The sequence below is a fragment of the Tupaia chinensis genome, unplaced genomic scaffold (assembly GCF_000334495.1).
Source record: "Tupaia chinensis unplaced genomic scaffold, TupChi_1.0 Scaffold000252_1, whole genome shotgun sequence".
Taxonomy (NCBI): domain Eukaryota; kingdom Metazoa; phylum Chordata; class Mammalia; order Scandentia; family Tupaiidae; genus Tupaia; species Tupaia belangeri.
Genome location: NW_006159732.1, coordinates 515758 through 572812, shown reverse-complemented (window position 1 = coordinate 572812; position 57055 = coordinate 515758). Strand labels below are relative to the sequence as shown.

General features: G+C 45.0%; 1 protein-coding gene across 1 annotated transcript; it reads right to left on the bottom strand.

Moving 5' to 3' along the window:
• Positions 1–10399: 10399 nt before the first annotated feature.
• SPATS1 (spermatogenesis associated serine rich 1) lies at positions 10400–40148 on the bottom strand. Its single transcript, XM_014588007.1, has 7 exons — positions 40083–40148; positions 39597–39731; positions 23827–23971; positions 19835–19959; positions 17063–17224; positions 12346–12466; positions 10400–10466 (listed from the first exon to the last, which is right to left on the bottom strand). The coding sequence occupies exons 2-7, from the start codon at positions 39721–39723 to the stop codon at positions 10400–10402; spliced, it is 747 nt and encodes a 248-aa protein (XP_014443493.1). The 5' UTR covers positions 39724–39731; positions 40083–40148.
• Positions 40149–57055: the final 16907 nt, after the last annotated feature.

The window sequence follows — 57055 nt, the reverse complement described above, 5'->3', positions numbered from 1 at the left end:
GTACAAAGATGCCACGTGGGCTGGAGGTGGTCCTGGTGACAGCACTGCCATCCATCCTTTGTAACCACTTTTCTTCTCCTTCTCCATGCCAGACCCTCATCCATAGTTAAGTCATCCCAGACTCTTACCGTTTCCGCCTCCTACTTGGCCCTCAAATCAATCTCCTTGTGCCGCCTCCACTATCATTTGCCAGATTCGGCAAATACAAGTACAGAGCTCCCAGTGAAATTTGAATTTCATATAAAGAACAAATCATTTTTAGTATAACTATACCCCATGCATCCTTCTGTCCTTCCTTTGTGGTTCTAAGAATCCTGGCTTTTACTCCAACCCACACTGTGCCCAGACAAAAGAACACATTGCTGCCCAGATATTCACACCCACACTTGCACCTTCACCACTGGAAGCTGGGTCTGTCTGCTGCCCCTCCACCCACTCCACATTTCCTCAGAAAAAAAAGGCACCGAGATGTTTGACTTTGTTTGATATGGGGTTGGGCCCTTTCATTTTTTATTTTTATAAATCTCTTTTTCAGAATTAATTATATTTTGTCATTTTATTATTATTATTGTTTTTATTTGACCACAGAGAGAGAGAGAGAAACAAAGGGAAAGTGAGAGAGCAAGCCGCCAGGTCCAGGACTTGAACTACAGTCAGCCATGTGGGAGTCCAGCGCCTTAACCACCACTCTACCTGCTGGACTGAGACTGCACCCTTTCATGCACACCAAGAAATGTTTACTTTTCATGTATGTATTCTTGCAAAGTTCAGGGTTATGGGCCTCGGTGTTGGCTCTCAAGTCGCTGTGGCCTCCTCATTCCTCAGAGTGGGATCAGGACATAGTTCCTCCTGGCTGTCCCCAGCATCAGAACACCAGTCATTGCAAATGGGCTCCCACATCCTTTCCCAGAACGCACTGGGAATGTAGCCTGTAGGCCCCTTAAAAAGTGCACTAACCCTTGGGACCAGCAGTTGGCGTAATGGCTATGTCGCTGGACTCCCACATAGTCAACCACGATCCGAGTCCCGGACCCAGAGGCTTAAACTCACGCCGGGCACATGTTTGTGTGTGTCCAAGATCCAGAGAGGAGAATGGAGGAAAAGGGATTGTGGCGCGGTGATTTCTCGCTGTCTCTCTCTTGTCTTTCTGGAGAGCACACATGCCCTATAGCAGAAACCTCTCCAAAAAAAAAAGTGCACCATCCCATGTGAGGTACACTGCTCAGCCCTGGGAATAGGTATTACACACCCAGGTACCTACTCCCTCAAAAGAGAAGCTTCTGTACGCCAGTGGTGTGATCTTGAGAGACTCCAACTCTAAAACATGTATGTAAGTCATCTAAATGTCACTTACTTAGCTTTGAGGGTCTCAGTGTAAAAACAAAAGGAAACAGTGGAATCCTACGTAATATTCACAAACCCTTCGTGCACTGCTAGAAGTTTAACACTCTAATGCAGTGGTCCCCAACCTTTTCGGCATCAGGCACCAGATCTGTAGAAGACAATTTTTCCATGAACTGGGGCACGGAAGGAGGAGTTGGGATACTTCAAGCATTTTACATTTATTGTGCACTTTATTTCTATAATCATTACCTTGTAATATATTATGAAATAATTGTACAACTCACCACCATGCAGTATTTGCAGCCGCTCCCCAGAGCTAGCATCACCACCTCAGCTTGACCTAGATCATCGGGCATTAGATTCTCACAAAGAACTCACAACCTAGATCCCTCTTGTGCACAGTTCGGAATAGGGCTGGCACTCCTAAGGGAATCTAATGTCGCTGCTCATCTGAGAGGAGGCGGAGCTCAGCCTAGTGATGGGAAGCGTGCATAAATCCAGATGAGACTTCGCTCACTCAGGGAGTGCTCACTTCCTGCTGCAGACCAGCGTCTGTGGCCTGAGGGTTAGGGACCTCTGCCCTGACGACTTAATATTTTGGTAACTTTGAGTGAAGAAACTATAAAAAACAGTCTTGAAGCCGTCATTTTAGCTAATCTGGACTTTAGTTCCTCTGGCTGTATAACACCAAATTCCTCCCTGTCTACAGAGGCCGTTTTTCATTGATCTCAGAGTCTGAAATAGTCTTACTCTAATGAATTTACATATAAATAGTCATATACCGACTATTTTTTTTCTTTTTTAATATTCAGAGGGCATGTGCACTTGCGGGGGGGGGGGGGAGGGAGGCACCCCCTCAATGGGGCGTGGTCACACTGTAATCCCTTATCCTGTTTCTTCATCCTGTCAGGATTTGGGGCATGCCTATGCAGATGCCCAGTCTGTTTTTCAAGAAGCCAAGGCTGAGATTGGCCATGTGGGATTTGGTTTTCTTAACCACTATGCTACAGGGCTGGCCCCAGACTGTTCTATTAAACTTTAGTTACTGAGAAGAAATGAACACACACACACACACACACACACACACCCCACACACACACACACACACTCTCTCTCTCTCTCACACACACACACACACACACTTGCACACAGTTTTTATTGACCAAAGAACCTAATGCCAGGTGAAGGAGCTGTTCCTATCTAGCAAATTCAACCTCTCTATACCTGGAAAGAAACCTGGAATAATTTGACACACATTTTTCCTATTTGATCTTTCTCTATGTTTTCCTCTCCAGGGAGTGGGGTATACTCCTATAACTCCAGAAGTTCAATAATAGTTTTTTTTTTTAATTATGTCTATTTAGGCCAGTAGATAGCATAGTGGTTATGTCACTGGACTCCCATGTGGCTGACCACAGTTAAGAGTCCCAGACCCGGTGGCTTAAAACTCATGCCAGGTGGGTCAGCAGGTGGTGTGGTGGTCAGGGCACTGGACACTCCCACATGGCGGACCACGATTCGAATTCCAGACCTGGTAGCTTGCTTTCTCACTTTCCTTCTCTCTTTGTGTCTGTCTTTCTCTGGTCAAATGAAAATAAATGAATGAATAAATAGGGTTAAATAAATAATTATTTAAAAGAAAGAAAGAAAAGAAAACTCATGCCAGATGCGTGTGCATGTGTGCCCAAGATCTCAGGTGGGGAATGAAACAGAAAGGATTGTGGTGTGGCCATCCCCATAGGGATTGATTTCTCACTTTCCCTCTCACTATCTCTGTCTCTCTCTCTCTAGTGAGTGCATACACCCTAAGGCAAAAACCTATAAAAAATAGAAGAAAAGAAAAATTATGTTCAAGTTTAGAGCAGCATCTAGGAAATAGTAGGCCTCTTTAGAACCTAGAGACTGCTACATTAACCTTCCAAAACTGTATTGGTTGATTTTCTAAATACCTTTACTATGCAGGCCTCCTTTCATCCAACACACCAGAATACGTTCTGAGAGCAGTTTCCTGTGCTACATGGATAATCCCAGCAGGAAATTCTTGCAAGGCCCAGCCTCAGTGAAGCAGGTGGTAGCATAGTGAAGTGCAGTACAGTACTGAAAGCCACATAGCCAACTAAAGGTTTGAATCCCCAGGCAACTTGGCACATGCCAGCTGTGTGCATGTGCCCAAGATCCTGATAAACTGGAAGGCAGAAGAAGGGGACTGCTGCATGATGACACCTTGTTGAGATGCTTCTCTTTCTCTCCCTCTTTCTCTCTCTTAGTCTCTCTCTCATGGAGGTGCACATATTCTCCATCATCAAGAAAACATTTTTTTTTAGGTTTTTGTCGTAGGGCATGTACGCTCACCAGAAAGACAGACAGAAACAAAGAGGGAAAGTGAGAAATGACTTCCAGGGGTGATGGCCACACCACAATCCATTCTCCTCTTGGGATTTGGGACACACATACACACACACACACACACACGCCCAGCCTGAGTTTCAAGCCACTAGGTCTGGGACTCAAACCATAGTTAGCCGTGTGGGAGTCCGGTGCCTTAACTACCTTGACACACACTGGCCCTGAAAACAAACTTTGAAAAAAACTCCTGCAGAATCTATTTTGGTTCTATATTGTGTCTTCCATGAGCCATCCACACAGGTAACTGCAGTTGATTATTTTATGTATAGGTATTAAAGGGGGCGGCAGGTGCTATGGTGGTTAAGGGCGCTGGACTCCCACATGGCTGACTGTGGTTTTATTCCCAGATCTGGCAGCTTGCTTTCTCACTTTCTCTCTCTCTCTTTCTGTCCCTCTCTGGTCAAATTAAAATAAATAAATAAAGCCAAATAAAATTTAGGTATTTTTAAAAATTTAGGTAATAGGGACCAGCAGTTAGCATAATGGCTATGTTGCTGGACTCCCACATAGTTGACCGCGGTTCGAGTCCCGGACACCAGGCGCGTGCGCATGCATGCCCAAGATCCTGAGGGAGAATGAAGGAGAAGGGATTGCAGCATGGCCATCCCCTCTGGGGAGTGATTTCTCGCTTTCTATCTCTCTGTCTTTGTCTGTCTGGCGAGCGTATGCGCCCTATAGCAAAAAAAATAAATAAATAAAAATAAAAAACAACTCTCAAAAAAAAATTTAGGTAATAGAAGCACAAAATTTTTTTTTCAGAAGTTACTGTATTCTGGAAAATCTGTCAGTCACCTCTTTTTTGCTTTTCTCAACTCTTTGGTCTTATTTTCTTGGAGTAGGGATGGACCCTGTGTCCCAGGGGCCAGAGAATCATTAGCACAGATGTATGCTGACATTAATGCAAAGAGTGGTCAGGCACAGTTGCTGCAGTAGACACCATGTTCTCTAGGGATGGTCTAAACGCCACATGAAGGCAACATGCAAGTACTGTGTTCCAAACTTCCTTCGTCCACTTTGGCTGTGTCGGAGACAACAAACATTTTGACAAGGCAAGAAATTATGTCTCATGTCAGGTGCGTTGAGTCTCAGCTTGGGCCCCAAAACTTCCTTTCTGTCAAGGTTTTGGGGAAAGCCAATCTGTGGCCCTCATTAGACACTGAGGGGTTTCCTTAGTGGAAAAGATTGGCTATGGTAACACGGAGACTCATTAGTTTGACTGAATCACAGCCTGTTTAGGGATGGCTTTTGTTCCCACTTGGTCCTCCAAACGTTTGCTTCTTTGGATTGATGGGAGGCCCCAAAACTCATGATTGATGGTTACTGAGCTCTCACCCTGCTCGGCTGTGTAGACAGACAAGACTGAAGTGAGGAATGGAGATAAAGAGCAGTAGTATTAATTACCTGGTGTAGCTCTAGCCTTGGAGATTTTATAACATGTACCAAGTGAATACTAGAGAAAATATCAAAAGGTATTAATAAAAAAAGTTTTTACCAAAAACAATAGAAGCTCGCTGCTATGGTCTGAATGTGTGCATCCCTCATATTCATATCTTGAAATCTGACCCTCAAGGTGATGGTATTAGGAGGTGAGGCCACTGAAAGGTGATCAGTTCATGAGGGCTCTGAATGAGATACCTATTCAATGACTGCAGTATGATATATAGCCCCAGCTAGGTGCTACTTTATAGGATGTTCATTCTACTCATTGAGGCTTATGCCTAAATTTGGACTTGTGTTCATAGAAATGTATATATCAGCTGTGCTTGCTATGAAAATATTTAGATTAATTAAGATCTTTAGTGACTCAATAAAATGTGGGGGGAAAACAGAATAGAAGGCAAACATAGGTACCAGAGACAATGTGGGAGAAGAGTGGGAGATGGTAGAGGGTAAGAGATAGGGAATCAAGGATGAGGAAAAAAAAGCAAAACATATAGGAAACAAGAAATGGAAAATTATTTGTTGATGATAAAATGTATGTTGATGTACTTGATTGAGCCAATATACAGTGTACTCTGGATGGAAAATCTCATTTTGTATATTGTAATGATGTACAGTGAATGAATGTAAATAAATAAATTTAAATTAAAAAAAAAAAAGAAGAAGGCACCATCCATGAACCAGAAAGCAGGCCCATACCACACACCCCTGAGCTTGGACTTCCCAGCCTCCAGAACTGTGAGAAATAAATTCCTATTGTTTATAAGCCACCCAGTCTATGGTATTTTGTGAGAGCAGCCAGAACAGACTAACATAATGTCTGCATTTTACCACTGTTTGGAGACATCCTTAGAAAACTGAATCTAAAGGAATACAACTAAATGAATATTAGTAGTATCTTGTCAATTAATACTGAATGATATCTGTATGGTGTTCATTAGAGAATATCCTTCACTTTAGGAGATAAAGGTTGATGTATTTAGGTGTGTAGGTATGAAAGTTAAGACATCTGCCACTCTCAAATGTCTCGGCAAAATAATAATAGTAACAATGTGAGAGAGAGAGAGAAAGAGAACATTTGGACCCATGTTAACAATCTTAGAACCTATACGAAGAATGGGTGTTTATCATACAATTCTCACAACTTTTCTTTAAGTTAGAAAGTAGAAGGTTTTAAAAACCAAAGCACAGTGATTCCTTATCAGAGCCAAACATTTTATTTAAAACAGTCACATTGTCAAAAAAACATCCACTGAAAGATTCGCCAGAGTGCAGTCAGTGCATGCTTTGTGAGCATGCATGTTTCTGCTCAGGATTGTCTTGAAAAGTCCAAAGTACCTGTGGATAGAGGCATGGCGTTAAAGGTTGTGTTCCATTACATGACTGACAGTTCTCACCAACACACTAGACCCTTGGAGCACAGCCATGACATCTGCCCAAGGGACCACCTGGGGCAGAAGACACCTCCACTCCGGGAGAGCCTTTGCCTTCTCTCCAGTCCATTGTGAAGCCTCTCAAAGCCTGCTCTTCTGGACTCCTCCAGTTTTTATGCTATTCTCTGAAGGCGTTTTAACCCACCAGGAGGGAGTAAACTGTGTATTAAAGGCACTGCTGGCTGCCAATTGTCGAGCTCCTCAACTTCCCTTATCTCATTCTTCAAACGATTCTCCTTCTCCTTCACCCAGAAGGGCTTTTTAAAGACAACACCCTGAGTTTCATTGGTCTGATGCAAAGTTCACAAATGTTATAAATAGTGGATAAAACACTGCGTGCTCCAAAAGTAAAGAAGATCTCCAATTTAGGAGACTGTATTACACACCACGTGAGCTGTTCCCCTTTTGCCCACACCCCAAACCCAGATCTCTGTTCTACCTTTCTCTATCAGAGGACATCTGCAGTTTACATCACCTTGACTCTTCTCTGTCCCCAGCCTTGGCGCTGGGGTTGGCTAACAGGAGGCACTAACAGGAGATCAGAAAGGGAGAAGAGAGAGGCTGGGGTGCCATTTCTTTTCTTTTCTTTTTTTAAGAGATTTTTGCTATGGACTTCAAAGAGACAAAAAGCGAGAAATTACCCCCCCACCCCCGGGATGGCCATGCCACAACCCTTTCTCCTCCACTTTCTAGGGATCTTGGGCACGCATACACACATGCCTAGCATATGTTTTAAGCTGCCGGGTCCGGGACTCAAACTGTGGTCAGCTATGTGACAGTCCAGTGACATAACCATTATGCCATCTGCTGGTCCTGAGATTGGGGTATTTCTTACCTAGCTCTCCACTTGTACCCTGTCCCAGGACACCCCACCTCTGGCAGCGGCTGCATTCTGCCATGTTGCAACTCCTCTTGAGCAGCCCTTCTCCCAGGGCTAATGCTCTCACTGCTCTGTGAGCCATGATTCCCCTTCTAGCTGCTCAGACCAAGAAGTGGTCGAGCCACCCGCTGTCACAAGCCTCTCAGTGCTCACCCTACCATGTGCATTCCCTGCCCTGCCCACACACCCTTTGTTGAGCTTTCTCAGAACTACAATGAGAATGCTTTCTGTTTCTGCTGGGACCCTGACAAATGCAAACAGCCAGAGTCCCTCAGGTCCACTGAAACTTGCAAGGGCATGTGCTGGGCTCACTGTGGATGTGAGCTCAGAGTGGGCAGCAAATACAACTGCTGGGCTGAGTCAAAGCAGGGAGATGGGGAGTGGCTTATCTTTTGGCAGCTAGAACCCTTGTGCTTTTAAGGAGAAACATGCCGTGATTTGGAAAATGCCCTGCTATAACTGCCAAGGTATGGAAATCCAGGCAAGAAGGAAGAAGAGGGTTTCTACATCGGTAATAGGTAGGTGGGAGTCAAGGTTATCATTTTTTTTAAGTTTTATTTATTTATTTATTTATTTGGAAAGGTTTTTTGCTATAGGGCATGTGCACTTGCCAGAAAGACAGAGAGAGACAGACAAAGAGAGAAATCACCTCCTGGGGGGGATGGCCACATCACAATCCCTTCTCCTCCTTTCTCCTCTCGGGATCTTGGGCACGCACACACACGCACCTGGCATGAGTTTAAGCCACCAGGTCCGGGACTTGAACCGCGGTCGGCTACATGGGAGTTCAGCGACATAGCCATTACGCTAACTGCTGGTCCCAAGTTTATTTATTTATTTATTCCATGAATGAGAGAGACAGAGACAGGGAGACAGCACTTACAATAGAGTCCTGATACCATGACTTCCAGCCAGCCCCAGGTCATGGGCATGTGTACAGCCTCCAGAAACAAACCCAGAATGTTCTGAAATGGGTCAGCCTCGCAGATCATCATGTTTTAACACTGTCTGATGGCCAAGGTTATCATCTAAAGATGACAAGCCAGATAGTAGACTCCCAAATAAGAAATGCAGAACCCAGAGCAATATATAAAGATATCAACATAAAGAACCACTAGAATAAAAACACGAGTATTCCAAAACATCAAGAGAAAGAATGTCTTTTTTTAAAAGAATTAATTTTATTTATTCATCCATTTATTTTAATTTGACCAGAGAGAGACAGAGAGAAAGAGAGGGAAAATGAGAAAGCAAGCCACCAGGTCTGGGACTCGAACCATGGTCAGCCATATAATAGTGTCCAGCACCTTAACCACCATGCCACCTGCTGGTCTCAGAATGTCTTTTTAAAATATACTTTTGTAAATAATTATTTTATTTAATTTTATTTATTTATTTATTTTGCTTTTAAATTTGACCAGAGGAAGACAGGGTGAGAGAGAGAGAGTAAGAAAGCAAGCTACCAGGTCCAGGACTCAAACTGTGGTCAGCCATGTGGGAGTCCAGTGCCCTTAACCACCATGCCACCTGCCAGCTCCGAGAAAGAATGTCTTAACTTTAATTGAAGCAATCAAACATAATAATGAGAGACTCACAGTAAATATAAAACAAATAATGAATGTATCAAAATAATGATAGAAATGGAGTCAAATTTATCAAATTAATAAACACAAATGGCCTTAATTCATCTATTAAAGAAAAATACTTTCAGATAGTCTCAAAAAGGAAAATCTAATTCTATATCTAAAAGACAGATCTTAAAACACAGTGGTTCAGGACCAGCAGTTGGTGTATGGCTATGTTGCTAGACTCCCATGTGGTCGACCGCGGTTTGAATCCCAGACCCAGTGGCTTAAATTCACGCCTGGTATGTATGCGTGTGTGCCCAAGATCCCGAGAGGAAAATGGAGGAGAAGGGGTTGCAGCGTGGCCATCCCCCCGGGGGGTGATTTCTCGCTTTCTGTCTCTGTTTCTGTCTTTCTGGGGAGCTCACATGCCCTATAGCAAAAACCTCTCAAAAAAAATTAATAAAAAAAAATATTCATTTCCTTGACCAAAAAATGAAGATTTTTCTGCTGAGAATTTTCCCTCCAGGCTCATTTATAGTGGGTAGAGACAACTCTGTGTCTCTTTCTCTCCACTTCTATCTGTCTCACGGTGTCTCCCTGTGACTTTAAAAATAAATAAATAAATAAATAAATAAAAACACAGTGATTCAAAAGCAAAAGAATGGGCAAAGGCGGACCAGCAGGTGGCGTGGTGGTTAAGGTGCTGGACACTCCCACCTGGCCAACCATGGTTCAAGTCCTGGACTCATGGTTTGCTTTCTCATTTTTTTCTTTCTCTCTCTCTCTCTCATTCTCTCTCTCTCCCTCCCTCTGGTCAAATTAAAATAAATGAATGGATAAATAAAATTAAATATAAATAATTCTTTAAAAAAAAAAAAAAAAGAATGGGTAAAGGATGGGCCAGTTCCTTAGCACAATGGTTAAGCCCAGTGTACAGCGAGCTGGATCCCACAGGGTCAACCATAGTTCAAATCCTAGCCCTGGCAGCTTGAAAAATACACTGGGCACATGTATGTGCATACTTGAAATCCTGGCAGAATGGAGAAATGGAGGAAAAAAGGATTGAGGATTTTGGCATGACCACACACACAAAACATTGATATCTGCTAGTTGTCAATCATGTCTACCAACTATGTGATCATCCCAACTGCCAGACTCCATAGACACTTGACTTCCATGTACCTCTCCAAATACACTCCTTACAAATTGCCCTGTCCTCCTACTGGGATTCAAAAGGTGCTTAGGTGTTGCTTGTTTACAGGCTCCTCCAAGGAGAAAACAATGACACTTACACAAAGATGGGAAAACATAAAACAGGGTGAGAGAACTCACTTGGGAATTTGTGAAAGAGGCTCAAGTGGAATAAACGTATCAAATTTCTTCTCAAAAGGCACTCTGAAAAACAAAAAAGGCATAAACTGGTATGGCTTCTACAACAAAGAAATCAAAAACTGCATCATTATGTTCAACATGTCTTACATTCTGATTTTAATTTTTAGGTTCAGGTTTCAAAGCTGTAAGGGCCATAATTTTTATTATTTTTGATCATTTTTAGTCACTATCATTAAATCTCAGATTGTTAATTTTTTTTTATTTGCCAGAGGGCACCTATGCTTGCAGGGGGGTAGAGGGCTGTGAGAAAGCAGCCCCCATGGGGGGGTGGCCAGGCCATAATCCCTACTCCCCTATTTCTCTCTCCTTTAGGGATTTTGGGCATACCTGCACACATGCCCGACATGTTTTTCAAGCCACCAGATCTGGGGCTCAAACTGTGCAGTCAACCGTGTGGGATCCAAACACCTTAACCACCACACCACCAGCTTGTTCAGTCCATGTGGTTAAATTCTTTTTTTTTTTTTTAATTTTGTAGTTTTGCTGTAGGACATGCACAGTCACCAGTGAGATACAGAGAGAGAAAGTAAGAAATCACCCCCAACAGGGGATGGCCATGCCACAATCACTTCTCCTCTAGTCTCCCCTCAGGATTTTGGGCACACACATACACACACACGTGCCCAGTGTGATTTTCTTTTTCTTTTTTTTCCTTTTTTTTTTTTTTTTTGTTATGGGGTGGTGGGCTACCGTAAAACACAAACAGAGAGACAGAAAGCAAGAAATCACCCCCCCACACAAGGAGATGGCCACACTGCAATCCCTTCTCCTCCATTTTCCTCTCAAGATCTTGGGCATGCACACACATGCACCCAGTCTGAGTTTAAGCCACGAGGTCCAGGACTCAAACTGCGGTCGACTACATGGGAGTCCAGAGACACAGCCATCACGCTAACTGCTGGTCTCCCCAGTGTGATTTTCAAGCCACTGGGTCCAAGAATCAAACCACACAATCAGTCATGGGTTATCCAGCCTTAAAAATCACACTACTGTTAGGCCCCACATGGTTAATTTTCTAAATAACATTTTAAATATAATATACCAACCATTTTTCCTTTAATTGAATGATTCTCCCATTGTCCTCAATAGTTTCGGTCTAACTTTAGTTCCAAGTTTAAGTCAACCCATAAAGTAGTCACTAACCAACAATCTGATTTGTTATAAAATCCAAAAGCCATCTGGGCCAGCAGATGGCACGGAATTTAAGGCACTGGAGTTCACATGGCCAGCTAAGCGGTTTGGGTCCCAGACCTGGCAGCTTGAAAATCACACTGGGCACATATGCGTGTGTCATAAAAATCACAACAATACACAGATAAATAAATAAATGTTTAAAATATGCATGTATATAATTTTTTAAAGAATTATTGTATCTAACTTGATTTTTTTTTTGAGAGGTTTTTGCTATAGGGTGCATGCGCTCGCCAGACAGACAGAGAGAGACAGAGAGACAGAAAGCGAGAAATCACCCCCCCGCAGGGGGGATTGTCATGCCACAATCCCTTCTCCTCCATTCTCTTCTCGGGATCTTGAGCATGCACACACACGTGCCTGGCATGAGTTCTAAGCCACCGGGTCCGGGACGCGAACTGCGGTCGACTACATGGGAATCCAGCGACATAGCCATTACACTAACTGCTGGTTCCCTTGATTATTTATTTTAATGTGACCACAGAGGACAGAATGAGAGAGAGGGTAAGAGGGAAAGTGAGAAAACAAGCCACCAGGTCCAGGACTCAGACTATGGTTGGCCATGTGGGAGTCCAGTGCCCTTAACTACCAAGCCACCTGCCAACCCCACATGTATATAATTTACAAATAGTAAGGAGAGACAGGATTCCTTCAAAGTTTACGAAATAACTCATCATTAACATATACTTACAGTGAAAAATTTACTGGCGGGAGAGTTGATCCTGCTTTATAGAAGCCTTTACTCTGTTCTGGGTACATATATGGATTATCCCCTGGAGTTAAATTTGGGATTCCATTCCTGGGATCAATATCTACAGAAAATATTTGAAAACACAATCAGACAAACGGGCCCAGATTCTGTGCATAATCAGTAGCATACTAGACTGCAGAGCTGGAAGCTATGTACCAACTACAGTTTAAAATCCCCTTCCTGGTCGGCTGAAGAACATGCTGAGCGTACCAGCATGCCCAGGATACTGGCAGGTTAGAGCACTCGAGGAAGGGAATGCAGCATGACCAAGTGCCGTGGGGGGTGCTCCTCTCTCTGTCTCTCTTTCTCCTTTCTCATGTATATGCACACGCTCTATCTTGAACGTCAAAATTCTAAATTTTTTAAATTAAAAAAATATACAAAGAGCTAAAGATTCACAGATTTGCTGTAAGTATCAAACTGACAAGAAAAATAGGATATGGTAGTGTTTTTTTTTTTTGAAGAGGTTTTTGCTATAGGGCATGCACGCTCACCAGACAGACAGAGACAGAGAGACAAAAAGTGAGAAATCACCCCCCCGGGGGATGGCCACCCCGCAATCCCTTCTCCTCCATTCTCCTCTCGGGATCTTGGGTACGCACGCACACGCACCTGTCGTGATTTTTAAAGACTCCAGGTCCGGGACGCAAATCGCGGTCGACTACATGGGAATCCAGCAATATAACCATTATGCTAACTGCTAGTCCCAGGATATGGTAGTGTTTTAATATGAATTATACAAATGTTTCTTTTTGTTTTGTTTTGTTTTGATTTTTTTTTAAGGTTTTCTCCATAAGGCATGTGAGCTCACCGGAGAGAGGACAGAGAAAGGAAAAGTGGGAAATCATCCTGGTGGCGGTGGCCATGCCACCATCCCTTCTCCTCCATTTGTCCCTTCAGCATTTTGGGCACGCATGCACACATGCCTGGTTTGATTTTCAAGCTGCCAGGGTCCGGAATTTAAACTATGGCCATCCATGGGGGAGTCCAGTGCCTTAGTCATCACACCACCCACTGGCCACATCAAATTTTCTTAAATTTCTGTTTGTGACTATGTCACCTCAGAGAGATGAAGATGAAAGCGTGGGCCTTCGTTTGGGATGTTTTCTAAAAGGTGTTATGACTACCCCACCCTGGGAAAGAATAGGGAGGTTGGAGAGTTGTGGTTTCAAACACGCAGTGAATTAGAAGTAGCTGCGATGATCCACCAGAGCACTGCCTTAAAAACCTTCCATTCCTGTGTACTGGTGCACTTGGAGGCTCGGAGCCCTAGAAAGCCCAAAAGCAACCATTCTTAGGGCTCTGCCTCTCTGGCTGGGTCTCAGGAGGAAACCAGCTAATGAGTGTCCTGCTCCTCCTACTTCAAGGACAGGGCGTGCAGCAGAAAGAGATGGCCTTCCTGGTGACGAGCAGTCAGGAAAAGGTCGCTCTGCTTAAGCATCTGATGCTCTGACATTCAACTCAGTCTATCTCTCTCTCTCTTTTTTTAGAGGTTTTTGCCATAGGGCACATGCACTTGCCAGAGAAAGAGACAGACAGAGACGATGACAAGGAAAGTGAGAAATCATACACACACACACACACACACCCTGCCCCGGGGAAAATGGACACACCACAATCCCTTCTCCTCCATTATCCTCCTTCGATCTTGGGCACACACACACACACACACACACACACACACATGCTCAGTGTGATTTTCGAGCCACTGGGTCCAGAACTCAAGTCAGCCATGTGGGAGGGAGTCCAGCAATATAACCACTTAGGCCATCTACTGGCCCCCAACTCAGTCTCTTTGAAGGCTCTGGGAACAAGAAACTAATCATGGAAGGAAGAGAGAAGTCAGGGCAGTCATTTGAACATGTCTGACACCAGGGCATCTCCTAAGAGAACAAGGACTGCGAACTAACCAGCCTAACTGTGAACTAATCCCCCTGCCCAGAAGCAGGGGCATCCTTGGCTGCAAGCATGTTTTTTATTGTTGTTTTTGTTTGTTTGTTTTTGCCTCCTTTTTCTCCATCTCTCTTCAAAGCCTTGTTTATTTATTTTTTTTGGGGGGGAGGGAGAGGTTTTTGCTATAGGGCGCATGCACTCGCTAGAAAGACACAGAGAGACAGAGAGACAGAAAGCAAGAAATCACCCCCGGGGGGATGGCCACGCTGCAATCCCTTCTCCTCCATTCTCCTCTCGGGATCTTGGGCACTCATGCACACGTGCCTGGCGTGAATTTAAGCCACATTCGGGACTCGAATCACAGTTGAATACGTGGGAGTCCAGCGACAGAGCCATTACACCAATTGCTGGTCTCTAAAGGCTTGTTTTTAATAATAATTCAACTACACCCACAAGAACCCAGGCAAAGAGAGAGCGATTTTCCCTCTAGCTAGTTCTGAAAAGCCACCTGCATAATAGGTAGGAGTTCCTGAGTACTCAGTATTCAATTTTTTTTACCTTTCTCTCTCTTTTTTTCTTTTTTTTGAGAGGTTTTTACTATAGGGTGCATGCGCTCACCAGACAGAGAGAGACAGAGAGACAGAAGGCGAGAAATCACTCCCCAGGGGGGATGGCCACGCCACAATTCCTTCTCTTCCATTCTCCTCTTGGGATCTTGGGCATGCACGCACACATGCCTGGCGTGAGTTTAAGCTACCCAGGCCAGGACTCGAACCGCGTTCGACTACGTGGGAGTCCAGCGACATAGCCATTACGCTAACTGCTGGTCCCTTTACTTTTCTCTCAAAAAACCATGTTCAATAGCTGAGACTGTGTCTAAACTTTTTATTAGTGCTTCCATGCAGTGAAGTAGCATCAAGCATTGATATCCATGCCTTAAGAGCCTGTTGGGTATGAGTCGGACATATTTGAAAATTCACCTAATGAAAAGGTTTTTTTCTTAATTTTTTTTTCACTATTCACAATGCTATATTTTAGTTCTCCTAAATGACAAAAGTAGACTTTTACCATATTAAATTTTTTCATCTCAGTGGAAAAAATTTAAAATGTACAGTCATATTAAAATTGAACCATTCAAGGCAAATCCATAAAGACAGAAAGTAGAGGTGATGAGAAGTTGGGGGAAATAGGGATTCATTACTTACTTCTGTTTACAGTGATGGAAAGTTTTATAAATAATGGGTGGTCATACAATGGTACGACCGTAATTAATATCCTTAAATACAGTGAAATGGTAAAATTTAGATTTTATATATGTGTCACTTTTTTTTTTATGTTTTTGCCAAAGGGTACGTGCACTCACCAGAGAAAGATCGAGAGAGTGAGAAATCACCCCTCAAAGAGGATGACTACGCTGCAATCACTTCTCCATTTTCCTCTCAGGATTTTGGGCATGCACATATACACACACCTGGCATGCCTTTTAGGCTACCAGGTCCAGGACTCGAACCATGGTTGACTGTGTGAGAGTCCAACAATATAAGTATTACCCCATCTGCTGACCCCAATATCTACTTTTGAGTTATGAAGGAAGTGGTAGGTTAGGGTTAAGATTTGGAGAACCCTAATCATCCCATTGGTAGAGGTTTTGCCTTAGGGTGCATGTGCTCACCAGAGAGAGAGAGAGAGACAGTGAGAGGGAAAGTGAGAAATCACCTCTAGGGGAGATGGCCACACCACAATCCTTTCTCCTCCATTCTCCTCCTAGGATCTTGGGCATGCACACACACAAGCCCGGCGTGAGTTTCAAACCACCGGGTCTGGAACTGAAACCATGGTCAACCATGTGGGAGTCCAGCTACATAACCACTATGCCATCCACTGGCCCCCCATTTCTTTCTGATGTACACTTGCAGCTCAGGAGAGCAGAGTGTGGAACTCTTCAAAGATACCCACACCAGTAACCACTCTTGTAGTTCATCAAGCGTGGTTTTTCATGTATTCTCTGTCCAGATAGCTAGAAGTCTGGTCTCGAAACTACAGTCTATACAGAGTTTAACAGTCTATTTTAAAGCCCAAAAGTGAGAACTTTCTACTTCCATCTGGTTGTATTTCCATTACGGGGCAGTCCTAGTCATCCCTGAAGCAATGGCTGCCTCCTACACAGGGTTTCCATTGAAGATGGGACCAGAATGGCCTATTGGTACTCAGCACTTTTTAGGACCTTTGAATAAATGCATTATGGTTAGGTGGGAACAAGAAATCATCAAGTTACAAACCAAAGATGGATACAGGTATAAATATAGATACTCAGCTCAGTTGCCTTTAGTTAAATAAGGCTATAAAATAACCACATGCACTTCAGGCTAAGGCACATGAGATGTTTTTCTGTGGAGAATATAGAATACAATTTAAAGCACGTGACAGGCGGCATCCAATTGAAATATGGATTATTTTCTTCAGACTTCGATGAGGGTTTCTATTAATAAGTATCTGAGAGAACTTATCTGATGACTTAAATGTCACATTAGCATTTCATGAAATTCAGAGAAAAACGAAAATGTGGATCTGCATATGTTGTAAGTTCTTTGCCAAAACACGTAGCCTGCCAATCATCCTCTTCATTTCCCTATTTCCCTGGCTGCACTACAGTGATGTAGTGACCTGCGGGGTTGCCCCCCCAGCTCTGAAATGTGGGGCCTGTAGAATCATTCCTGAGTCTGTTCAGGCATCGCACGGTCAAGGACCAGAAGCACAACGTTACCATATTTCTTTCTCCCAAAGCACTTGTCCACCGTCCTCTCTGACAGAGACCTCCGGTTCCCCAGGAATACCCCATTAAAGAAGCACTGCTTTCCAACGTGGTAGGTGTGGATATTGCTGCTGAACCTTGGGTAAAACGTCCACTCAGGGCGCTGTCCATCTTCTGCAAGACATCAGAAATCCTGCGATTAGCACATCGCCCAGCCTCATAATGCATTTTGATGACATAATGTTGTGAAAACTCTCCAGGCACTACCTGGCTGAGCAATCCTTTTTTTTTTTTTTTTTTTTTGCTTTCTTTCTTTCTTTCTTTCTTTTTTTTTTAAATTTGCTACAGGGTGCATGCACTCCTGGAGAGACACAAAGAGGGAAAGTGAGAAAGCACCTCCTAGGAGGGATGGCTATGCCACAACCTCTTCTCCATTCTTATCTCGGAAATTTGGGCATGCACGCCCACAAACCCAGTGTGTTTCTCAAGCTGGTGGGTCCAGGATTTGAACCACACAGATTGCCCGGTGAGGTCCATGCCACCAGCTGGCCCCAGCTAAGCAATTTTTCATCAACATGTACAATCCCTTGATTCTACATCAGGGGTGGTGTCAGCTTCTGTGGGACTAGGCACAAAAGGAAGAGATGTGGGGGTAAAGCTGCTAGAAAAGCCTCTCTGCCCCACCCCTTCCTTTTCACCCTCTCCTTTAAAAATAAAGACAACTTTGTGTCTGGAAGTTATATATGGGCCGGAAAGCTCAGAGACAATCTTACAAGCACTGATAACCCACCCTTCACTCTGGTAACTGGAGGAAAAATAGAATGCCCGTGAAATGCCCATGAACCAGAGACTGGCTAGGCCAACCATGACATCTCAAGAGGATGGAGCACAGTGCCGGCAGCTACAATGGCACTATACGCATTACAGTGATGCAGGAAAATAGACAGGTGATAATGTTAAATGAGAAAAGCTGCTGTGACACCTCACGCTAGTTACTGGAACTCTTGGTGCCTCTGTTTCATCAATTGATACTTTTCCTGCAAATTGGCTAATGGTGATTTTTAACAATAAAAGACCCCTGACAGTTCTAGAGTTACTTAAGAAACACTTGAGGGCCAGCTGACGGCGTGGTGGTTAGAGTGGCTGGACGCCACATAGTCAAATGCACAGTTGGAGTACCAGTCCTAGTACTCATGCTAGGCATGTGTGTGTGCATGCTCAAAATTCCAAGAGGAGAACGGAGAAGAGATTGTGGCATGGCCATCCCTCCTGGGGAGTGATTTCTCACTTTCTGTCTCTCTTTCTCTGTGTTTCTGGCAAACACATATGCCCCATAGCAAAAATCCCTCTCAAAAAAAAAGAAAGAAAGAAAGAATAGAAAAGAAAGAACACAGGTTTCGGGGGCAGGCGAGTTTACATTCCAGTCCCAAGACTCTACTTCCTGGCGACGTGTACCTATGTGGTGAATGACTCTCTCCAAGACTCAGTTTCCTTCTCTAAAATTGGATAGCTCTATATTAGCCACACAGATCTGCATGAATTCACCCAGAAAGAGGTCTGTGATCTATTTACTGTTGAGTGAAAATAACTTGTATACTACAAACCATTTATTTTATATAAATGCATATATACTATATACACATATGCACAATATATTTTTTTAATTTTTTAAGAATTATTTTTATTTAATTTTGTTCATTCATTTTATTTTAATTTGACCAGAGAGAGACACAGAGAGAGAGAGTATAAGAGAGAGAGAGAGAGAGAAAGTGAGAAAGCAGGCTACCTGGTCTGGGACTTGAACCGTGGTCCTCCCGCGTCTGGAACTTGAACCGTGGTCAGCCATGTGGGAGTGTCCAGCGCCATAACCACCACGCCACCTGCTGGTCCCATGCACAATATATTTTTAAAATATGGAAAAATATATATCAAATTGTCACAGCTGGGGCCAATAGGTGGCATGATGGTTAGGGCACTGGACTCCCACATGGCATACTACAGTTTGAGTCCTCCATTCAGCAGCTTGAAAATCATGCCAGCCATGTATGAGTGCATGCCCAGCATCCTGAGAGGATGGAGGAGAATGGATTGTGGCATGGCCATTCCCCTGGATATGATTTCTCACTTTCCTTCTCACTGTCTCTCTGCTTCTCTTCAGCAAGTGTACATACCCTATGGCAAAAATAAATAAATAAACTTTAAAAACAATCCTCACAGCTCTGAGACACAATGGGAACATGCTGGGGAATACTGGAGAAGGGATTGTGTACTCTCTATACTTCCATATTATTTTAAGATTTTGCTGTAGTACTTGTACCATTGTTTGTTTGTATTTTAGGATTTTGCCATAGGACACATGTGCTCACTGGAGAGACAGTGAGAGAGAAAGTGAGAAATCGCCCTCCAGGAGGATGACCATACTGCAATCCTTTCTTCTCTATTCCCCTCCTGGGATCTGGGGCACACATGCACATGCACATGCACCTGGTGTGATTTTCAAGCCTCTGGGTCCAGGGCTCAAACCATGGTCTGCCCTGTGGGAGTCCAGTGCCTTCACCACCATGCCACCCACTGGCCTCCAATACGTATACCATCTTTATATAAAGATATGTCATTTTCAAAAAACATGTGATAATAGCTCCTCAACAGAGTTGCGGGAATCAGAGATGAAGAGTGCCAAGTACCTAGCATGTGTGGGTCTTCACTGACTGTGGCTAGTGGTATGGCAGACTTCTGAAAGGACCCTGGCAGAGGCTTGTGGAGAAGGGTCTGTGATGTACTCACTTGTCTGCATCTTAAGCAGGCTGAATTCTTCAGGGTATTTTTCCTTTTGGACATCAGGCAATAAGATTTCAGAGGTATGATCAGAATGTGAGGAGGAGGACTTCTGATCCAAATCCGTAGTAGTGCTGGAAAGACACCAAAAGGATTCAGTTCTTCTGTGAGCTTAAAATAGCAGTTAGGGGCCCAGCAGATGGTGTAATGGTTACATCGCTGGATTCCCATGTAGTCGACCACAGTTTGAGTCTCAGACCCGATAGCTTAAAACTTATACAGGGCGCATGTGCATGCATGCCCAAAATCCTGAGAGGAGAATGGAGAGAAGGGATTGCAGCATGGCCAGCCCCTCTGGGGGGGGGGGGATTCCTGGCTTTCTGTCTCTCTGTCTCTTTGGTGAGTGCACGTGCCCTGTAGCAAAGATCTCTCTAAACAACAACAACGACAAATAGAGACCAGCAGATAACATAATAGTTATGTCACTGGACTCCAACATAGGCAACCACAGTTTGGGTCCCAGACTCCGTGGTTTAAACTCATGCCAAGCATGTGTACATGCATGCCCAAAATCCCAAGAGGAGAATGGAGGAGAAGGGTTTGCAGCATGGCCATCCACCCTGGGGGGTGATTTCTTACTTTCTATCTCTCTGTCTTTCTCTGTCTCTCCGGCACATGCATGCACTCTATAACAAAAATATCTCAAAAAATATTAAGTAGTAGTTAGAGCCTGATCTTACACTAAAATTGCCCTCATTTATGAAAACTGAGACAACTACTCTATAAAAAGTCCCTAAGTTGGGCCAGCCAGTAGTATGGTTATTAAGACATCTGGATTCCACATGACCAACTGTGCAATTAGAAGCCCCACACAGAGACTTGAAAAACACACCTGGTGGGGGACCAGCAGATGGCGTAATGGCTATGTCATTGGACTCCCATGTTAGTCGATCATGGTTTGAGTCTCGGACCTGGTAGCTTAAACTCACGCTGGGCACGTGTGTGTGCATGCCCAAGATCCTGAGAGGAGAAGCGACTGTGGCATGGCCATCCTGCCCAGGAGGTGACTTCTCACTTACTTTTTTTTTTTATAACTATTTCTTTTTTAAAAATTGTATTTATTCATTAATTCATTTTTTAAAATTTGACCAGAGAGACACACACAGAGAGAGAAAGAAGGTGAGAAAGCAAGCCACCAGGTCCAAGTTTTGAACCGTGGTCAGCCATGTGGGAGCATCCAGTGCCCTAACCACCACGTCACCCGCTGGTCCCAGTGACTTTTTGCTTTCTGTCTCTCTGTCTCTCTCTGCCTTTCTGGCAAGTGCACATGCAAAAAAAAAAAAAAAAAAAAAAAACGATCAAAAACAAAAACAAAAACACCAGGTGGATTGTGTGTACCCAAAATCTCAAGAAGAAAATGGAGGAGAAAGGACTGCAGCATGGCCATCCCCCCGTGGGGTGCTTTTTCATTCTTTCTCTCTTTCTCCAGGGAGCACATGTGCCTTATAACAAAACTAAAAAAGAACAAAAAGGTCCTTGAGCATATCACTTATTTATTCACAATTTGAGAAGCCTGAACCATACTCAAAAGATGCATGTTTAGAAATATTTCAGTGTGGGGCCAGCAGGTGGCATAGAAGTTAAAGCATGTGGTCAACCACAGTTTGAGTCCTGGACTCGGTGGCTTGACACTCACACCAGGCACGTGTGCATGCACAAGTGCCAAAATCCCGAAAGCAGAATGGAGGAGAAGGGATGCAGCGTGGCTACATCCCCTAGGGGGTGATTTCTTGCTTTCTTGCTTTCTTGCTTTCTTGCTTTCTGTCTCTCTCTGTCTCTCTGGTGAACACACATGCCCTATAACTAAAATCTCTCAAAAAAAAAAACAAACAAAAAAAAACAGTGGTCCTCAAAAAGTTAAACATAGAATTAGCATATGACCCAACAATTCTACTTCTAGGTATAGACACGAACAAACTGAAAAAAGAGATGTGAACAAATTTTTGTATGTGAATGTTTGTTGCAGCATTATTCATAATAGTAACTGGAAAAAAACCAAGTGTCCATTGATAGATGAATGGATAAACAAAATATGGTATTAGACACACAATGTATATTATTTGGCTGCAACAGGGAACCCTAAAACATTACATTAAGTGAAATCAGCCAGAAACAAAGGTACAAATATTGTATGATTCTACTTATATTTTATACACACGCACACACACATACACACACACACACATATATATATACACACACCTCGGATAGGTGGCGGAGACAGAAAGTACATTAGAGGTTACCAGGGGCTGAAGTGAGGGAAGACTGGAGGGTGGAGTTTCTGCTGGAGTGATAAGAATGTTTTCAAAATAGATAGTGGTGATGGTTTCACAACATCATAAGTGCGATTAATGTCACTGAATCGTCCACAGAGAAAAGCACATAGTATGGGGCCAGAAGGTGGCATGGTGGTTAGGGCGCTGGATCCTACAAACCCAACTGCGTGTTCTGAGTCAGCTTGCAAAACACACCAGGGTGTGTGCATGTGTGCCCCAAATTACAAAATAAGAATGGACAAGGGGGTTGCTGGGCGGCCATCACCCCTAGGGAGTGATTTCTAACTTCTCTCTCTCCCTGTCTCTCATAAGTGCACACGCCCTATAGAAAACTAAGAGGAAAAAAAAAAAACAGAAGCAAATAAAGAAAAGTACATATTACATAAATACAGTTTGACAAATAATTATAAAGCCAAAGTCCATACAAAAGAAGAATGGACAAGGGGGTTGCTGGGCGGCCATCACCCCTAGGGAGTGATTTCTAACTTCTCTCTCTCCCTGTCTCTCATAAGTGCACACGCCCTATAGAAAACTAAGAGGAAAAAAAAAAAACAGAAGCAAATAAAGAAAAGTACATATTACATAAATACAGTTTGACAAATAATTATAAAGCCAAAGTCCATGTTAAGAAACAAAATACTGCCAGCCTGCCCCTCCCCCGTGCCTCAGAAATTTCTGTGTGTTTCTTTCCAGAAGAAACCACAGTCTTAACTATGACTTTAACAAAAAAGAAAAAGAATTATTTTCATTTAACTTTATTTATTTATTCTAATTTGACCAGAGAGGGACAGAGTATGAGAGAGAGAAAACAAGAAAGCAGATCACCAGGTCCAGCACTCGAACACAGCCAGCCATGTGGAAGTCCAGCACCTTTAACCACCATGCCACCTGCCAGCCCCAGTATGACTCTTAGGATAGTCATTTCTGTGATTAAGTTTTACCAGTTATGTATGCATATATGTATTCCAAAAACATATAGGTTAATTTTACCCATTTTTGAATTCCACAATACCAAGCACTAATTTATCACTTATTATATGCCAAGAAATCTAATCTCTTTTTTAATTATTTATTTTTTGTTATTATTATTATTAATTTGATCAGAGAGAGAGAGAGAAAGGGAAAGTGAAAAAGCAAGCTGCCAGGTCTGGAATTTGAACCATAGTTGAACATGTGGGAGTCCAGCACCTCAACTACTGCACCATATACCGGCCCTGAAATCTAATCTCTTTACATGTAATGATTCATTTAATCCTCATAACAGTGTCATAAAGTATGCTTTATTAAGTTTTTTAAAATAAGTTTTATTATTATTATTATTATTAAATTTGCTATGGGGCACATGTACTCACCAGAGAAAGAAAGAGAGGGAAAGTGAGAAAGCAAGCCATCAGGTCTGGGATTTGAATCACAGTCAGCAATGTGGAAATCCAGTGCCTTAACCACTACACGACCTTCTGGCCTAGTCCCATGAAGTTTTACCACCATTTACAGATAAGAAAACCAAGGAACATGAAGTAATTTGCTCCAGTTCTCATAGCTACTAGGAGGCAGAGCTGGGGTCTGCGCGCTGACTGTTTAGCTCTCACGCTACCCCTCCGACTGCTGGCTTCCAGGTCAGAATTTACCCCAACAGTGAGAGCTCTGCACCAGACCCTCACTTACTCCATTTGAGGAGACATTCCGGGGAGGCCTGAAGGCTCACGGATATCCAGATCTGTTTCAACAGAAGATGAGGGACTGACTCTTCTGCCAGAAGGTGTATGAGCAAAGCATCCCTTCGATTCCAGAAAATCATTGTGTTTAGCACCTGCAACACAGAAATATCATCATTTAATTACATTATAGAAGATATTTTCAACTGGGACCAGCAGATGGCATAATGGTTACATCACTGGCCTCTCATGTAGTCAACCGCAGTTCAAGTCCCAGACCCAGAGTCGTAAAACTCATGCCAGGCACGTGTGCGTGTGTACCCAAGACCCCAAGAGGAGAATGGAGAAGGGAATGCAGCATGGCCATCCTCCCTGGGGGTAATTTCTTGCTTTCCGTCTGTCTGTCTCTGTCTCTCTGGAGCGTGCACACACCCTATAGCAAAAAAATCTCTCTCTCTAATAAAAAAAAAAAAAGAAAAGAAAAGAAAAGAAAGAAAATACCTTCAACTTAACTTTATCTTGTTCCCCAGATGATTAAAAAAAAAAAATTGTAATGGCTAACATTGGGGCCAGCAGGTGGTGCAGTGGTTAAGGCATTGGGATGACTGCAGTTCAAGTCCCAGACCTGGTGGCTTGAAACGCATGTCAGTCACATGTGTGTGCATGCCCAAAATCCCAAGAGGAGAGTAGAAGAGAAGGGAGTGTGGTATGGCCATCCTCCTGAGGAGTGGAGGGGCGAGGGGGTAATTTCTCACTTTCTTTCGCTCTTTCTTTGTCTCTCTGGAAAAGCATTGTGTTTAGCACCAGCAACATAAGTATCATCATTTAATTACACTATGAACCTTATCTTCCACTTTATCTTGTTCTTTTCTTTGGAGAGGTTTTTGCTATAGGGCACATGTCCTCGCCAGAAAGACAGAGAGAGACAGAGAGACAGAAAGTGAGAAATCACCCCCCGGGGGGATGTCCACGCCACAATCCTTTCTCCTCCATTCTCCTCTCAGGATTTTGGGCACACGCGCACACGTGCCCGGCTTGAGTTTTAAGCCACTGGGTCCGAGACTCGAACCACAGTCGACTACGTCGGAGTCCAGTGACATAGCCATTAAGCTAACTGCTGGTCCCGCACTTTATCCTGTTCTTGATTATTAAAAAAAAAAAAATTTAATGGTTAACATTGCAGCCAGTGGGTGGCATGGTGTTTAAGATACTGGACTCACACGTATCTGCCTACAGTTCAAGTCCTGGATCTGGCGGCTTAAAAATCACTCTGAACCCATGTGTGCATGCCCAAAATTCCTGGAGAATAATGGAGGAGAAGAGGTTGCAGCATGGCCTTAGCCATTAGGGGGTGATTTCTCACTTTTCCTCTCACTGTCTCTGTCTCTCTCTCTCTCCATCAAGCCCACTTGTCCTATGGCAAAAACCTTAAAAAAAAATAGCTAACATTAGTTGAGCATTTACTTTGTACTGGGTATTATATTAACACCTTTCATACATCTTCCAATTTAATCCCCATAACGACCCACAGACGTAAGTATTACTTCTCTTCCCCGCTTTACAGATGAGGAAACCTAGGGACAGAAGGTTAAGCCATTTGCCTAAGAACACATAGAAGATAAACTTCTATCCCAGATTTGATCACAGTTCTTGTGGCACCAAAGTCTAAAATCCTAACTGTTATGCTAGACAGTTTGCCCCTACACCGTTCAGGACGTAAGTTCTTAACTGAATTATATATCACCATACAGTGTACTGGGGATCACAGCACAATTTCCTGAAGGATTTGTCCATAGAAAGACTGATGAGTAAGGTAGTGGTCATAATCCAAAATATTAATTAAAAATTTTTTTAAAAAGCTGCCTTCAGAAACTTACATGGGTTGCCCTCACACATTTTATCCATCTCAGTAGCTTCCACAATAATACCTGACACAAAGTACTTACTCAATAAAGGTTTAAATGAATAAACTAAAAAGAATTATAACTCCCTGGCCACCTGCAATTACAAATAAGGCAATCCTGAAAGCCAGTGATTGGCAAACAGAGAAATGTACCTATTATCTTCGCTCAGCATACTATTTATTTATTTATTTATTTTGGAGAGGTTTTTGCTATAGGGCATGTGCGCTCGCCAGACAGACAGAGAGAGACATAGAGACAGAAAGCGAGAAATCACCCCCCAGGGGGGATGGTCACACCGCAATCCCTTCTCCATTCTCCTCTTGGGATCTTGGGCACGCACGCACACGTGACTGGCATGAGTTTAAGGCACCAGGTCCAGGACTTAAACCGCAGTCAACTACATGGGAGTCCAGTGACGTGACCATTACGCCATCTGCTGGTCCCATACTCAGCATACAATTAATACTTCACAAAGTCAGTGTTTTCTCTTATCATTTTATATAGAGGTGTGCTTTGTCCAGTCACCCCACCCCCCAAAAAACAGATGTATAGATACCGCATTTCTTTTTTTTTTTAAACAGAAATCATGGGATTTTGTTTGTTATATTTATTTATTCTGAGAGAGAGAAACAGAGACAGGCACCAATAGTGTGTTCACACTATGATCCACCCTGGACTCAGCCAGTCCAGACCATGGGCACATATACATTCAGAGTGTTCCTGGGACTCAAGCCCAGGACCTTTCCTGTGTGGGTCCAGCTAAGTTACCATCATACCAACACCTGGCCCTAAGATACTGCATTTCTTTATGCATAATCATAAAGCACAGAAGCTCAGTAGAGAATGTCACCTCTGGTTATAAGAAAATTATAGTAAGAGCCAGATAGCTCTGATTCTTGAGTACAGTTTTAGACGGACTGCTATTCCATCTACACAGTATCATGCTGAACAAGTGTGTGGTATAAACCATGAGCCCTCTGCAAATCCTCACCATCTATCAACAGGACGGCTACTTATACATTTTTTAATGCCAGAGGGCGTGTGCACTCATGAGAGAGACAGAATGGACACAATGGGGTGTGGTCATGCCACAATCCTCTTTCCTCCATTTCTCCCTCTGCTCAGGATTTGGGACATACCTGCATGTGCGCCCTGCATTTCTCAAGCCTCCACAACCAGGATTCATACAGTTAGCCATTGGGTATCAGCCTCCCATAAACAGCACCTAACCACTGCACTACAGGGCCAGCCCCATGATATTTTACTCATTTCTCTCAAATGCCTATAGCAAATGAATCCTACCTTTACCACTCTTGTCAAGTCCCAACTCTATTACTAAACCCTAAACTCAAAAGACAACTTTGCTTATGACTACAAAGCTTAAAGGCCACTAGCTAAGATACTTCCTCCATTCAAAGTCCTTTCATTTGGGGGTTTCTCAGAGTATGCTCAGAGCTGTCTGCATTACAATTACCTGGGAGGCTTGTTAAAAATACAGAGTTGAGGCCAGCCAGTGGTATGGTGGTCGGGGCAGCTAGACCCCACATGGACAACTGCACGGTTTGCATCCCAGACCCAGTGGCTTGCAAAACACACCAGGCAAGGGCCCAAAATTCTGCACTGAGGAGAGGTGAAAGGGAAGGAACTGCAGGGCAACCATCCCTCCTGGGTGGTGCTTTCTTACTCTCTCTCTATCCCTCCCTCCCTCTCTGGGGCACACACACCCCTCTAGCAAGTGCAAAAAAAAATAAAGAAAAAAATATATATATATTATGTGTGTGTGTATATGTGTGTATATAAATGTACAGATTTCTGGGTTGGCTCCATAGCACAGAAGAGAAGTTGGATCCCACATGGCAACCTCAGTTCAAATTCCTGGTTGATCAGCCTAAAAACCATGCTGGCATGTATGTGTGTGCACACACATGCCCACATGAGCTGGAGAACCAGAGGAGGGAGATCATAGTGTGTCCAGATCCTGTAGAAAGTACTTGTCTCTCTCACTCTCTCTCTTCTGTGCACATGCTCATACTCTATCATAAAGAAAGAAAACAATATTTTTTAAAAAAATGGAGGACCAGCAGTTAGCGTAATGGCTATGTCTCTGGACTCCCATGTAGTCAACCGCGGTTCGAGTCCCGGACCCAGTGGATTAAACTCATACCAGGCATGTGTGTGCGTGCCCAAGATCCCGAGAGGAGAATGGAGGAGAAGGGATTGTAGCGTGGCCACCCCCTCAGGGGGTGATTTCTCGCTTTCCGTCTCTCTGTCTCTGTCTTTCTGGTGAGTGCACATGCCCTATAGCAAAAACCTCTCAAAAAAAAAAAAAGGAGGAGGCCAAGAGGTAGCATGGTGGTTAAGGGACTGGATCCCACATGGCCAACCACAGCTCAAGTCCCAGACCCGACATCTTGAAAATCATGCCAGGCTGGGGCCAGCAGGTAGCGTGCTGGTTAGGGGCACTGGACTCACAATGGGCTGACAACGGTTTAAGTCCCAGACATGGCTGCTTGCTTTCTCATTTTCCCTCTCGCTTTCACTCTCTCATGCTCTGTCCCACTGTGGTCAAATTAAAATAAATAAATAAAGTTATATAAAATAATTCTTTTTAAAAAATTGTTAAAGAAAGACAGAGAAAGGAAATCATGTCAGGCATGAATGTGTATGCGTTCCCCAAATCCTAAAAAAAAATGGAGGAAAAGGGATTTGGGCATGGCCAACCCCCCGGGGGTGAGTTCCCTCTTTCTGTCTCTCTCCAGCGAGCACACACACTTTATGGCAAAAACCTTAAAAAAATAAAAACAGATTCCCAAATCCCATCGAATCCCCATAGACTTACTGAATGGGATTTTTCTGAGAAAGGCCTGGGAGCTTGCATTTTGAACAAGCCCTCCTGCCTCAGTAACTCCCAGGTTCACTCTGGCAGGGATCTTCAAGGCTAGCTCCATTCTACCCATTCTAACCCAATTTCCAAGTGCACATAATTTCCAAAGTTTGCTGGGTCACAAGAATTACCTGGGGGCACTTGTTCAGCCTGCAGATTCCGGGGCTCTGGCCCAGACTACAGTCTGGAAATCAGTACAGGTAAGAACCATCTTGGGACCAGCAGTTAACATAGTGGCTATGTTGCTGAACTCCCATGTAGTAGACTGCGGGTTGAGTCCCGGACCAGGTGACTTAAACTCACGCCAAGCACGTGTGCGTGCGTGCCCAAGATCCCAAAAGGAGAATGGAGGAGAAGGGATTGCGGTGTGGCCATCCGCCCTAGGGGGTCATTTCCCGCTTTGTGTCTCTCTGTCTCTCTGGCAGGCACACACGCCCTATAGCAAAAAATAAAAAACCCCCCAAAAAAAAAAAAGAAGAACCATCTCAGGGCTGGCCCTGTAGACTAATGGTTAAGGAAGCCAAACCCCACATAGCAGAGTACAGTTCTTTTTTTTTTTAATTATTTACTTAATTTCATTTAGTCATTCATTTATTTTAATTTGACCAGTGAGAGACACACAGAGAGAAGAGAAGGAAAGTGAGAAAGCATGCCACCAGGTCCAGGATTTGAACCACGGTTGGCCATGTGGGAATGTCCAGCACCTTAACCACCATACCACCTGCTGGTCCTGCAGACTGCAGTTCTAATCTGACCCAGAGGCTTGAAAAACACATGAATGTGCATGCGTGCCCCAAATCCCTACAGGATGCAGAGGAGGAGGATGAGGAATTGAGTCTGATCACACCCCATTGACGATGGTTTCTCCCTCTCTCTCGCTCTCTCTGTGTCACTCTGTGGAGTACACAGGCCCTGTAGCAATTTTTAAAAAAGAAAAGGAGGGAACCAGCAGTTAGCGTAATGGCTATGTCACTGGACTCCCACGTAGTCAACTGCGGTTCGCGTCCCGGACCCGGGGGCTTAAAACTCACGCCGGGCGCGTGTGCGTGCGTGCCCAAGATCCCGAGAGGAGAATGGAGGAGAAGGGATTGCGGCATGACCATCCCCCCTGGGGGGTGATTTCTCGCTTTCTGTCTCTATGTCTCTCTCTGTCTGTCTGGCGAGCGCACACGCCCTATAGCAAAAAAAACCTCTCCAAAGGAAAAAAAAAAAAAAAAAAGAACCACCTCAGGTGATTCTGAGGGCCAGCCAACCATAGGAAGCACTGTTCCAGAGCACGCCCAAGAGCCTAGAGCTGCCCAAGCACAGTGAGGGCAACTGGTTACTTGAGGTATGAGGGGCTGGGATGGCCCAGTGTTGGGGGGAAGGGGCAAGAGGAGCAGAGCTGAGAGGAGGGGACAGACGGGGCCTCAGCAGCCAGAGGAAGACTCACCCATATACTATGCCACCACAAAAGAAGTATCAACAAATATAATATAAACCACAGTCTCGAACCACAATGCAATACAATTATAAATCAGTAATAAAGAGGCAGCCAAGAGACATCCATAGGCTTGGAAACTCAAACTCCACTTGTAAATAATTCATACAAAAGAAGAAATAGTCATGGACATCACAAGGTACTTAATGATCAATGCACGGAAGTACCATATATCAGAACGTGTGGGCTTCAACTGCAGCAGTAGTTAGAAGCTCGGAGCCTTAAATGCATATACTGTCTTTCACTAAATGTAAGACACTATCTATTGAAATAACATTATTATTTTATGCACCACAAAGAACAAAGACCACCAATTATGCCAACTATGACACCATGCGTTAGCACTTAGAATTTTCATTTTCTACTTACTGAAGCTTCCTTTTAGGTTTACTTAGATACAGACTTCAATTACATACCACATACCACTCATTTACATTTGTAAAGAAAAATATAAGCAAAGTAAATTGTCTAAGGCATTCTTTTTTTTTTTTTTTTGCAGTTTGTCAGAGGACACATGCACTTGCCAAAGAGAGAGACAGGGAGAAGTGAAAGAATCTCCCCTCCCCATGGGGTATAGTTATGCTGCAATCCCTTCTGCATTTCTCCGTCTTTTCAGGATCTTGGACACACATGTACATGCACCTGGCACATTTTCCAAGCCTCCAGGGCCAGGATTCAAACTGCAGCAGATGGCATATGGCTTCCTTAACCAGTAGGCCACGGGGCCAGTCTGGCTAAGGCATTCTTTAACATTATTCACATTCAGAAGTCCAACTTCTAAATCACTTGACAACCCGATCACTCATGTCTCCACTTTCCACCTAATATTGATCATAGAGGAATAAGAAAGTGGGCGATGCAGCGTTTCTCACATGAGTGCTTCTCTATGGCTGGTGGAATTTTCTTCCAGGCAACAGAAAATATATTCTTGATGCTTCAGTGCTCATACAGCAAAGTCTAGGACCACCACCTCATTCCCGCTGCCAGGCCTACAGCACTGCTTAAAACCAAAACCAACTTCAGAGATGCAAACTATGAAAACTACCCAGCTTAGATTTGGTGTGTTGCAGAGTTCAAACATGATTCCTGAGCCAGCAGGTGGCATGGTGGTTAAGGCACTGGATCCCACATGGTGAAGGAGGAGAATGGAGGAGAAGGGATTGGGGCTTGGCCATCCTCTGTGGAGGGTGATTTCTCACTTTCTCTCTCTCTCTTTCTCTCTCTCCCTCCCCACCCCCTCTCTCTCCGATGAATGCATATGTCCTATGGCAAAAATCTAGAAAAACAAAAACCGATGATTCCTAAGCTAAATGAGCTAATGGGCCAGAAGGTAGCATGGAGGTTAAGGTGCTGGAACCCACACTGCCAACTCTGCAGTGCTAGTCTCCGACCCAGAGGCTTGAAAACCACACTGGGTGCATATACACAAGTGCCCAAAATCCCAAGAGAAGACTGGAGGAGAAGGGACTAAGCCATGGCTATTGCCTGGGGGTAGAGGGGTTGATTTCTTACTTTCCCTCTCTCACTCTCTGGTAAGTGCACATGTCCTATAGCAAAAAAATAAATACATAAAATAATGACCTAAGCTTTCCATTTAGGATATAAGAGGGGGACAAAAATGATAAGAAAGAAACCATAAAATAAAAGCAGAAATGACTGAAACAAAGAATTATGTCTTTATGAAAAAAAAGAAACTAATAATGTAGATAAATAAAATTCAAGAAAAAATTTAAAACACAAGTAAACAATGTTACAAATGAAAAGAGGCTATAATTACAAATAAAATAGAAATAGTTTTACAAATAAGGAAATTGAGTCCTAGAAATATCAAATAACTTGTTCAGGGTTACACGGCTATGAAGCACAATTTATAAGATATAACAGAATGTTATAATAATTAAGATACTATTGACACAAACAACGATAAATGAGTAGAGCAAAATAGAAGACATAGAACAAAACTTTATAATAGTGGCATTTTATCACAGTGAAGAATGGATAGATTATTCAAAAAAATATTGCTAGAACAACTAATTAACCATTTGGAATAAAATAAAATTAGGACCAGCCCAATAGCCTGGGGATTAAGGGAGCCAGTTACCACAAGTCCAACTGCACAGTTCAAACCCAGCCACGACAGCTTGAAAAACACACCGGGCATGAGAGCATGTATGCTCCATGCACTGGAGCCCATTTCTCCATGGGGTGGAGAAATGGAGAAGGGAGGGACCAGCAGTTAGCGTAATGACTATGTTGCTGAACTCCCATGTAGTAAACCACGGTTTGAGTCCCGGACCCGGTGGCTTAAACTCACACCAGGTGTGTGTGCGTGCATGCCCAAGATCCTGAGAGGAGAATGGAGAAGGGATTGTGGTGTGGCCATCCCCCCTGGGGGGTAATTTCTCGCTTTCTATCTCTCTGTATCTCTGTGTCTTTCTGGCAAGCGCACATGCCCTATAGCAAAAACCTCTCCAAAAAAAAAAAAAGCAATGGAAAAGGGAGTTGAGAGTAACCACACCCGATTGGGGTGCTCTCTCCCTCTCCCTCTCTCTGTCTAGCTATGGTGAGCACTTGCACCTTCTAGCAAATTTAATTAAGTAGATAAGTAAGTATCTCCTATACCAAAATGGAATAATCTAGACGGATTATAGATTTATATGTAAAAGCTAAAATAAAAGATGTACCTGAAAAATAGTGAATGTGTATGAATCTTAAAGTGGAAAAGTTATTGGTCAGGAAAAAATAGACAAAATAAAGAAAAAGATGCACTGATTTTAATACATATACATTTAACATTCCAACTTAAACTGGAGGAAAATTTCCTATATAATAAGAAGAAAAAGTTAGTGGTCATGACAAATTATGAGTTTTTTGTAAATTTGTAAGATAAAAATAAGTACCCAAAGGAAAAAAAAAAATGGGCAAAAGACATGATCAAGTAACTCTTAAAAACACACACACAAGGACCTGGCAGGTGGCATGGTGATTGAGGCACTGTACTCCCACATGGACAACAATGGTTCGAGTCCTAGACCTGGTGCCTTGCTTTCTCACTTTCCCTCACTCTCTCTCGTTCTCTATCTCTGACAAGCACATGTGCTCTATAGCAAGTAAAATAAGTAAATAAATAAAATTTAACAACAAACAAATAAACTACACATATACAGGCCCAGCCACAGAGGTATAGTCACAGAGCACTTCTCAGTAATGCTGGAAGCCATATGGAAGATTGGGGTTCAGTTCCTGGGTTGACCCGTACACACTGTGTGTGCATGTTCCCATGATGCTGGCTGGGTGGGAAGGCTGGGCACAGCATCGCATGCAGAAACACTGTTAAGGATACTATCTCTCATCTCCCTTTCTCCTTCTTTGTGTCTCTCATTGAAAAAAAAAAAAAAGGAGAGGGATGAAGGGAGGGAAGGAAGGAGCTTTTTGAAAATAAACACTCATGATAACAGGCTGGACACTGGTGCTGGTGCATGACACTCTGAGAGGATGACCCACATGGGAAAACTCCAGGTTTGTATCTGGAGACCTGATTATGCCAGCACACGTGTGCCTAGTATCTGGGCTGACTGACGCTGAGGGTGGACTGGGGAATTAAGACTCTGAGAGAGGCCTGCAGATGGTGTAGTGGTTACGTGGCTGAACTCCCACATGACTGACCACAGTTCCAGTCCAGGACCTGGAAACTTGAAAATCACACAAGGAATGTGTACAATCATACCCAAGACCCCAGGAGGAGAACGGAAGAGAAGGGATTGTGGCATGACTATCCCCCCTAGGGAATGATTTCTCGCTTTCCCTCTCACTGTCTCTGTCTCTGTCTTTCTCTCTCTCTCTGGCGAGCACACGTGTTCTATGGCAAAGCCTCTAAATAAATAAATAATAAAAACCCTGACCAGCAGTTAGCGTAATGACTATGTCACTGGACTCCCATGTAGTTGACTGAGGCTTGAGTCTTGGACCTGGTGGCTTAAACTCACACCAGGTGCATGGGCATGCGTGCCCAAGATCCCGAGAGGAGAGTGGAGGAGAAGGGATTGCAGCATGGCCATCCTCCTGGGACGTGATTTCTCACTTCCTGTCTCTCTGTTTCTGTCTTTCTGGCAAGCACACATGCCCTATAGAAAAAAACTCTCAAAAAACAAACAAACAAATAAACAAAAACCCTGTGAGAGATACTATTTCTCTCTCACTCATGGAAGAAATAAAAAAATACATTTAATAAAAGGGGGGGAAAACAGTACAAACAGCCAATATATATTTAGTAAAAAAGTTCACCTACCTCAATAATCAAAGAACTGAATTTAAAACAAGATGCCATTGCATAATTATTGTTTTGCAAATACCCAGGGCTGAGACAGCTTGGAGGACTGGCCTTCCTGTCCACTTCTGGCAGGAAACTTTTCCTGTCCACTGCTGGCAGGAACATCCCCATCTTACTGAAGAGCAATTTGGCTGAAGACAACCCCAAAGCCTACGAGAGGTGCACACCTCTTGACATAATGGCTCCACTTCTAAAAATGTATCTATGGAAAAAGGTCTGAAATGTATGTGTAGGAATGTAGGAGGGGCCTCCATATGTGGAGAAGGAAAAAAGCCAGGGGCTGAGGAGTCTTCTAGGTTGACACTCAGATGTGAGTTCTAAGGTATTTATAATATCATGTATTTATGGTCATTTTTGTCCATAGGATTTTTTTTTAATTTTTTTACAGAGACTATGTGCTCTCACTGGAGGGGGAAAGGGAGAAAGTATCTCCCCCCAGGGGAGATGATCAGACTATAACCCCTTCTCCTCCATCTGTCTTTCCTTGCAGGATTTTGGGCACACACACAGGAGCACGTGGCATGTTTTGCAAGCTGACGGGTCTGGGCTCAAACAGCACAGTCAGCCATAGGGGACCCATGGTGTCACCCTAACCACCACACCACCAGCTGGCTCACCTGCAGAATTTAACGTGTGCCTTTTCAGAGCACGTATATTTTTTTAAAAGAATGATTTATTTCATTTTATTTAGTCATTCATTTATTTTAATTTGACTAGACACACACACACACACACACACACAGAAGGAAACCGAGAAAGCAAGCCACAGTTCGGGACTCAAATTGTGGTTGGCCATGGGAGGAATGTCCAGCGCCTTAATCACCATGCCACCTGCTGACCCCCACATGTATATATATTTTTAAGTTTATTTTCTGAGAAAGAGAAAGGCAAGGTCTTTCAACAGAGTCTCATCCTGGGATCACCCCACTTCCAGCCTGACCTGCCAACCAGAATCACAGGCCCACCCAGCATGTACAGGTTGACCTGGGAACCAAACTGTTGGGTTCCATGGAATTCTAGCATCTAGACCGGCACACCATGGCTGTGCCACCACAGCTGGGTCATCATAGCACATGAACATTTTAATTATATATTCTACCACAGAACTCAGGAATTCAACAATTTAGCAAGAATTGCTAACAGAGAGGACCCTTGACAAGATTTTTGGGTTTTTTTTAAGGGTAAAATTTAAATGCATTCCATGACTCTAAGCAGTGAGAGGAAATCACACCTAAAACTTTCCTTGCTTGCTTACTAAGTTTCATGACAGCAACACTCTAGAAAAGCCACTGTCTGAGTCTGCAATAATGGGGAAGCCCTATCTGATGGGCAAGGATGGGTAGAGCAATCTCTTTGCAAAATTGGCAGACAGCACACTCTTCCAGTTCCAGCTGACTGCGGGATCTTCCTAGAAGTCACTCAGCCCCAAACATGAGCTGAAGACACCAAACCTGGTCTCCAGATACTCCCACTCGTTCCCAGGTAGGAGCTTCCATTCTGACACCGATGCTGCCTTTGCATAGAGTAAGTAGCACAGTGTTACTCTAAGACATCAATTACCTCTCCCCACCTGCATCTCCAGTGCCTGCCCCACCTCCCTGTCTAGTTCACAAGGCAGGGGTGAGAAACAAAAAACACCATGGGAGTACACCCTTCTCAAGAGGTTCACCTTGTATCAACATGAGAATTGTTACTCAAATGCAATAAATGTCAACTAAGCCATAATGCAGGAAATTCTAATGAGTCTCTAAAACACTGTGAAATAAGAAAAGATGATGCAATACAGAAGATCAAGAAAAGGTTCTGCAGATGGCATAATGGTTACGTCACTGGACTCTCACATAGTCAACCACAGTTTGAGTCCCGGACTCAGTGGCTTAAACTCACACAGGCTGTGTGTGTCTTTCCTGAGAGAATAGAGAAGAGATTGTGGCATGGCCATCCCCCACTGGGGGGTTATTTCTCGCTTTCTGTCTCTCTGTCTCTTTCTGCCTTTCCAGCTAGCACACCAGCCCTATAACAAAAAAAGAAAAGAAAAAGTTTTGGCGACCAAAAAAGAATTCAGGGAGAAAAGGAGAATTTAGAAGAAGTCTGTCTTTGTTACCATCTGTGGAATTTAAGATAATTATTTCTATTTCTTTAGGCAGAAAATAACACCTTACATAACCAAAACACTTTCACACACTTGTCATTTCGATGGATTTTCACAATAGCTCTGTCTGGCAGGGAGAAAAATAATATACCAAGCCATGCTAGCTTAGTTTGGATATCTTTCTAACCTCTCTGTTTCCTACCCCTGAGTATCTGCTCACCAAGTATCCTAAGGACCTAACACAGTGGTTCAATCCTTCTTGGACTACAAACACCCCACCCCTACCCCCTGGGAAATAATGAAAGCAGTGGACTGTCTCTGCTGAAATAAAATGCATACAAACACACATATGTACATGTAGAGTCTTTCTTCCCTGAAACCCAAATTGAACTCAGATGTGGTCCTTCTCAACACACACACCTACAGAGCTAGAAAGGAAGCCATGGGTCTTTAGTTAGTGTGGCCTGGCAATCCCAGAGCCTAGTGCCCTTCTGGAACCCTTAACACAGAAACATGGAGCCTCTCTAGCCACCATCAAAGCAGCAGCTTTAGGCTGACCCAATGGCTTAGTAGTTGGGGGAGCCAGATCTTACATGCCCCACCACACAGTTCAAATCCTAGCCTCGGAGGCTTGAAAAACACACCAGGCACACATGTGTGCATGCCCCAAATCCCAACATGATGGAGAAATGGAGAAGGGATTGCAATGTGACCATGCCCCCATCAAGGGAGTGCTCTCTCTCTCTGTCTCTCTTAAGAGTACAGGCCCTCTGGCAAATTTAAAAAAAGAAACAACATGTTGCAATTTTCTCTTTGACCCTGAAACCAAACTGAAAACTACAGAAAGATTTGGAGCTTCAAGTTAGAATCCCAGATCCCTTTTCTCCTTGTAGTCCAAGACCCTTTGGACAATTAATAGATCTGATTCTTCCAGCTTTACTGGCACCAGCTTAGAGCAGGGTGTGATAAGTTGCTCCTCCCTCCTTTCCCCACACTATAGGAGAGACTAAGGAAAACACAGACCTAGAATATACTGGGTCATTGGAAAAGTTATGATGGATTTTTTTGTTTGTTTTTCTATGAAAAAAATGTGTCAAGACGTTCCCTACAACCAATAGAGGACCAGGGACCAAGCTAAGATTTGATGGGGCACAGACAGGACATCCTTTTTTTGTATTTATTGTCATTATTACTATTATATTATTATTATTATTATTATTATTAAATTTGCTAAAGGATTTGTGTACTCACCAGAGAGAGAGAGAGAGAAAGTGAGAAAGTAAGCAACTGAGTCAGGGACTTGAACATTGGTCAGCCGTGTGGGAGGGCAGCTGAAACCAAACTGAAAACTACAGAAAGATTTGGAGCTTCAAGTTAGAATCCCAGATCCCTTTTCTCCTTGTAGTCCAAGACCCTTTGGACAATTAATAGATCTGATTCTTCCAGCTTTACTGGCACCAGCTTAGAGCAGGGTGTGATAAGTTGCTCCTCCCTCCTTTCCCCACACTATAGGAGAGACTAAGGAAAACACAGACCTAGAATATACTGGGTCATTGGAAAAGTTATGATGGATTTTTTTGTTTGTTTTTCTATGAAAAAAATGTGTCAAGACGTTCCCTACAACCAATAGAGGACCAGGGACCAAGCTAAGATTTGATGGGGCACAGACAGGACATCCTTTTTTTGTATTTATTGTCATTATTACTATTATATTATTATTATTATTATTATTATTAAATTTGCTAAAGGATTTGTGTACTCACCAGAGAGAGAGAGAGAGAAAGTGAGAAAGTAAGCAACTGAGTCAGGGACTTGAACATTGGTCAGCCGTGTGGGAGTGCAGAGCCTTAACTGTCATACTACCTGCTGCCCCCCCCAAACAGGACATTCTACAACCCCTTTTTGCAGCATGCAGGCCACTCACCCATCCATGACGGGTAAATGAAGGCCTGAGCAGAAAATGCCCCTAGGTTTTCTGGGAGACTGTGACTCTTCTCTAAAGGCAAAAGGGTCCCCAAAACATTCTCCTCAGCCATAGGAACCAATTATAGAGCTACCAGCATTAGTCAACTTAAATGTTTTCTTAGAATGTTCAAAATTTCTCCCTGAATTGTCTCATGAAGCAAATTTGAGTAAAGAGTAAAAAGTGGAAGTCCACAGGCTCCGAAGAGCGGCTGCCTCATGTCCCATCCCAGCCTCATCAATGTATTTATTTATTTTTTGAGAAGTTTTTGCTATAGGGCCCATGCTCTCACCAGAAAGACAGAGACAGAGAGACAGAAAGCGAGAAATCACCCCCCAAGGAGGATGGCCACACCGCAATCCCTTCTCCTCCATTCTCCTCTCGGGATCTTAGGCATGCACACACATGCGCCCGGCGTGAGGTTAAGCTACCAGGTCCAGGTCTCAAACCACAGTCAACTACGTGGGAGTCCTGCGACATAGCCATTACGCCAACTGACCAGCCTCACTAATAATTTATTTTAATCCACTAAAGCACTGGACAATCAGCTTTGGCATTTGTTTCATTTTTTTGTTTTAAAGAATTATTTTATTATTATTTGTATTGTTATTATTATTTTTTAAATTTCCTGTAGGGCAACATGTGCTCAGCAGAAAGAGAACGCGAGAAAGCAAGCTGCTAAGTCTGAGACTTGAACCATGGTCGGCCATGTGGGAGTCCAGCACCTTAACCACCATGCCACCAGCTGGCCCCCTCTTTATACATTTGTAATATATAATACTTCCGGGGTCAGCTGGTGGCTGATGGATAAAGGGCACCAGACTCCCACATGGTCGACCACAGTTCAAGTCCCAGAGGTTTGTTTTCTCATTTTCCCTCTCTCTGTCCCTCACTGGTCAAATTAAAATAATAAACAAACAAAGTTTTCTCTTGTTGAGAAGCCAAGAGGTAACTTAAGAGAATCTCTGCTTTGGTGCTCTCTGCCTGATCAGCTCTTGCTAATACAGACATAGATTACTGCTCACGGTTGTTTCCATCTGTCCGCAAACTAGCCTCCAACCTTCCAGCAGTACCCTTGGATATGGTGACCAAACCCACCCTGCCCTCCCGATTGCACACAACTCAACTGTATCTCCTCTCCATCTTGGTCACGCCAGAGTCTCCTTTCTCCGGAACCGGCTCCAGCTCTCTGCCACAGGTCGCCTTTGAGATGGAGGGAAGATGGCAGCCCCGAGGACTGTTCCCAGTGATCATGGGCTCATCTATGCACGGGTTAAGTTTAAAAAGTGAAAGCCACCCGGAGACAAAGACAAGACCCTTGTGAGAAAGATGTCAGTCAAAACTAACTCCACCAGCCACTGAAAGTGAAGGGTAAGGCTGGCCTCTAAATCAGAGCCTCCCTCCCTACGGGGAGTTTCTCGGTTTGGATGCCCCCGGAGCTCCAGTGAGCACGTGCCCCCACCACACAAAGAGGGCTCACGGCCTCCCCCTGCACCCCCATAACCGAGATGCTCCTTCTTTTCCGTTTCTGGGTCCTTCTACCCACTTCCCCAGGGAAGGCCCGGGTCTACGCTTGGAGGCTTCCATGGAGGCTGCGGCCCACATCCACGCACCAACTGGCAGCCGAACTGCCGAAAGCGGGCAGGGGTACGGAGAGCCGAGGGCAGGAGGGAGGCGCGTTCCGGGGTTGCCCCCCCAGCGGCCCCACCTGCGCGCCCGCCCCGCGGGTTGCCTGCTCTCCCTCTCCAGCGGCCGTGGGGGCGGGACTGAGTGTCGGGGGCCTTAGCCAGCCCCGTAGGCAAGGACAGCTGGAAAAGCCGCTGCATGTGTGGATTTTTGTTTTAGGGGTTTTTTGTTTTGAGTTTTGGGTTGTGCCTCTTTAACAGGCAATTGTATTAATTCGAACTGTAGCCCCTGGTGGCAGGTCTTCAAGCCCTCCGCAAAGCTTGCAGTGCCCGCTTATAACGGGCATTGATCAGACGGGATTTGCGTACCGCTCACGCGGCGCCTTTTCTGGGCCAGGCGCCCTGGTGGATGTTATCTTCCTGAAGCAGCCAGCTGCATTTTTCAAAATAGAAAAGTGAATTTCAGCAAGGGCTTGTTCAAGGTCACCCAGAAAACAGATTCATTTTCAAGTTTACTCACTCCAAATCTACCTTCCACGGCATCCGCTTAGTTTTATCACCGCGTTCTTTCCAGCATCTAATAAATCTGGCATGAAAAGATTTTCTCCAAGTCTAGCTTAACTCCCTACATTCATATTTAGGCCTAGTTTCTCCCTTGGTGAAGGGAAGATAAAATTCGTTTTTATTTTTAATAATGTTGTTACTGATTATACAAGAAATGGTCATTGTAGAACTCTTAGAAAATATACAAAAGGATTATTAATACCTAAATCTCACAATCCAGTGATCAACTAATATTGCTGGATATCTACTGCAGTATAACAAATCACCCCAAACTCTGTAGCTTTGAACAACAACAGTCATTATTATCTCCTCATTCTGGGGCTTAGCTGGACTAAGGCTGCTCGTTCTCGGGGTTTCTCACACAGTTGCTGACAAAGGTGGCTGGGGCTTCCTCACTTGAATGTCTGGTGACCGAAGTCAACCAGAGCCTCAGCTGAGGCTTTTGCAAGATCACGCGGGTCTGGGTATCCACTGCTTCCTCAGAACACGGTGTCTGTGCTCCACATACGAGCTGCCCAGGGCCAGGCAGAAATTACATTGCCTCCACTGTCAAGAGTCCATGGAGCGGGAACTTAGACCCCACCTCTCAACGGGAGAACCAAGGTCACAGCGTATGAAGAGCCCAGAGGATGAAAATATAAGCCGCCTCAGGGCCAGCAGGTGGCACAGTGGTTAAGCGGCTGGACTCCCAGCTGGCCGACCTCAGTTTCAGTACAGACCTGGCAGCTTGCTTTCTCACTTTCTCTCACTCTCTCTCTGGTGAAGCACACGTGCCTCATAGCAAATTTTTTAAAAAAAAGTACATAATTCATTAAAAATAAAAAAGAAAATACAATCTGCCCTACTGAGATTTAGGGGCTATTTCTCCCGTCCTTTTTCTACACACATGTATGTTAACATTACTGGAATCACATGTATATGTGTGTGTGTGTGTGTGTGTGTGTGTGTATAATTTTAAAAATTCAGCAGTATATCCTAGCCATTTCCCCCTTATTAAAGTTTTTTTTAAATAATTATTTAATTTTACTTTATTTTACTTGTTTTAGTTTGACCACAAAGGGTCAGAGAGAGAGTGGAAAAATGAGAAAGCAAGCCATCAGGGAACCAGCAGTTAGCGTAATGGCTATGTCGCTGGACTCCCATGTAGTCGACCACGGTTCGTGTCCCGGACCCGGTGGCTTAAAACTCACGCCGGACGCGTGTGCGTGCGTGCCCAAGATCCCGAGAGGAGAATGGAGGAGAAGGGATTGCGGCATGACCATCCCCCCTGTGGGGTGATTTCTCGCTTTCTGTCTCTATGTCTCTCTCTGTCTGTCTGGCGAGCGCACGCGCCCTACAGTGAAAATCTCTCCAAAAAAAAAAAAAAAAAGAAAGAAAGAAAGCCATCAGATCTGGGACTCGAACAGTAAGTAGTTGGCCATGTGGGAATCCAGCACCTTTAACCACCATGCCTGCCACCTGTTGGTCCCAAGTTTTCCTTTTTTTTTTAAAGAGGTTTTTGTCTTAGGGTGCATGTGCTTCCAAGAGAGAGAGAGACAGAGATAGAGACAGTGGGAGTGAAAGTGAGAAATCGTCCCCAGGGGAGATGGCCACGCCGCAACCCTTCTCCCCCATTCTCCTTCCAGGACCTTGGGCATGTAAACCCAAGTTCCCAGTGTGAGTTTCAAGCCACCAGGTGCAGGACTGGAACTGTGGTTGGCCATGTGAGAGTCTAGTGACATAACCACTACATCATCTGCTGGCCCCTCCCCTTATCAAAGTTTTAAAAAACATTTTCTCTGTTTAATTATCTCATGATATAAGAGATAACAGCTTTGGGGCCAGCAGGTGGCCAACAGTGGTGTGAGTCCTGGACCTGGTGGCTTGCTTTCTCACTTTCCCTTTCTGTCTCTCTCTGGTCAAACTAAAAAATAATAATAATAATAAATAGAATTAAATAAATAAATATTTTTTAAAAGAGAGAGATAACAGCTTTGTAGTAAAAATTAACTGGGCAGGGACCAGGGACCAGGAGACAGCGTAATAGCTATATTGCTGGACTCCCATGTAGTCCACCACAGTTCAAGTCCTGGACCCAGTGGCTTAAATTCACACCAGGCACATGTGCATGTGTACCCAAGATCTTGAAAGGAGAACGGAGGAAAAGGGATTGTGGCCATTCCCCCAGGGGGTGATTTCTTGCTTTCTGTCTCTCTGTCTCTCTCTGCCTTTCTGGCAAGCACATAAACTCCATAACAAAAAAACTCTCCAGAAAGAAAAATAAAAAAGAAATGAGCTGGGCAGCAGCAATAGTTACTGATGGCTCACCCAAGATGCTGCCATGCCAGGAAAACAGAGATCCTTGTGTTTTTTGTCCACCGTGACAGCCGAGCATCTGCGCAGGGCCTGACATACAGACGCTCGATGAGTTTGTTTAATGGAGAATAAGCCGGGGGGGTGGGGGTAGCCAGCTCGATTGAGATGGTCTGAGCTGAATACCTCCCTCTCTTGTTTGCACCCCCTGGAAGGAAAGAGACCCAGTCCCTAACTTGTCCCCAGGTTCCAAGATATTAAGACCTAACTGTTGAACTGTTGACTGCCAAGGAGGCAAGTAAATCCCATAAGGGAAATTCTCTCTCATGCTTGGTGAGTCCTGTGAAGTGTGACTCATACATCTTCCCGGGCCATTTTGTCCTCATCCCCTGGGCAAGTTTTAGAAGCCTAGTGCCCAGCCTACTCGGGTGGCCAGCTGTACCTGAGGTCTGGGCAGGGTACACGAGCCGACCAAGGAGGCCTCGGGTCGAGCTGCCCGTGCTCACTTGGCCTCCCAAGCAGCCTGCAGCACCCAGGGCCGGCTCCCTCCTTCGTGCTGCAGCCCCCACTACCTGGGTTTGGCAGCACAGATGCGAGTGGGGGATGCTGTGTGTGTCCAGAACCTCAAGGCCTCTTGAAGCTCCCCTAAAACACTGCCCATATAGCCAAGAAGTCAAACACAGTCTGGCAAAAAGGGCTTTTCTTAGGTTCCCTCGTTGACCCCTGGCTGCATGCCTCAAACCAAGCCCGGCCCAGAAGTCCCCGCAGAACCTGCGTGGGAACTGGGTAGAGCTGCTCGGTGACACAGTGAGTGGGTTTGCTCCCACACCTTGAGGCCAACTTAAGCTAGCTTTGAGACCCTCTTTCCAGCACAACAGTCCAGGATCCTCACATGACAAAGGCCTGGCTTCCCCTGGTCTGAATGAGCTCAGGAAATGGGACTCCAGGCCACCACTAGCACATACAGAATTTATGTACGAAGTATCCATTTAGTCACATGGAATTGCCATGGCAGGTCAAACACGGCTGTATCCCGGCAGCTCCATCATTACGGGCAGGTGCTTCTAGGAGGGTGCATGGCGAGGTCAGAAGAACATGGGCTGGACTTTAGTCTGCGTTTCCCCACTTCCCCCTGCAGAGCGCCACTTCACTATCAGTAACCAGGAGCTTGGCTCTGGGAAGGGACAACAAACAACAAGGCTAGGTGGCAGAAGCAGGTGGACAGGGCAGGCTGTTGCAGACACTGGACTGAGATGGTCAGTTCCCGTTCTCCCCTGCCTCGGACATGTCGGGGGACCCTAAACTCTTTTCTTTTTCCTTTTGGTTTTGGTTTGGTTTGGGGTGTTTTGTTTTGTTTTGGTATAGGACACGTGCACTCACTAGAGAGAGAGAGAAACCCCCCTCCCCCCGGAGGACAGCCATGCTGCAGTCCCTTTTCTTCTATTCTCCTCTTGGGATTTTGGGCATGGACACACACATACCTGGCATGATCCCCAAGCCACCAGGGACAGGACTCAAACTGTGTAGTCAGCCATGTGGGATCAAGCTGCCTCAATCTCTATGCCACCTGCTGGCCCATGACCCGACTCTTAGGAGCAGCTGAAGCAGTCATCAGAATAGCTATCCTGGGATTAGAGGAAACCAGATGGCAGAGGGAGGGAAGATATCAAATAAACTCTACCCTGTTCCACTGGGTCTTGGCAGAATGAGAAGTGTCTGCTGCAGAGAGAAACTTGAGCCTAAAAGAATGGCATTACGTGAGGACTCAGAGACAGGTTGGTAAGCCTCCAGACTGGAAGTTGAATTGGGGTGGGAGGGTCTTACACACTACCCCTAACCACAGAGCAGGCAAACAGCGTGTAGAGGTGAGCCTCTCTTTCTCAATGTCAAGCAAAGGTCACCCACACAAATCCTCAATAAACAGGCCTGTCCCTTAAGCACACACCAGAGGGCAGTGTGAACCCAGACATGGGAAAAGGAATGTGAGATTCTCAACTGCTGCCTTCAGGCTGGGACACCACGGGGCCTTATGCAAAGGAGGTGCTGAGAGACTAGGTGCCGAGTGGATTACCGATTACCGATGCACAGCCGCCTGGCAAGCTGGCAGCGGCAGGCAGTGGGAGCCTGGCAGTGAGAGCAAGCGCATCCGCTGTCTCAGAACTGCCAACACCGCCGGCTCACTGGTCTTCAAAGGGCTCTGCCATCTGTTCAAGCACCTATGTTCCGGGCACTGTGCTAGGTGCAGGGCTCCAAAGGGGACAGAGACACAGCCCCTTCCTCATCCACGTGCCTATGACAGGGAGGCCAGCATCGTTACATGACTTCACTTGACCCTCGCCACAGAAATGTGCTATCGGACCATCCGTTTTACCAATGAGGAAGAATGGACTGACGGTGAAGTAAGTAGCCCAGTCAGTAACCGGCAAAGCTAGCTGTTTACACTGGGTTTCTGTAGACGGAGCCTGGCTTTCACCACCATACCAGAACCTTCTCAGTCTGTGCTCTCAACCCGAGGACTCCCCAGGAGAGTCTGGGAGGATGCCTGACCGCAGAAGCCCCAAAATTCCCTTGGACTCAGATTTCATGGTAACCAAAATCAATGTAAAGGCTTGTGGTTTTTTCTTTGTTTGTTTTTGCCATGGGGCATGTGTGTTTGCCGGAGAGAGAAAAAGAGCAAGTGAGATATCACCACCACCACCACTCCCCCACCCCAGGGAGGATGGCCATACCACAATCCCTTTTCCTCCATTCTCCTCTCAGGATTTTGGGCACACATGCACATGTGCCTGGCATAATTTTCAAGCCACTGGGTCTGGGACTCAAACCATGTGGGAGTCTAATGCTGTACCCACCATGCCACCTGCTGGCCCCCAATGATAAAGTTTTAAATGTTAGGCCAGCCAGTAGGCATGATAGTTAAGGAGGATGGATCCCACATGGCCAACTGTGTGGCTCCAGTCCCAGACCCGGAGGCTTGAAAAACATGCCAGGCACAGTGCGTGCATGCCCAAATTCCCAAGAAGAGAATAGAGGAGAGGTGATTGCAGCATGGCCTTCCACCCTGGGAGGTGATTTCTCATTTTTCCTCTCTTGCCTTCTGTCTGTATCTCTGGCAAGTGCACATCCCTATAGCAAATAAAAATTAAAGAAAAAAAAGAAAACATGTCAGGGGCCAGCAGGTGGCATAGTGGTTACAGCACTGGACTCCCACATGGCTGACTGTGGTTCAAGTCCTGGACCCAGCAGCTTGAAAATCACATCAGGCACAGGTGCGTGTTTGCCCAAAATCCCAGGAGATGGGGGCAAAGATATTGCAGCATGACCCCCGTCCAGGGAGTGATATCTCACTTTCCCTCTCCCCATCTCTCTCCCTCTCTCTCTCTCTCTCTGTTTCTCTCTCTGGCAAGCACACACGCCCTATGGCAAAAACCTTATAAAAAAAGATTTTAAAATGTGTATAATGTATGCAATATGTAAAACAGACGTGCAGAGTCAGAGTACCAGCTTATGCGAGTGGAATGCCTGCTCTCTATGGAACAGGAGGGAGAAGGCTGGACGAGGTGGGGAGGTTGTGGAATTCCTAGAATAGCAGGTTTCACCCAGCGTGGAATAGGAAGATGCAGCTCTCTCATCAGAGGAAGGACGAGGCAAAAGTAGTGCATGCTGCATCTCTTCACATCCTCCCTTCTCCCCTCCAGGTCCACTCCCCAGTGTTCCCCACCTTGCTCTGTGCCTGGGAGGTTGACTTACATGAAACTGGGTCACCAGGTTCCCATGGGAGGCCCTAGGAGGGGGAGAGGAACGTTTATTTATTTCCCCAGCTCCTTCCCTGGTGGCCTTGGTCTGTGCCCTTCTCCTTAAGGCCACAGCTCCTGTCAGGGCCCCCCTACACAGCTCTCTGCAGTGTAGTAACTGCTTCCTTCCCTGGACCCTGCAGGCCCATGGGTAGCAGTGACTCGCCATCGTGACAGTCCTGGGGCATCACTTGCAGCTTTATCCCACCTGCAGTCTCTATGAACACTCTCCTTTCTAAGTTCGTTTATTTCTTTTTTAAAAAATAATCATTTAATTTTATTTATTATTATTATTATTTTTTAATTTGATGGGAGGGGGAAAAAGAGAAAGAAAGTGAGAAAGCAAACCACCAGGTCCAGGACTTGAACTGTGGTCAGCCATGTGGAAGTCCAGCACCTCAACCACCATGCCACCTGCCGGGCCCCCAAGTTCATTTACTTCTTCCATGAGCAAGAAAGAGAGAAAGGGACAGCACCCCCAACAGGGTCTCAGTGCTGTGATCCACTCTGAGCTTCCGCCAGCCTGGATCACAGGCACTCGTGTGCCTGCAGACTCACTCAGGCAGGTCTCCAGATTCAAACCTAGAACCCCCTGCTGTGGGTCAGCTGCACGGAGCATCACATCCCTCTGCTGGGCCACCACCCGGCCCCACCTGTCCCTTTATCAGCCTACTGTTATCCAGCTGGAGGGTACCATTTCTTTCTTGCTGGGGCCTTAGCTCTAAGGAGACCAGTCTGATGAGGTGGGAAGGCCCCTGTCTGAGGAGGAGGGGCTCGGCTGTAAAGGACTTACTGGATATTAGAAGCCAACCAGAGAAGGCCAAGATGAGACCTGATATCTGCAGATGCCAGGTCCTGGAAAATGGATCTAACTGTAGTATCCATGTGAGCTGGACAGAAAAGAGGGGTGGCAAGGGAAATAGCTAAGGTGGCATCAGCCGGGTGAGCGCAGGAGATGGTGGCATGCTAAAAGAAAGCCGAATGGACTTTTCCGTTGCCCAGAATCAGTACCCGGGACTCTAGGCTGGAGACAAAGAGGCACTAAGTAAGCCATCTTCTAAAGAGAACATTCACCAATGGAGGGTAGACTCTTCCTGGGGCCAATAGGAGGCTGCCAAATTGGGCCGGCAGGTGGCATGGAGGTAAAGGCAGCTGAATCCCACATGGCTTACTGCACGGTTCTAGTCCCACACATGGCAGCCTAAAAAATCATGTGGGACGGGGCCACCAGGTGGTGTGGTGGTTAAGGACACTGGACTCCCACATGGCTACTGCAGTTCAAGTCCTGGACCTGATGGCTTATTTTCTCACTTTCTCTCTCTCTCTCACCCTGTCCCTCTTGGGCAAATTAAAATAAATAAATAAATAAACTTAAATAAAATAATTCTTTTAAAAAAAATCATGCTGGGGAAACCAGCAGGTGGCATAATGGTTACTTCAATGGACTCCCATGGAATCGGCCATGGTTCAAATCCCGAACCTGGCAGCTTAAAACACACTGGGCAGAGCACGTGGGCATGCATGCCCAAGATCCTGGGAGGAAAAGGGATTATAGTGTGGTCACCCCCCCTGAGGAAGTGACTTCTGGGTTTCTCTCTCTCTCTCTCTCTCTCTCTCTCTCTCTCTCTCTGTCTCTCCGGTGAGTGCCCTATAACAAAAATCTCTCTAAAATAAATAAATAAGTAAAAGTATGTTGGGTGCATGTGTATACATGCCCACAATCCTGAGAAAATTCAGGAGAAATGACTGTGGCATGGCTAGCCCTTCTAGAGGTGATTTCCCACTTCTTCTCTCCTCTCACTCTCTCCTGTGAACACATGCACCCTATAGCAAACCGAAGAGGCTTCCAAATCTCTGAACATAGGTGAATGTTCCCTACTTTCCCAGAAAAAACAAGTACAGAAATAAATGTTATTTTGGCCTTAAAATCAATCAGTTATCATGAAAATAAGCATTTAAAATTTTTAAAATAATTATTGATTTAATTTTACTTATGTATTCATTTATTTAAATTTGACCAGAGAGATAGAGAGAGAGGGAAAATAAGAAAGAAAGCTGCCAGGTCCAGGACTCGAACCATGGTCAGCCATGTGGGAGTCCAGCACCTCAAAGACCACACCACCTGCTGGCCCCAAAAGTAAGCATTTTGATACAGTGGGTGCAAGTGCAGTATTCAAAGTCAGACCCCCTGAGTAGCAGATCTTGCCACTCTTACTAGCTGTGCACACCGGGGCAAGTTACTCGGCCTCTGTAAGGCTCGGTTTTCTCATCTATAAAAGGAGGTAATATTATCTACACCACAAGGTTGTGGAGACAATCAATGAATAACTCCATAGAAATCACTTAGAATGACATGCTCTCAGTAAGAAGTCAGTAGGTGTGTGCTTCTGTTACTAAGATTTTTCTTCTATGACTTATTTCTGTAAGAATGAAGTATCAACTCACATCTGATGCAAGAGCAACAGCATCTGGCCTGTTCTCTGGCAGAAAGGTTAAGGGGAAAAAAAAAAAAAAAAACAATAAAAATGCTCTTCATTTTTGCAAGCTGTGGAAGAGCTAAAGGCCTTTTGGGAAGAAATGAGGTCATCCCCTTACCGGGCTCACCATGCACTCTGAGGGGGCAGCGACATTCTCTTGCGTCCCCATGCAGGTTTGAACCAGAACCAGGGACAGACAAAGAGCCTCCAGAAAGGCTAGGTTTAGGAAGAAAACGAAGAAGACTGCCTCATGGGACAGATGGGTTTCTCCACACAAAGTAAGGAAAATGCCAGAACGGCCCGGCAGGGAGCCCGCTGGTCTGGGAAACTCTCCCCTAGAAAGGAGAGCACAAGATAAAACTGGAGCAAACTTCTCTGAAGAGCATTTTTATTGTTTTTTTTTTTTTTATTTCCTTAACCTTTCTGCCAGAGAACAGGCCAGATGCTGATTAAAGAAACTTCCACTTTTTCTCCCCACAACAGCACAGGAACAAACAGATGCCCTTGAGTGAAAAGGGAAAATAGAAGCCAGCAGGTTGGCTGATGTGGGCTGAGGAAAAAAAAAAAAAAGGCAAGAAGACTAAACTGCGCAAGATTGTGTATACTCTCAGCTGCCGGGATGCTGATGCAGACCAGACTGGGCCTATTTTTTAAAAAAGACTACTGGGACCAGCAGTTAGCGTAATGGCTATGTTGTTGGACTCCCATGTAGTCGACTGCGGTTCGAGTCCCAGACCCGGTGGCTTAAACTCACGCCGGGCGTGTGTGCGTGCGTGCCCAAGATCCCTAGGGGAGAATGGAGGAGAAGGGATTGCGGCGTGGCCATCCCCTCTGGGGGCTGATTTCTCGCTTTGTCTCTCTATCTCTGTCTGTCTGGCGAGCGCACGTGTGCAATAACAAATTAATAATAATAATAATAAAAGACGACTGATTTCCGCCTTTGGTTTATTGTCAATGAGAGTTCAGCCTTGGTGCAATAGTCCATTTGATGGAACCCTTATTTATTTTTTTTTTAAGAATTATTTATTTAATTTTATTTTTTTATTTTTCAATTTGCTATAGGACACACATGCTCACCAGAGAGATAGAGAAAGAGAGGGAAAGTGAGAAAGCAAGCTGCCAGAGCTGGGATCTGAACCATGGTCAGTCACGTGGGAGTCTAGGACCTCAACAACCATGCCACTTGCTGGCCCCAGGACTCCTACTTTTATTAAATATCTAGGCACAGAAAAACAAGATATGTCCCTTTGTCGCTTACACCGGGTATCAGATCTCATTACAAAATGGCAGCACAGCTACTGAGACCACCTTACAGAGGGCTTTGCTCACGCCAGGCACTGAGTCAGACACTCATTCACTCCTCACACCAATCCTACGGTGTAGTCACTGCGACCGTCCCCACAGTCTCCAAACCTCAGTCTAGAGAAGTTAAGTAACTTCCCTGGTAAGTTTTGAATCGTCTCCTGAAATGCATGTGTTGAGATTTGGTTGTGATGCAACTTAGAAGATGAAAGCTTAACCTGACCTTGGTGTCGCAAGGCAGGTCCTTGTGGAGATTAGGATTAAGGTCATTAGAGCAGGGTCCCCGGGACTGACTCCTGGTGGGGTTATAAGGAGAAGGGATGAGACCAGAACAAAACACAAGGACACAGATGTTCACTCTCCTGTCCTCTGCCATGCTGCGATACAGCCAGAAACCCTCACCAAAAGAAGCCCTGGTTTATTTTTTTAATTTTATTTATTTATTCATTTACTTTAATTTGACCAGAGGGAGACAGAGAGAGAGAAAGTGAGAAAGCAAGCCACCAGGTCTGAGACTCAAACCGTGGTCGGCCATGTGGGAGTGTCCAGCAATAACCGCCATGCCACCTGCTGGTCCGCAAGCAGCCCTGGATCTTGAACATCCAAATCAGGAGCTAAATAAACCTCTATTCAGGGGGCCTGCAGGTGGCATGGTGGTTAAGGCACTGGACTCCCACAGGGCCGACCACAGTTTGAGTCCCAGACCTGGTGGCTTGAAAATCATACCAGGCGCGTGTGTGCACTTACCCAAAATCCTAGAGGAGAATGAAGGAGAAGGGACTGTGGTATGGCCAGCCCCCCTGGGGGGGCAGAGGGTGATCTCTCACTTTCCTTCTCTCTGGTCAGCGCATGTGCCCTATGGCAATCAATCCATCAACAAATAAATAAACCTCTACTCTTAGAAATTACTGGCTTCAGGTATTTCCTGTTATTAGTAACATATGGACTAGAACATTCCTCAAGGTCTCAGGACCTTACAGAGTCTCAAGCAGCATACCCCAAAAGCTCTACTTCAGAGGTTTCCTGTACCAATGATTTTAAACGAGGGAGTATCCCACCAAGTGCTGCCTACACCCACTCAGCAGAGTTCTCAGAGACCTCAGGAGCCCCCCCTTTCATATGACTGTCCCATTGCCAAATCACGCCCAATAAGCCCGGGTCGACCCCATCACTGAAAATATGGACCCTGCTAGGAATCAGACTTGTACCTTTTGGAAACCTCCCAGATACTGGTGGCATGGAACTAAGACACCAGAAAGGCCCAGTGCTCCAAGGACACAGAAGGTATGTGTGTGTGTGCTGCTCCTCCTCCCGCTGCCCAAGAGCATGTGGCAGAGCTGCAGCCTTCCTCCAACATTTTTTCTTTTTTTTTTTTTGGAGAGGTTTTTGCTATAGGGTACGTGCGCGAGAGAGACAGAGAAACAGAAAGCGAGAAATCACCCCCCAGGGGGGATGGCCACGCCGCAATCCCTTCTCCTCTATTCTCCTCTCGGGATCTTGGGCACGCACGCACACGCGCCCGGCGTGAGTTTTAAGCCACTGGGTCCAGGATGCAAACCGTGATCGACTACATGGGAGTCCAGTGACATACAACATTCTTGTACTCCCACTACCTCCACCTCCTTGTTCTGGGAGGCCCTGCCCTCCTGCTCTCTGCAGAGACGCCCCCCTCACTTCCTTCTTGACTCACCAATCAGCCATCTACCTCACTGACCCTCTTACTCTTGGCTCTTGTGTTTCGTCCTTGTATTAGTCAACCATTACCATGATGTGCCACAAACCACCCCGGACTCAGTGTCCTACAGCAATAAACAGACTTCCTCACTCGTGGGTTTGAAGACCAGCTAATATCCATCTACTTCGGGCTAGACCTGGTCAGCTACACCGGACTCCAGGGTGCGGTTCACATTCACGTCTGCTCCCTGGGACTTGTCACTCCCCTGAGAGATCAACGGCTCCTTGAGGGATGTTCTTCTTCTTTTTTAAGAGAGATTTTTACTATAGGGTGTGTGCACTCGCCAGAGGGACAGAAAGCGAGAAATCATCCCCAGAAGGGATGGCCATACTGCAATTCCTTCTGCTCCATTCACCTCTCGGGGTTTTAGACACCCAGCATGAGCTTTAAGCCCCCAGGTCCGGGACTTGAACCTTGGGCAACTACATGGGAGTCTAGTGACTAACCATTATGCCATCCACTGATCCCCTCAAAGCATGATCTTCTCATGTCAAGTGGCATAAGCACAAGAGGGGTGAGAGAAACACACGATGCCCCTTGGGGCCTCTGTCTGAAATTGCCACAGTGTCACTTCCATTCATATTCTGCTGGCCAAAGCAAGTCACATGGGAAAACTCAAAATCAGTGAGGTACAGACATATTTTCTACCCACACGGTGGGAGACAATCCAGTCATCGGGCACCGAAAACAGATGGACGGTTCTAATACAGGGTGGATATGATGAGCCGAGAACAATGATTTAATCCAGCACGTTTCAACCGTCCTCAAGAGTTCCTCGGTCCTTGTTATGCTACAAGCGAAGGGGAAAACGCCTCTCTCTTCGCTCTCCTCTGACTCCTGAGACGAACTGGTAGTCCACGTTTATGTCCACCGGACTGCCTGCTGCTTCGCCTCAGGGCTTTGGAGGGAGAGCAGCCGCAGCTGCAGGATGGCCCACTTCCTCCAGACCAAATGGCTACATGACTTTCATGCTCTGGGATGAGATATGGACATGTTCTCCTGACACCCTTCAAGCTTCTCAAATTCCAATCGGTTTTTTCATTTCCTGGAAATGCTCTAAGTCACACATGCTTTTTCCCCCAGCTGAAATGGGCCTTTCGAAGTTCCAGATGTTCCAGAACCAGCAGTAGTGGTTACACTGCTAGACTCCCACATAGGCGACCATGGTTTGAGTCCCAGACCCAGTGGCTTAAAACTCACACCAGGCACATGTGCATGTGTGCCCAAAATCCAGAGAGGAAATTGGAGGAGAAGGAATTGTGGCAAGGCCATACCCCCCGGGGGGTGATTTCTCACTTTCTGTCTCTGTCTCTCTGTCTCTCTAGCAAGTGCCCATGCCCTACGAAAAAAAAAAAAAAAAAAAAAAAAAACCTCTAGAAAAAAAAAGAAGTTCCAGATGTTCCTTGTTCAGCAAAAGGATGCAAATTTTGGACAGAGTAAGGACAAGAAAGAGGCAGAACTGCAAACTAAACACATTTTTTAAAACAGACACCAGGGTACAAAATTACATACTTAGGATGAAATCTTTCAGAGTAGATGAGGAAGAAAAACTCAGAAATCATCACCCACAGAAGCAGCATCCTTCCAGCCTGACTTCAACTGATTCCAAGATGGTATTCATACTGCCTCTGAGCACTTGCCGAACTCACTAGGTGGGAGGAGCTGCTCACAGTTCCGGTGCCGGCAGACGCAGCCCACTGTGAAGTCAGCAGTTCCCATCGCTCACTGGAGCCTGTGGCCTGCCACTGTGGGCTGCATCGCAGCTCCCCACAACAATGACAGGAAATGAGAGGAAATCCACAACCACAGTCTTCTCGGCACCAGAGCTGGCTGCGGACAGTCACCACACAGCTGAACACTGCAGAACTTACACCACAGGTGAAGAGGAGGTGCATGGTGTCCGGTACACGGGGTCACAGCTGGTCCGTGTTACAGTGAAAGTCCACGGCCACATATGAGTCCACCTGCAGCACGCATACCTACCATCATGAATACAATAAACTTCAAAAGGAAAGTAAAAGAGGGGCCAGCAGATGGCGTAGTGGTTACCAGACTCCCACACGACCCACTGGTTCCAGTCCTAGACACAGTAGCTTGAAACTCACATGGAGTGTGTGTGTGTGTGTGTGTGTGTGTGTGTGTGTGTGTATGCCCAAGATCCCAGGAGGAGAACAGAGGAGAAGGGACTGCAGCATGGCCATCCCCACTGAGGGGTGATTTCTCACTTTCCCTCTCACAGTCTCCGTCCCTTTCTCTTTCCAACAAGCACATGTGCCATGTGACAAAAATCTCAAAAAAAAAAAAAAAAAAAAAAAAAAAAAAAAAAAAAAAAAAAAAAAAAAAAAAAAAAAAAAAAAAAAAAAAAAAAAATGGCTACATGACTTTCATGCTCTGGGATGAGATATGGACATGTTCTCCTGACACCCTTCAAGCTTCTCAAATTCCAATCGGTTTTTTCATTTCCTGGAAATGCTCTAAGTCACACATGCTTTTTCCCCCAGCTGAAATGGGCCTTTCGAAGTTCCAGATGTTCCAGAACCAGCAGTAGTGGTTACACTGCTAGACTCCCACATAGGCGACCATGGTTTGAGTCCCAGACCCAGTGGCTTAAAACTCACACCAGGCACATGTGCATGTGTGCCCAAAATCCAGAGAGGAAATTGGAGGAGAAGGAATTGTGGCAAGGCCATACCCCCCGGGGGGTGATTTCTCACTTTCTGTCTCTGTCTCTCTGTCTCTCTAGCAAGTGCCCATGCCCTACGAAAAAAAAAAAAAAAAAAAAAAAAAACCTCTAGAAAAAAAAAGAAGTTCCAGATGTTCCTTGTTCAGCAAAAGGATGCAAATTTTGGACAGAGTAAGGACAAGAAAGAGGCAGAACTGCAAACTAAACACATTTTTTAAAACAGACACCAGGGTACAAAATTACATACTTAGGATGAAATCTTTCAGAGTAGATGAGGAAGAAAAACTCAGAAATCATCACCCACAGAAGCAGCATCCTTCCAGCCTGACTTCAACTGATTCCAAGATGGTATTCATACTGCCTCTGAGCACTTGCCGAACTCACTAGGTGGGAGGAGCTGCTCACAGTTCCGGTGCCGGCAGACGCAGCCCACTGTGAAGTCAGCAGTTCCCATCGCTCACTGGAGCCTGTGGCCTGCCACTGTGGGCTGCATCGCAGCTCCCCACAACAATGACAGGAAATGAGAGGAAATCCACAACCACAGTCTTCTCGGCACCAGAGCTGGCTGCGGACAGTCACCACACAGCTGAACACTGCAGAACTTACACCACAGGTGAAGAGGAGGTGCATGGTGTCCGGTACACGGGGTCACAGCTGGTCCGTGTTACAGTGAAAGTCCACGGCCACATATGAGTCCACCTGCAGCACGCATACCTACCATCATGAATACAATAAACTTCAAAAGGAAAGTAAAAGAGGGGCCAGCAGATGGCGTAGTGGTTACCAAACCCCCTTTCTCTTTCCAACAAGCACATGTGCCATGTGACAAAAATCTCAAAAAAAAAAAAAAAAAGGAAAGAAAGGAATAAAGCAAACTGTTTCAAAGAGCCCCAAATTGGGACTGGGCCATGTACTTCTCTAACCATGTACCCCACAGCCTGCTGACTGAGAGCTGCCTGAGGACAAGGATTCTACTGACCTTGTCTGGCACGTTGAGCCATCCCTAAATGTCTGTGAAGCAAAATTGAATTTGTATGCTCTCTTTATTACAAAAATCATGTAAAATATGTGTCCCAGTTTTCTATCATCATTAAGGAATTTTCCAGGGAGATATCCAAGTAATTAAAGTTACCCCTGGTCTGGCTTCATGGCCTGGTGGTTAAGGCAGCCAGATCCCTTATGGCCGACAACATAGTTTCAAGTCCAGACCTGCTGGCTTGAAAAATGCACCAGACCAGTGTGCATGCATGCCCAAAATCCTGAAGGGAGGAAGAGTTAGAGAAGAAGGGACAGTGGTATGAGTATTCCTCATGGGGAGGGTAGGCTTTCTCCTCTCCCTAGCTCTCTTTTTCTTTCTGACAAGCACACACACCCTCTAAAAACAACCAACCAACAAATAAGTTACCCCTATTAGGCCTTGAAGCTTACTTGCTATTGAACTCTTTCTTTTTCGTTTTTTAGAGGTTTTTTGTCTTAGAGCACATCAGCTCACTGGAAAGAGAGAGAGAGACAGAGACAGTGAGAGGGAAAGTGAGAAATAACAACCCCCCTGGGGGGATTGGCCTCACTGCAATCCCTTCTCCTCCCGGGATCTTAGGCATGCATGCACACGTGCCCAGCATGATTTTTAAGCTACTGGGTCCTGGACTTGAACCATGGTTGGCCATGGGGGAGTCCAGCGACATCGCCGCTATGTCATCTGCTGGCCCCATTAACCTTTCTTTCACGTCCTAGGAAGTATTCATTGGCATGTGAATTTGGCTACTCTAATAGGGATTTTTTTTCCCCTTCTATTGCCAGGGGATGCATGCACTTGCTGGCCAGTGAGAGACAGGGAAAAAGCACCCCCCAGTGGGGTGTGGTCATGTCGTAACCCCTTCTCCTCCACGTCTGGATCCCATTAGGATCTTGGGCATGCACACGGCTGTGCCCAGCCATGCTTTTTTCAAATTGCCAGGACTGATTTATTTATTTATTTATTTATTTATTTATTTATTTATTTATTTATTTATTTATTTATTTATTTATTTATTTATTTATTTATTTATTTATTTATTTATTTATTTATTTATTTATTTATTTATTTATTTATTTATTTATTTATTTATTTATTT

Excerpts from the sequence above, each read along its gene's own strand:
- SPATS1 (XM_014588007.1), bottom strand. The coding sequence starts at position 39,723 with ATGATCACTGGGAACAGTCCTCGGGGCTGCCATCTTCCCTCCATCTCA. Across the intron at positions 23,972-39,596 it reads CAAGATGGAGAGGAGATACA|GTGCTAAACACAATGATTTT; the intron begins GTTGAGTTGTGT and ends TCTGTGTTGCAG. Across the intron at positions 19,960-23,826 it reads GGAATGTCTCCTCAAATGGA|CACTACTACGGATTTGGATC; the intron begins GTAAGTGAGGGT and ends GTGTCTTTCCAG.